This window comes from Hipposideros armiger, unplaced genomic scaffold (assembly GCF_001890085.2).
Source record: "Hipposideros armiger isolate ML-2016 unplaced genomic scaffold, ASM189008v1 scaffold_104, whole genome shotgun sequence".
Taxonomy (NCBI): Eukaryota; Metazoa; Chordata; class Mammalia; order Chiroptera; family Hipposideridae; genus Hipposideros; species Hipposideros armiger.
Window position 1 is genome coordinate 1150574 of NW_017731454.1, and position 61788 is coordinate 1212361.

General features: G+C 37.2%; 1 protein-coding gene and 1 pseudogene across 2 annotated transcripts; both read right to left on the minus strand.

The window, feature by feature from the left end:
• Positions 1-24642: 24642 nt before the first annotated feature.
• LOC109384862 (dynein light chain 1, axonemal pseudogene) lies at positions 24643-26130 on the minus strand (annotated as a pseudogene).
• Positions 26131-30965: 4835 nt separating this feature from the next.
• Positions 30966-48375, minus strand: MMADHC (metabolism of cobalamin associated D). Of its 2 annotated transcripts, none has more exons than XM_019646558.1 (8): positions 48292-48375; positions 47719-47778; positions 42851-42995; positions 39861-40078; positions 37285-37390; positions 36581-36711; positions 32864-32950; positions 30966-31983 (listed from the first exon to the last, which is right to left on the minus strand). In XM_019646558.1, exons 2-8 carry the CDS (start codon positions 47725-47727, stop codon positions 31789-31791), a joined length of 891 nt encoding a protein of 296 aa, XP_019502103.1. In that variant the 5' UTR covers positions 47728-47778; positions 48292-48375; the 3' UTR covers positions 30966-31788. The 2 variants fall into 2 exon arrangements, with proteins under 2 accessions (XP_019502103.1, XP_019502102.1); XM_019646557.1 differs by having other exon boundaries at positions 48228-48345.
• Positions 48376-61788: the final 13413 nt, after the last annotated feature.

A 61788-nucleotide genomic window follows, 5' to 3' on the forward strand; every position in this document is an offset into this window, starting at 1 on the left:
CCCCTCTCTCTCCCTCTCCTCTCTCGTCTTAGGTTTCTAACATTGTTGGCCTGTGATAACTGTGATTTTGTTACAAGATGCAAATCCAGTCCTGGTTGAGTGCAGGGCTAAAAAGGCATCTGTATAAATATGTTTGGATTTGTAATCTCCTCCCAGCCTACAACCTTTGATAGGATTAGCTGAAAGACTAGTGCCCAGGTAAATTTGCACTGACTAAAACCCATGGGAACCCCTAGTGGGTTAACCAGACCATTATAATCAGGTCCCAAGCATGAGAGGTGTGTCTTTGGAGAGCACTGTGGGGTGAGTGCTCTCTTTGTATAGGGGGATAGCCATAACCATAGGCGAAGTTCATGTCTTTCATCACTGGATCATTTTCTGAAATGAACCATGTGCAAAGTGATCCCGAAAAGCTGGGAAACAAGCTGAGCCGTGGGTTGGACCAGGGCCAGGGCTGGGGAAGTGTTTAGCATTCTGGTGAGTGCCGGAAGCCCCTAGCTGAGACAAAGCTGTGGACCAGCCTTCTCCACCCAGAGGTGGTGGGACAGGCTTGCCAGCACAGGTAGGCATTTCACACAAACCGCTATACCTTGTTTAGTGCATCTTCCACTGCCATGGACAAATGAAAAGACAATGGATGTCCTGGCAATTGAGAGAACTTGGGGCATAAATAATACCTTAAGGATTTATTGGGCCTTTGCCAACATCCCTTAAGTAGGAACACCAATGTCATGATCCAGATATTTCAAAGCCCCAAAGATCCTATTAATTGCAATATCCTATTAAGTGAGAGTTAGCCAAGAGGGGTCAAGGTCCTGAGTTACCTGGGCAACTGCCCCTTCTCTCAGATGTGCTGACTGCAGGGCACATGTGCTAAGCTGCCCACCCAACTCTAGTCAGTGCTTATTAGAGAGCTGGCTATAGCTGCCAGCAGGATGCTACCCTCCAGGGAAAACAGCACTGATGACTCGTACAATCACCCTGTGTGTTCTGACTTAAGTCACAGGAAGGGGAGTTGTCTGTGACTTTGGCCCCTTGATTGAAATCTTGTTTGCAGAATAGATTCAGCTTTATTGGACCTGAAACTTATACATTTTCAAGGATTCTCTTTCAGAAACAGGATGCAAAATTGGGTGCAGGAGTTTCTCATAAAGTTAAACATACACCTACTCTGATACCTCTATATACCAATTTCACTCGTAGGTATAATATATACCCAAGAGAAGGTTAGCATGTGCCCATAAAAAGATTAGTATGAGAATGTTCATAGCAGCTTTATTTATCATAGTCCCAAACAAGAAACAACCCTAATGTCCATCAACAGGCCAATGCATAAACAAAAGAAGTATATCATACAATGGACTACTACTCATCAGTAAAAAAAAGAGTAAACTGCTGGTATATGTAATAACATGGAGTTTTGTATAGATTATGCTATGCAAAATAAGCCACATAAATGATTCCATTTATATGTTGTTCTGGAACTGGAAGAATGAATCTATGGCACCAACTATTAGAATGGTTAAATTTTTAAAAATCTATTGCTAGAATGCTGGTGGGGATGCAAAATTGAAAAATCCCTTTGAAAAACAGGTCAACAGTTCCTAGTTTCCTATAGAGTTAAACACACACGTCCCACACAACCCGGTATCCCCTCCTTGGCATTTCTCCAAGTTCCATGGAGCCTCCATGCAAAATTCTGTAGGTGAACGTTTGGAGTGTTTTTATTCATAATAGCCCCCAGCTGAAAACAACCAAATATCCCTCAACTGGGGAATGGATAAAGAAACTGTGGTACACCGGTATAATGGAATACCATTCAGCAGTAAAAAAAAAAACAACAGGTTACCGATACACAACAGCAGGGCTGAAGGTTACATTCTCCATGTTAACAAAAGAAACTGCACTCAAAAGATCACATGCAGACTCTATGATTCCACTTATATGACATTCTATAGAGAAAATAGATCAGTGGCCACAGAGCCTGAGGGTGCAGGGAGGGGCTGGCTACGCAGGCCATGGGGGAAATTTGGGGGCGATGGGAATGGTCTGAGGCTCCATTGTGATGGTGGTCACGTGACTCTGTTCATTTATCAAATCACACAGAATTGTGGCCTTGACTTTCTGGATGTTTCTCCTTCAGCAGAAGCCATAGATGTTATAGGAACCATGAAAGAGACAGCCTGGGGAGAAAAATCACTAAAGTAGGCACATGGAAATATCCACCAAGAGACTTAGCCATGCACATCCATGTAAAACTCCTTTCTGTCTCTTAAAGTCATAGGCTCTTTGGGCTGGCAATAATAATTAGCAGTGTCCTTTTCTCTCCAGGAATTCTACCCCATGACCTGGCAGCCTGGACATCTGCTTATTAAATTATGCAGATCAACCAACCCTCTTGGCTCATAGAGACCTGCCTCTAAGGGAGACAATTCCTCTTATTACTCAGGTTAGACAAAGCTGAGGTAAGCAATAGACCCAAACGTTCAGTGACTTGATACAATAGAAGTTAGCTAAAGCTCAGCCACGTGGCCCCTCTGAACCAGAAGAGAACTGTAGGTGTGTGCCGGGAAAAGGGGGAAAATGGATTTTGGTGGACAGCTGGCAGCCTCTTTCACTGCCTGAAGCCATCCAAATTAGAAAATGATACCTTCAACTGCTTTGCTTATCAAGGATTTGGATTAAATATGGCCAGCGATTCATATCTCTACTATTTTTTTCAGTGCTTTTGATAGAAATATAAAGGCCAGGGACAAAGACGGTGAAAAACTGTACGTAAGAGAAAGTCCAATAGTGAAAGTCTTGTAATTATGGGCTTGAATGAGGCTGATTAATTATTTGTGGGTTTAATGATGACACAATTCTCTTTGTTCTCTATGATTGTAGATAATTGAGAGGCATTGAAAATTATTGGTAAGGCTAAATTTTTGATACAATACATAGGAGGCAAATCAAGAACTATTAGGTGTAGCTGCTTTTGAGTTGACCTGAACTTATGCTAATCAGTGAGCTCTTTCTAGGTTTTGCACTTGGTTTTTTAAAATGTCAAATGCATTTCAGTATGAGCAAGGGAAGGTAATGGCACTGGGAAAAAGTACTCCAAAGGAGTGATACAGACCGAAATACTCAGGCATTATTTGGGGGCAATTCTAGTAACAACTAGTGACAATATATAGTAAACAGGTGTAGTCGCAACAGAAGTCCGACAAAATGTAGGCAATCATTAGCAGGAGAATGGGAACAAACCCTAGAGTATTACCCTATCTTCTCATCAAACTGTGAAAGCCCACAGCTGGGGCCCTGTGGGAGGTGCTGCCTACCAATCATTGAAAAAGACCTAATGCTGCCCTGATGGCACAGCTAAGGACAAGTAGATAAGCAAGGAGAGAAAATATAGCTCCGTGAAGGTCAACTAACAACAAAAGAAAGTAAACCTTTTTAGTTATAAGGAGTAGGTGATCAATACATGTTTGTTAAATCAATGCATAAATAAATCAAATCCTATAGGATAGAACATAGGTTGATTTACCAAATACTGGAAGTAGGGATTAAAGAGATGAAGTTAGGACACTCACAAAAAAAGAAGTACTTTACAGAATAGTAAACCTAAAAAACTTGATTCTTTAAGAAGTAGAACATGAAAAAAAGTAGTAGGACTAAGAGCGTATAAATAAATTCATGGACAATATATCACTAATGGGTTATTAAGGGAAGCAAGTGTTGTTTGAGGGTTGTCTTTTGAGACTGCTGCTAAAATATAGTGTAACCTGGGGAAAGTTCTCCAAACTATACCTTTCTTTGGATTGTCCCTGGATGTCACCTTCAGAAAGAGGATAATAAAATCAGCAGTCCATGTGCCCAGGATATTAGTTCCTTTTTAAAAACAGGCATTTAAAGTAAAGCCAGACACGAAAACAGGCTTTGTTTCCTCTTCAGCATTCCTAAGTCGAACCTTCCTGCTCCGAGATGCCGAGGGGTGTTCTATGATTGATGGCCACTGATCTTAAAAGACATCTATGATACTGGAGGCCTGGGGCCACTCAAGAATTGTCTATGTGCCCATCTCTGTCACAAGGCAGTCCCAGGAATAATTGAGGTGGAGTTTCGCTAGCCTGAGGCAGTGGGGTGCCGATTAATTAATGTTCAGAAAGATTGAGAGTAAGCATCAGCTGTTTTTGGTTGCTATATCTCTTTGAAGTAAAGAGGCATAGCATAAAGAGACATGGAGTACAGTAAATAAAAATTTAGCTGAGTAGGGAAAGAAACGGGAGATGGAGAGAGAAGGGGACCGAAGGGCACCTGGGGTACTCTGCCCCCTAGTAAACCAAGTTTTTGTGCCAGAGAACTAGCCCCTTAGGACCAAGGGCAGCCATTTCCTACAGCCAGAAAAATGTATGTGAGTCCCTGGACACACACACCCCCGATGCTGGAGGACCATGACCAGGGAAGATCTGTCTGTGTGGCATCCTGGAAGGGTGGGACAGTGAGAGTATGGGAATCAAACCAGCCTGTCTTCACAGCTCTGGTGACATCCTTTGAATCTGGTTTCGGTTCTGAACTTTCCTCTTTTACCTCTCAATTGAAAAGTCTGGCCCCCATAATGCACACATCCCCTGTGCTGGGATACTGTGCCATCTATCCAGTTCTTCTCCTGGGCACCTTGTCTCAGGACAAAGGTGTCGGCAATGACAACCAGCAGGCTGAGCCCTGGGCCTTCCCGTCACGAGTGATGCTGTATCGCTTGGACATAAGCATCATTTGAATGCTGTATCATGTGGACAAATGTGCTTTTCCTCTCCCTGCTCTGGGGCTTATTTCTGTTTGTTCTCTGACTTTCGTCTGTGTACCTGTGTCTCCTCTCCCCTCCCTGCCCTGTCTCTATTGCAGGATGTTTTTCAGTCTACAAAATGTAGCAACACAATTATTACTCCTCCATAACTCCCAGACAATCAAGAAAATGCATTTCAGCATGATGAAGTGACATGAACAACGAATGTATAGCAAAATAAATTACTCTATAAATGAAAAAGAAATTCACTAATACAAGAGTCCAGGAATATCTGAAGGCAACAATTTACTTCAATTAACAATTTGAAAAAAACAACAACCCAAGATATTTCCCCCTGATATTTATAAAGGGTTTCAGACTTGCAGAGAGCAATTATTCAGCCAGAAAGTTTGTTAGGAGGGAGGTGGGCAGCCATCACTGAAGGTCTGCTCATTCTTTATGCCAGCTAACGTTCTGTGACCCCAGGCCTGGGTTAAGACCCTCTGAATTCTCATTACCAGGATGCATGACTTTATCTTGCACTTGGCACATTGTTTTGAGAGTGCCATGTCATGCACATGCACCTTTGGCTAGATTGCAAGCATGCTCAGGAGTAGGTAGGACCCCAGCAGATTGAGCTCTGCATCCTGGATACCTGGCGCATGGTCCACAGCATGGTGGACAATTAGTACATGAATGAATGAATAATTGATACCTACTCTAAAATCTTGATTAATCTCTGCAAAAAAGCAGGGTACCAAACACAGTGGGTGGCCTCATGCCTCCCTATGATCTGAGATGTAGACTAAGCCAAGTGGACTGCGGGATCCACTACACATCATGCCTTCAGACAGCCTCTCGGCCAGCGACACATGGGGTGGGTCTACAGCAACCTTTTACCATGAGGAGCTCATGCACCATCATTATAGCATTGGGTTACCTTCAAGTCTTTGCTTGAATATCACCTTCTCCATTAGGCCCCTTCTGATCACCCTGTTTACTGTTGCACCTGCCCCACCCTCAGCGGGAATCCTGTTTTCTCTCACCATGCTCTCCATTTTCTTCTGTAGCTCTTATCTCCTAACATATAACTTATTTATTCATTCTGTTTATTGTTTACTGTTGTTCTTTCCCACGGGAATGTAAGCCCCAGTATGTGCCTGGCACATGGTAGGCACTCAGTAAGATGTGTGCTGAGTGAATGAATCCTACCTTGTGGCACTGGCCAGGAGAGGGAAACTGCAGTGTAAAGCAGTGAGTTTTTTGTCCATGTCCTTTGGAAAATAGAGTTGCTCTGAGATATTTCTGGCTGAGTGAAGCTGAAAGGGAGACTAACTGGGTAGGGTTTAGGGGATCCTCCCTTCATACAACACTTTTTTATTGTTTGATGTACTAACGTTTTATAAAATATTTCTTTTGAGAAAGGACTTTTGCTGCTTTTAAGAAAACATGTTTGACTCAACTCTTCCCTCCCAAGGAGGAAGCTGAGAGCTACTATGTATGTATCTATGGAGTTGACCAGCCCAAGCTGTCTTCTGCATTTTCCCTCAGGCAGATAAGACTAAGTTGGACCCGTCAGAGCTCCAATACTGGCAAGACAGAAGCCAGTCCTTTGGGGAGCCCCTCAGAAAATCTGGGGTGCTGGATGCATGAACAAACACCTTCTCTTCCCTATGTGAAGCCAGGGGTGATATAAACATACAATGAAATTCTATTTGGCCTTTAAAAAGAAGGAAGTTCTTTAATATGCAGCAACTGGGGTGAACCTTGAGGACATTATGCTAAGTGAAATAAGCAGACCGCATGATTCCACTTATATGAGGTATCTAAAATAGTCAAATTCCTAGAATCAGAGTGGAATGGTTGTTGCCAGGGGCTGGAGGGAGGGGGAAAGGGAAATGTTGCTTAATGGGTACAGGCTTTCAGGTTTGCAAGATGAAAAATCCAAGAGATCGGCTGTACAACATTGTACTTATACTCAACAATAATGTACACTTAAAATTTTATTAAGGAGGTAGATCTCATACTCAGTGTTCCTATCACAATCAAGTAAAAAAATTAAAAAAGGAAACATATCTGAAACCCAGAGATTTATAGTAAAATATAGATTTTCCTGTGTTTAAATAAAAATGCACGGTGGAGGATCTTTATTACTTATATCCCAAATCTTGTGTAAAAGTAAATTCTTATTTATTGCTTATCAAGGTCTACTACAGTTTTTCTAAGCTTTCTCTACTCAAAATGTGTGTGTCCATGGACCAGCAACAACAGTTATCGCAGGAGAGCCTGTTAGAAATGCAGAATCCCAGGCCCCACCTCAAACCTAGTGAGTCAAAATCTGCTTTTTAAAGAGATCCCCAGGTGATTTTTAGCCACCTCTAAGGACTGTGTCTTTGACGTTGTAATTTCTTACTCTTTGTAGAGTCCTGTGAACCAAGTGGGCAGCCAGATTTGTTTGTCCTGTCTTTCTTCAGGTAGAGTCAGTAACGTATAGGCCTGCGACAAAGTTGGGTAGGGAAAGAAGGGGGAAAACAGAGGGAACCAGGGCAGGTGCACACCCCACACTTGAGGTAATTAGACTTGAACAGCTGACTGCACACCCAGGCTGAATTATTTGGCTGAAGAGCAGAGCGAGAGCACAAGTAATTGAAATACACCGTATTTCCTGAACTTCATTTCAGCCAGTACTCTTTCAACCTCTTCTTGTAATAAATCTTCTACCTTTGTTGCTAGCAAGAGGTTAAATGAATGGAATTAAGTTTTGGCTCCTTTCTCTGCTTCCCTGCCAAGTGAAATTACTAACAAAGGAATGACATATCTAGAAAATAGACAACAGAAAAAAAGATGAGAAAAAGGCAAAGAGAAGCGAAGGTAAAATCCAAAAATACAATAACCAAACTATGGCCTCCAAGAACGGAAGAACTGACTGCACATTAACTTGAAAGCAGACACATCCTTAAAAATCAAACTTCGTAGTTAATTATACTTGGAAAAAAAATTTAGTAAGGCAGCCTAGTTTTTACCCACAGTATATTTTTAAGCTGTATGCAGTCAAACAGAAAGATACTTTAATATTTCTTGAGCAATTGCAAGAGAGCCTATAAATATCTTTCAGCTCCATTTTATCTTCCCTGTAACTTAGAGTTATGGTTCTTGATGAATGATTTGTTATCTTCCTATGTGGTTCTGATCATATCATTTAGTAGCACTGTAGGAGGGCACTTATGTGGTTTAACTCTGAAACTACCCATTAAGAGATGAATAAAAAGTCAACAACATTATCCACATCATTAGCTTATGTAATAAAAAGTGATTAAATACAGCTAGCTTTCAAATGCATGTAAAATAGATCTAGCTGAAAGTATAAATTTTTATAATGTTTATGTTCTGCTTGGATTGAATTACCTTAAATAACAGAAAATCACCATCCTACCTCACTGATTACCATCAACACTGAACTCATTATTAAACTGTGAAAACTTTGCAAAAATGGTTGGACAAACCTGTAATTACATTGCTATAATAGTATTGTTGCACATCTCATTGGATAACCCCTCCCCTCTCAATTGACCATTCTGTCTTGAGCAAACAGGAATTAAAGTATGAGCTATTGGGCTGCTGGAGGTGGGAGTGGGTGTATGAGAGAGGGAAAGAAACTTATTTAAGAAAGATTACGTTTTTGTATTACCAAAAGATTTGGTAAATTAGATGTGGGTGTTTTGCCTCTCTGATTTAAGGGACTACCAGAAATTATGGGGAATTTCCAACTTGTTTCTACAAACCTGGTCTTCTCTGGGTGGAGGCTGTGGAAAGAGGGGACCCAGGGATGATGGGTCTGGAAGCTACACGTCGAGGTCGTTGAGTCATGCCTTATTACTGAAGCTACTTGGAAGGCCACCAAGTCTCAGATCCCTAATTATAGTCAGGAACTTCTTTTAACATCCACAAGCCATGTTCAACAACAATCAACACTGGTCACACCTCTTCATTCAAAGATTGCATCCAGGTTTGGGCTTTGCAATTTAATCTATTTATGGTATATTTTCACCATAGAATTATATAAATTTTTCAGTCTCTATCCTCACTGATCTCTTAGCAGCATCCAAAGCATTTGTCCCTACCAATCACCTCTTTCTCTTTGAAGCAATCGCTTTCCTTGGTTTTCATGACACAGGATTATCCTGGTGTTCCTTCTGTTTCTCTGACCAAACCTTCTCTCTCTCTTTCTCTTTTAGCATCTCTTTCTCCTCAAGCTGACTGTTAAACATTGGTGTTTTATAAGTTCATTGTGGTCATCAGTCTCATAGTCCTAGACTAGTTCTATTGGCTCCTTACTCTGTTCCCTAATTAATCTCATTCACTCCATGACTTCAGTGACTGTCTATATTATAATGACTCCTAAGTCATTATCTTCAGCTCAGAGCTATTTACTGGGCAGCAGTCTTGTACACACAACTTTCTTCTCAGTAGCCCTGCTTGAATTTTGACAAACACCACCATTTACTCCTCCCACAATGGATTTCTTTTATATCACATTCAAAGATACCATAGTCCAATAAAAGTAAGCCAGAAAATAAGAAATATTCCTTGACACCTGCCTCTACCTCACCATCCATAGTCAGTCATCACCAAGTTATCATTTTATCTTTGAAATCTCTTTCACTCCTGGGGTTCCAGTAATCATTTTTGTGCAGACAATACCTAAATATGCCTCTTTCCAAGCTGCAAATGAGCATTTACAATAGTGGATAAAACAAAATGTTTTATAAATGTCTTGACTTCAGTATGTCCCAAACTGATCTTACTCCCCAATCTGCTCTCCTCATGTCTTTATTCCTGGTCATGGCATCACCTGTCTTAAAGTCACTCACTTTCATCACCCTCCCCCACAAAATCCCAAACCCTAACCTATTGTTAGTCATCCCCATTTCACCCCTACCACCAGACCCTGGAAATCATTAACCTACTTTCTGTCTCTATGGATTTGCCTATTCTAGACACTTCAAATAAATAAAATCATACAATATGTAGCCTTTTGTGTCTGGCTTCTTTCATTTAGCATAATGTTTTCAAGGTTTATTCATGTTGTAGCATTAATTAGTATTTCATTTCTTTTTACATCTGATATTTCATTATTTGGATATACCACATTTCTTTCTCCATTCATCACATGGTGAATCCCTCCCTTTTTCTTTATCATCTTGGTTACCACTCTCCAAGCTGCTGTCATCTCTTAACTATTTCAACAACCTTGTAACTGGTTTCTTTACTTTCGCTCTTGTATCTCTACAAGACTATATTTGCATATTCATATTATTAAATTAGTGTTAAATTTGCACATCTAAAAATATATATCAGATGTATGGCTTCCTATTGTGCTTAGATTGAATAAAAAACTCTTATGCGTGGCTAGATCCTGTCATCTCAAGGTCCCATTGTCTGCACCCCCACCCACCTCCCCAACTCCCCATCTGTCAGTGACACTGGCTTAAAGTACCAGGTAGGAGTTATAGTTTACTTCCCATTCTGTTAAAAACTGGGTAACATTGGATGAGTTTCTTTATCTTTGGGACTCAATTGCTTGCCTTTAAAATGAAGGGAGTAGATTAAATGATTGTAAATGGTCCCTTTCATTTAATTATTTTCAAAGTTCCTAAGTCACTTGTCTTTACAGCCAGGATGGGTTATTAGTAGGAATCATTTTACAAACTGCTAGACAACAGTAACAGAATACACGTTGGTAATGATATGCTGTAGCAATTTATTTTGCTCAAACAAATATATCTTCTGAGAATAGGAAGATGAGAGTGAGTGCTTCATAAAGTATATAAGTGGCTGAATTATTTTGCTTTCTTTTTAATAGATGAGGATTTTAGACAGTCCCTAAAGTGACTACTGCTAGTACATAAATGCCATGTTGATTTATTTTGTTGACATATTACTTTTTCAGAAAAAGTTTATAGTTTTTTCTTTTATTAAACTTCCTTTTTGTTAGGAGGAAAGTATGTTTGTTTCCTATTGCGGTTGTGACAAATGACCACAAACCTGGGGGCTTAAAACAATACTTATTATTATCTTATAGTTCTGGAGGTCAGAAGTCCAAAATGGGTCTGACTTGGCTAAATGCAAGGCATTGGCAGGGCTGGTTCCTTCTTGAGGCTCTGGGGAGCAATCTGATTCCTTGCCGTTTCCAGTTTCTGGAGGATGCCTGCATCCCTTGGCCCATGGACTTCTTTCATTTTCAAAGCCATCAATGAAGGGTTAAGTCTGACTCTGCATCATCTGACACCCACTCTTCCACCTCCCTCTTCCACGCTTAAAGGTCCCTTAAGATTACATTGGCCTCAACTGGATAAACTTAAAATAAAGATAAACTCCCTTCATTAAGTCAGCTGGTTAGAAATCTTAATTTCATCTGCAACCGTAATTCTCCCTAGCCACATAACATATTCACAGGTGCTGGGGATTAGAAAGGCAGGACCATTATTGGGGTGGGGAGGGTTTCATCAATGTCTCTTGTAGTTCTTCTGCATATTTTCTTATTCCCATCTCCTCACCCCAAAGACAACTGACATGAATTCTTTTTGGTTGGAATGGTAAACAATAATCAACTTCAACACTGTACATTTTTCAGAAATGTACAAAATGAAGCCCAGAGAGGCTACACAATTTCCCCAAAGACACCTATGAGGTATCCAGGACCGAAACCTATATTTTCTTTCAAGTCAGTGTTCTTGCCAACACAGTAGCTGTCCCGGCTACTGCCATTCAGTTTGGTATCACTGCAATTCTCTTTTTATATTTGACATGCAAATCCTGGTTCCATGTATGTTGTAGCCCATTATTTAAAGTAATATTTACTTATTCATGCACATAGATTAAAATTTTTTGTTGTGGTTGAATAAATAACTGAATCAACCAATGAAAACAAAATTGCGTTATTCCCTGGTCCTTGGGCATGATCTGAAATGTACTGCCTTTCAATAAGTATTTGTAGAGCAACTATTATGTATGTAACAGCAAGCTAGTTAAGGAAGAAGTTGTAAATAAATATAAAATGCTATACCTTTGATAATTCACAACATGACTTTTTGTGGGGGCGACAAGACAATACTTTAAAGAGTTACATCATGGTGCAAGGCAATGTGGGATTCATGCTAAGTGAAATGATTGAGTCGAATGTCGGTACTGAAGTTCAGCAGATGAGAACAGTATGGACTATGTAAAGGAGGTGGTTTGTGAGGTGGATCTTCCTTGTTGGAAAGGATGCAGATAGGAGATGCAGAGGGGGAGGAGGACAGGATGCTCTCAGAGAGGAAACAGTATGAGCCGAGGCTTGGAAGTTAAAACTAATATGTTTGGAGATACAGTAAGAAGACTGTCCAGCTCGGAGGTAGAGGTTAATATAGGAAATGGTGGGTGAGAAAGTTGGATAGAGAGTATAGAACAGTTAGTGAATTCTGAATGCTGTAGTCTGAATTTATGAATAGTAGAGTCAAGGAATGCTTGTTTTTGTCAATTTTTGTAATGATTTTCAATGTTCCTCCACCAAAGTAAAATATCTTACTTTCATTGAGAAATTTCAGAAAGGCTCTTGGTTTTAACAAAATCTCTCTCTCTCTCTCTCTCTCTCTCTCTCTCTCTCTCACACACACACACACACACACACCCCTAAACTATTAAAAGAACACCAAAAATAAAACTGTATATCATATGTTTTTCTGTGTGCCTACAGAACTGAGAAATGAGGAGTGGGGATAATGAATACTCATATTGTATATTTTAGGGAAGTTCTTCTGAGAGAGCTCAGTCCATGCCTCCTCAATTCATGAAATCAGCAACTTGGGAGCCCTCCTTTGCAGTGAGTGTTGTGTTCACAGAAAGGGCATTATTAGAGTCAGGAAAAAATTACCTGGAGGTAGTGATGATTTGTGAATGCAAACATACCTGATGGGCAAGGTAGGAGAAGCATTCTAAGTAAAGGGGAGCGGATATGCCAAGGAAAAGCTTTGAAGTATAAATAATTATATTGGGGATGCCGGCATGGTGGCCTGAAGACTATTAGCAGATTAAACTGAAAAGGTGTGCAGAGGCAGATGATAGAGGTCCTTACACACCGTGCTGATTACTTTGAATGTCACCATAGGGGATTGCTTTCTAAACAGGCTCTATGGAGCTCTGAACTTCCCTGACTAAGGGGGCTCTGTGGAGGGTTCTGAAGGAGCAAAGAAGGCTTCCATCACTCTCACACTGTCCAACCAAGGTTTAATATAAGACTTATATTTTATTTGTTTATATCCTATGTAAGTATGTGAACAAAAGTTTTCAAGGCTCAAATGATTAAAAACTACTTAAAGCAAAGGGAGCTATAGAAGTCTACAGCCATACCACTGAACATGCCCGATCTCTCTGATCTTGGAAGAAAGCTATAGAAGAATTTTAAGTAACACAAAATCAAGTGCGTTTTAGAAACATCACTGTGAATCCAGAATAGCGTATTAGTCTCCAACCGGAAGTGTCTGTGTTCCAACTATGTTGGGTTGGATTGGTTGTTGTCAACTGGTGCCACCATGCCTAGTCTCTTCTAAGACCGGAATATAGGTTTTTCCTTTAATTGCCTTCCCAATAAGTTACGTTATGTGTTCGTGTTCTGATAAGACAAACTTGTGGAGATTTAGCAGGCAGAGGTGATGAAAAGCCCATTTTACTCAGAAGGTGGTGGGGGTCATGGGGATGGTCTGTGACCATCAGTTTCCCAGGAAACCCAGCAGTTTCCTGAGACCTCTGCAGGAGACCCCATTTCACAGTTCTCTCTAGTGGTCAGGCCTGCTGCTTTTCAGACTTCTGTAAACCCTGGCTTTTCCACTTCAACTTGAAGCCGTGACTATTCCTCCAATCTTCTGATTACCCCCTTGCAGACAGACTTGTACTTCCTAACTTCTCCCTCATTCAGTAAGTTCTAATTCTTATATTAAACCCCTTAGTCCTATAGCATTTGTAGTGACCCTTATCCTCACAGAACCCACACTGAAACGTGTGTATTAAATAATGCATTGGGTGGGGAAGATCATTTTAAAACTTCTATTTATATTTATGTTTTCATCTCTGTCTCGTAACATTTTATGATGTACATAATGGTGAAAGAGAAAGTATACATAACTTATAAATAAATCAGTATGCATCTATTGAGGTGTGTGCTCAAGTTTTTCACTCATAGGGGGTGTGAAGTTTGAAAAGTTTGAGAATACTGGTGGAGAAAATGGCTTCGGGAGGGGGACGAAAGTTGAGGCAGACTGTTCAGTCAGGAGGTGATTATGGAAGTGGTCCAGGAGAGAACTGATGAAGATCTGAAGTGAGGGAGTGGCAGGAACTGGCCTGGGTTAAGTGGTATTTATGCTGTATGTATAAGAAATCAAACGCAGTAACTGATAGATCACCTTTGAGGAAGAAAGAGGACACTTCAAAGATGATTCCTAGGTTTGCAGCTTAGGTGCTCCCATTCACTGAGCAAGAGCTGCTGGGTTGTTTGTTTTTTCCTCTCACCTGGCTCAACAACTTAGAAAAACAAGCACACACCAAAACCAAGTAGGCGCGATCTCAGGAATGTGAAGGATGTTACAGTATTAGGAAAACTGTTTCCCGAATCTGTTGTATGAAAGCTCTAAGAGAAAGCATGATTGTGGTAGATACAGCTAACCATCCACCCAAAGTTTTTCTTTCCCTTTCCACGTAATAGAGTTGTTCGTAGGAAGTGGTGTCCAGATTCGGGCCATGTGACTAGTTCTTGTCAAAGGAATATATGGGTGGTGGGGAAGTGTGTCAGCTCTGAGCGAAAGCTTTTTAAGAAGCTGGCATGCTTCCCTCACACACTCTGCCCTTTCCATCAGTGGAATTTAGACAACAACAAGGCCCTAGGATCTCATGCAGCCACAAGATGGAAGGAGTCTGGGTCCCTGAATTACCTTTTCAAGAGGAGCCAACTGCCTTAGTGTTATATGGCTGAGAAATAAGAATTCCATTGTGTTAGATACCAAAATGTATAGCAGCTCAAATTGTTATAGCAGTTTAGTCTACGTTAAATATTAGAAGGATTATTATAGTAGCAGTCCCAAAGCAGGCAATAACAGTAAATAATCATTGCCGATATAAACTTTTAGTAAACAGATTAGTTACAGACTTTTTTAACTTGGGGTTCATGGACCCCAAGGGGGTCCCATGCTTAGAATAAATTTGGTTGGGAAAAAATTACTTTTTTATTTTCACTAACATAACTGAAATTTGGCATTTCTTTCTATTATGAATATAGATAACAAGTCAAATGTTATTAGCAGTTCCTGTGACTTGTCACCAATAGAAAAACATAGATCTTTTCCTATCACATTATAGTTGTTGTAGGTATCTCATAATACCATTTATAGTTACCACTAATTCAAAATTATAGTAGCTATTAGACCTGCTGCTACATCTTGTAATTTAAAGCATTAATAAAAACCACAAATATCCTAACAAAATTAAAAAAAATTTTGATAAATGTATTTCAAAATAATCAATTTTCAATAATACATGTAATTTATGCATTTAAAAACATTATTCTGAAAAGGGGATCATGGCATGAAAAAAAGGTTAAGTACCCCTGAAATATAGCAATGAATATCTAATTAAAAACAACAGGACTGCTGCTTCCAAACTTTGTTTCTAGTTTGAATACTAGTTAAGATATGATAAAAAAACATAAAATTATAACAGTTAAAAACATCTCATAGTAATCTTAAGCATCACAATATTATTAAATAAAAGTAATAAAATAATATCAGGAATAAAACCAACCTGTGCTTATTTGCGTATATTTGGACACATGCATATAAATGTCTATAATCTTTTTTATTGTGGGCAACCACAGCCATTTAGACCTATTAAAACTGCTTTTAGGATGTTTCTTTCTAGTTCATTCATATAATCATTTTATAAATACAGATGTTCTTTGACTTACAATGGAGTTGTGTTCTGATAAATCCATCGTTTAAGTTGAAAGCAGTGTAAGTCGAAAATGCTTAGAATACACCTAACCTGCCCAACCCCATAGCTTAGCCTAGCCTATCCTAAACATGCGCAGAACACAATATCTAAAAAATGCTGGCAACACAGTACCCTGCAGTGTTTTGGTTGTTTACCATTGCGATCGCATGGCTGACTGGGAGCTGCAGCTCCCTGTTGCTGCCCAGCATCATGAGAAAGTACCGTACTGCATATCATTAGCCTGGGAAAGATCACAATTCAAAATTTGAAGTATTTTTTCTACTAAATGCCTATTGTTTTCGCACCATCATTTAAAGTCTAAACATCGTAAGTCAAACTATCATTAGGGGACTGTCTGTAGTAAAATTCTGGTTAAGGTATTTACAATATTCTTGATCTTCACTAAGCCAGATAACCAGGTGCTTATGTTCAATAGTATATGAATTACACATGAATAAAGATACTTCACTATATTAACTTATGCTGAGGATTTCCATATTAAGAATTTTAATTTCATCTAAATGTTATTAGTCAGTGTAAAAATAGTGCTCTTTTTCTAAAACCAGACTGAAAGGCTTGTTAAACGTTTAGTTTCCAAAGGCAGTGGAACATACTCTGAACCCCTGCCATATACTCTACCATCAAGTCTTTCTATATTTATGACTTCTGGGTACCCAAAAATAATAATTTCTCAAAATCACTTTAAATCACATTTAAATAACTTTCCCATAATCAACAGATCTTCCTTCAGTAAAATATCCAAAAACTATTTCTAAAAGTGAGGAGCTTGACCAATGATTTTGACAAGACAATGTGGTATGAAAGATGGGCACTTTCACAAAAAAAGACCTAGGTTTGGGTTCCTAGTCCATTACTTCAAAGCTTTGTGACCCAAAATAATTAACTTTTTCTGAGTTACAATTTCCTCATCATGAGTTGGAGATAACATCACTTTTCCCATTCTGTTTTAGTGAATATTAAATGAGATATGTATGTAAATTTCAACAGATAATGTCTGTGCAAAAAGATGTTAATTTTAATCTCTTACTGACACAAGCAGAGTCATCATAATAGATATGAACAAAGAGTTTGACCTTTACAATGGCTTAGCAAAATCTCCACATAGGGAACTATTTTGCACCAGGGGAGGACTTGTTAAGTGATGGCTCCACAAACACACAGCATCTGTCACTTTTGACTTTTAAATATTGACTTTTAAAAATCTCTATTTTTCTCACAGGTTATGTATGTATATATGTATCTTTCTAAATTTTTGAGGTGAAATTCTGTTGGATTCAGTGTTGACATGTTGGGTTTTGAGCTACTGCCTACCTAACTAAAGAATAACTATTTAAAACACTAATAAAAACTACTGACAAATATCTCTGGCATGTAATGGCTGATTACATCTAAACCAGTGAATCCCATGATTACCTAAGTTAATACATTATCTACTATGTATTAACAGCTAGCGAGAGTATCCATTTGTTTGTTTTGGATATTATGAATTGTTTGTGATGGCATTATTATTTTTTTTAACTCCAAAGTTGTGGTTAGATTAAGTACTAAAGTGTTTGCCAAACACCTCTCTTCTTGAAGTGGTTTGTACTGTATTTTTAGGGAAATACACTTTAGGGGGAATTTTTACTGTTTAGATATCCACAGAATTTGTGCAGAGAGATCAAATAATAACAGCAGCTAAAATGTACTGGCTTTTTCCACAGGAAATGATAACATATGACTTGCATATGTCATTTCCCCTAAACCTTACAACCTTCCTAGTAGATGGGTGTTATCAGAGACAGAGAGTAACTTTCTCAGGGTTGGAAAACTTGTAAGTGGCAAAACAAAGTTCTAAACCCAGGTGTTTTCCAAAACCCTCCTCTTTTTTGTGTGTGTGTGTGTGTGTGTGTGTGTGTGTGTGATAATACAATATAGCCATTTGATTTCCTAATGAGTGTCTGGATATCTGAACACAATGATATTTCATTGCATGTTGTAATGTTGAGAATCTCGGAAGCCTAAAACAAGTTAGAACTTTTCAAATAAACATGAAAATATTCTAAGCTACATGATTTCCTGGAACCCAGTGGAAATTAAAATAGTACAAGATCAAATAGCAAATTATTAGAATATATGAGAGAACAAAAGATAAGCAGAACATTATTCCTGAGAGCTCTGGTGAGGAACTATGTCAGCACTATTTTCAATGAGCTTGAAAATCTTTATTGTCTTAATCCTACCCCCTCCACATTCCTGCCCTGGAACTGTGGAAAATCAATGAGTCAAATTCTAATAAAAAGTCAGTACTGAAGTGTTTCAAATATTTGAGTTGGTTGAGTGAGGTACACGTAACATTCAATTCTATCGCTTCAATACTGACTGTCCTCTGACTTCTAGGTTCCCATCTCTGAGTACCTGCTAGATAGATATTCCCAATTGGATATTCACCACCATTTCAGCTTCAATGCATCTAGATTTAAGAGGGCTATAACCCACAAACTAGTGCTTGTTAACGAGACCATCAGGAGAGGCATTAGACCCTGGGGCCCGATTGCTTGTGTTCCTCTGTGGCTGTCACTCATTATCTGTGTGGCTGAACACATCATCTGACCTCTCTTTGCTTCAGGATTCCCATGTGTGCAGTGGAAACAATAATACTTATTTCATGAGGTAGTTATGAAGATTAAACTAATAATTACATGTAAAGCACTTAGACAAGTGCTGGGCACATAGTAAGGGCCATGGAAATGTTGGCTGTTATTATTTCATTATTATTATTATTCTCAACCATCCAGCCTGAAAACTGTGGTCTTTTGTTTGGGTTATTAGATGTGGAAAGGATGTTGGGAGCAGGCAAAGGATGCAGTCAGCCACCCATTCCTTTGAATTCTTTTGGAATATTTATCTCATTTTCAACAGCTGCCACCCTGTTTTAGGCCTCTGTGACCTCTGATCTTCTCCATGACAATACAGTCTTGTTGCCAGTATCTTCTCTCTTGCAGTTGATGCCCTATTGCACCAGAAGAGATATCTTTTTAAATGTTGTTGTAATAGGAACTTTCAATGTGTAATGCCACGGCAAATAGCGCAGATTCCTTATTCTGGGCAAGAAAAGCCCTTCCATCCAGCCCCATCCTATTTTTTGAGCCTCATCTCCCTCCCTTGCATACTACGGAAGCTCTAGGTAAACCAGTCCTCTCACTGCTGTGTGTTCTGTTTCATACAACCTTCCTGGGGCCTGGGATCCTCTCATTATTCAAATAGTAACTGCCCCTCACAGGCCAGCTCAAATTTTGTCTCCTCCAAAGACTAGATGTGCCATAAACTCTACGACTTGGAGCAGACATAAAAGGGCATCAGAACAGAGCCGGCCAAGTAGCGCATTGGTTAAGTAGCGCTTGGGATGCCAGAGGGCCATAGTTCAGATCCCACATGTGAGGGCCAGTGACACTGCCCTCCACAAAAAAAAAAAAAAAAGGGCATCAGAATAAAAAGTCAAAGTACTAATTCAGTCAGAGTGTATGTACACAAGGGACGATTAAGTAAAATGCAAAGGAAAGGTATAAAGTTTGAGAAATACTCAATGAATTATAAAATTTTAAAACTATTCAAATATCTTCAGATTTATATAGTGATAGCAAGCAATGATTGAAGTAACTAGCAATGGGTTACATGTAACCTATTTTAATAAATAGATTTCACTGTTATTATAGAATGCTTGAAATAACTGTTCAAAATGAATTAATAGCCCTCATTTTCTCACTTGTCCATTTGTCCATTTTGTTGTAATGTGATAGTTGCATTCCTAAGAAATCTTACTTGCTCAAAAAAGAAAGTCAATGGAAAAAATAGGAGTTTCAGATTCCTAACATTATTGCCAAGTAAGGAATTTCAACAATAAAGGTGCTTTCTTATTGCCGTAGAAGTATAATTATAAAACCTACACATTACTGAACAAATCCAGTATTTTATTATACAAAGGGACTGAACTTTCTTTCTCCATTACTGCTAGTGCCATCATTAAACAGCTTACCATTTCTGTCATCACTGACGCGACACAGGAAGCAGCTCTGCTCAAACAAAGCATGAGTATTGTGAGCAACTTAGTTTCCTCTGTGAGAATGGGGAAGACTCCTAATTAAGACTGCATTACAAATAGATGATCATGTAATGCAAATTGATATTGCAAAAGCCCATACTGTACTTTAATTCTTTTTTCTTCTAGAAAACATTAATTTCAAAACCACCTGGCTGAATTATCAGAAATTACCAATAAAGGAGAAGTTGTTCAACAGACTAAGACCCAGGAAATCTAGATTCTCATGCGACCTTGGCCAAATCAGTAAAGATTGTAAAGTCTTGAGGTTTCTCATCTAACAAATAAAGCATAGGACTAGATGATTTCAAATGCCCAAAACATCAGTATTTCTATGCCTTTTTTCTTTTACCTACACGGCTATGGATTATTTGTAAGGTTCTGTTACTCACTGACTATGACCGTAAAGATCAACGAATGTGTCTATTCTCACATACCTTACATTTCAAAGAATCAGAATAAAAATTCTTAATATTAAGCTAATTATGAACTTCAAATTTTCTTTTATAATTCAAAAGACTCTTAGGATTTTGAATGCCCTGTTCCATATACTGCATAGTAACATGAAAAAAATTAAAAATTTTTTCCATATTGTTTTATATTTCACGTAGTATTGCATATTTTTAATAATTCTAAAACCATAATACATTATTACACTTCTAAAGCCCAATAGTTGACCCTTATTCACTTTTTGCTTTCATAATATTTTAGAGACACAGTCCCTTTTATTGGGGACAGGAGGAAACAAATAATTGCTTAACAACTGGAAATTAATTTGAAATCTGAGGCCATATCAGATCTTTTGGCTAAACTAGCAGTCCATGACTACTTCAGGATCTCTTGGTTGTCTTGCTGGTGAGGTTAAATATGACCACCTCACTGGACTGGGTCTCACTGACCAGGTCTCACTGCTGCCCCTTTGTTTAAGTATTAGTAGCTAGCAGTCCTTCTCCCCATCTTTGTTTTGTGATTCAAGCCACTATACTGCACCGTGACAAACTGATACCTTTATAGGAACTCACAATTTTAAAAAAAAATGATGTATATAACTCTTGACTGCATCAGAGACTCATTTTCTAGTTTAAAGGTAATACAATTATAGTTTCATAGACTAAATAATGGCATCTGGGTACATGGCATTGGGGAAAAGAGGAAGAAACAAAGTGATTAACAATGTATAGGAACCTCTCTTTCTAAACAGAATAGTTTAAATTTCAAACTGATGTAATTGGTAAGGTAGGATATTCTTTACAAAATCAGGAGCCCCAGATTCTTGGCAAAATTAGAAGTCCCAAATTTGAGGTATTTCTAGGTAATTAGATGGTGACACCTATTGTCCAAATGTATCACTGCAGCCTAGTATCTTTTTAAACATCTATGAGCAGAGAGGGTTGAATAAAATTGGAAAGTCCCAAGTGCAAAATTAGGGGTTCTTATCCATTTGAGATATTCACATCGTGGACAAATTTTAAATTTGATAAACATACCTCACTATATATATAGCTATTCTTGCTCTTAGAAGTTGTTTTGTTCACAGGGAGTGTGTGTGTGTGTGTGTGTGTGTGTGTGTGTGTGTGTGTGTGTGTGAGAGAGAGAGAGAGAGAGAGAGAGAGAGAGAGAGAGAGAGAGAGGGAGAGAGAGAGAATAACCTATTAAAATTAGGTTATTCTTCCCTTTGAAAACAAGGGGCAACACCACGAAGTGGAAAGGCCAATAGCTATCAGCAGTCCTGGACTTCCAACAGCTCCTGCTGTTTGGGACCAAACTGTCCAGTACCAACAGTAGAGATCTACTATTGGAAATGATTGTAGACTAATGAGATTTTACACTTAATTTATGGAATTCATTTCAGTGCCTTTCAGTTATCTTTCATAATAATCACAATGTCAGAAAAGTGGTTACATTAAGCTTCTATTGTCTTTAACTCGCCAGTGAAAATAAACTTAATTTTAAGACAGAAAACAAGGATTAACTTGAGAAGCAGGCCAGAGTTCCAACAGCCCTAAGTAGTACTCGTATATTACATCTTTTTCACTTGATTGCTACACTTAATTTGCTTGGAAAAACTTGTATTAACTGTTATATACAAAAGTCCCATGACAAAATCCATAAAGCTTTCAATAGTCTCAATTTAACATCAGTTGTATCTCTCTTGAAAACTTTCTTGACCAACTTTCAGCTTTTTTCCAATTTGCTGAAGTGGTTTTGGCCCCCTGGAGACATTAGCGTCTTGAATCCATGTGGACCTTCGGGCTTACCTGCATATAGCTACCCTGTGTGCTCATCTGCATTTGATTCTAAGGGAACTATAAATAGGCAGCAATCTAAAAGCCAAGTGCTCGCTCAGCTATTTGAGATTAATTGCCTCTTTCAGGTCACTAATTCATACCCCAGTGTCCCAGGCAGGTTTATTTCCCATGAGCGACCACTTGACTCTGCAAACTCACCCAGGCTTAATACAGGACAAATCTTATTACCATAACTTAGTCACACTGCAGTAAACATAGTGCTCCTTTCTCTTGCCCAGCCTGTTTACTCAGTGCCAGAACTAAGTTTCCTTTGACCCTACTAGTGATTTAACTCAGTTTAAGCAGCTCCAAATCTGGTAATTTACAATTAAGATTGTGTGACATTGAAGATGGAATTTGTATTTTATATTATTTATTTATTTAATTTAAAATTTTTTTAGCTGAGCCATCCTACCACCTGTTGGCAGCTCAGCGGCAACTCAGCTCGGGCCAGGAATAGAACCACTGTTGCTCAGAGCTCGCACTCTTAAGCGAGCTCTTAATTAACTGAGCCACTCCGCAGGCCCTGGAATTTGTATTTTAAAATAACTTTTTATATATGGACATATAAGGAAGTGACAATGGATCTCAGGTTCCTCTGTAATCAAATAGGAATGTTGAAAAAAAAATCTAAAAAATATTGTTGATGCCAATGTTAAGAATCTAGATTAGTTTTAAAATGAACAAAGAAATAATAAAAAAAAAGCAATCAATGAACAGTGATCACAAACAATCAAAAGCAAAAACCTGAAAAAAAAGTTATAATGAGTCACTGAGGCATTCGTTTAACTCTGAAAATGCTGTTTTTCAGAGTGCTCATAACTTGTACCTTTTTCAACCTTAAGTAGGTATTTGTGTGTTTTACAAAATTTAGTTTGGTATCTACTAAAGTCCCTCTACAATCTCACCATTAAAAATAACTATTTCTTGATAACAATGTTGTCATTTATGAAGGGTCACCAGATTTAGAAAATAAAAATAGAGGACACTCAGATAAATTTGAATTTCAGGTAAAAATCAGGTAACTTTTTAGTAGAAGTATGTACCATGCGATATTTGGGAGATAGGCAGTATATTTCACTAAATATACTGTTCCAATTGTGCCTCGATTGGACACAAAGATGAAGTTCTAGTTTGACCCCACCAAATCTAGGTTACTGATCTGAACCATCATTGAATAGTCAGCATCTGTTTCACAACGTCTGTTACTGAACAGCTATGTGACAGGCCCGGTGCTGAAGCATTCCGGTAACAAAACTAGACCTTTGACAGGTACTTCTTCATGAAGCTTGTGACGAGGATGGCTTGTTACTATTGAAAAACCACAAAAAACTCAATATACAGCAAAATGACTTAGTCTGTAAGTACAAGCTAGTTAAAAAGTTTAAGGCCTATTTTTTTTTTAAATATTTAGGAGCTTATTTGAACCAAACTGATGACATATGCTTGGGATAAAGATTTCAAATACTCTTAATGCCATTTTTTTAATCTTTAAATTGCCACTCATTTTAAATGCAGGAATATTGCTCTTTATATTAGAATATGTAAGAGGCCTTAAGTTAAATATAATCTTACACAAAACAAAATTAAAGCAATTAGAGCCTCTATTTTTATATAGGACAGTAAGATCAAAGAAGGCTATAGCATTACAACTCTGTTTAGCCTGTTTTCATTTTAAGTAAGCATATTTAATGACTGTGGCATTTCATGTAAATATGCTAAAGTAAAATTGCAAAATGACAAAAATGAAACATTTCATGAAATAAATATGTAAAGCAACTGTTAGATCGATTAATAATTAAAGAGAGAAAAAAACTACAAGAATGACTCAATGTTAGGAACTCTAAGAGAATGAATTAACTACCCAAGGATTAAGAAGTTCTTGGAAAACTCTTTAAGGCCTTAGCAAAATTGATGTTATAAAAATGTAAAATATGTCTAATAAAACATTATATGAAAAATGAAATGCTCTGCAAACTTGATGCTTTGTTTAGTCTAAGAATTAATGGATAGTTGAAATTATACCTAAATATTTTAAAAGAAAAATCATAATTTTGTTTTAACATTTTCTGATATAACTATTAATTTTAATTTCTTTTTTAAAAGTAGATTCAGTTTAAGGCTCTTTTTATGTACGTTACCGGTATCTATGACTAGGTCAACTATGGTTTTAAGGGTGGATTTGGTTATATATATATTTTTCAAGCATTAAGTATATACAGAGGGTGCCAAAAAATGTATACACATTTTAAGAAAGGAAAAAAAACTGTATTAAAATTGTAATACTCAATATATACCGATAACAAAAGATGAATACAAGTCATGTGTACACAGTTTTTGGCATCCCCAGTATATTTAAATGCCTGGCCTGAAAAAAATTGAATAAAGAACCACATTTGTTCCTTTGTTGTTAAAAATGATTGGTCTATAAAGGTTTCTGTAGATGAGGTCACACAGTACATAACTAGGACTGAAGACAAAAATTGAAAATTTATAGTTTTTAAAAAGAGGACTATAATACATAAAGTTGTTGTTACCATTTTGGGAGGGAAACATTGATAGGTTAAGAAAAAAATAGAAATCAAACAGATTTGTTTTATATTAAGAACCATTTGCCCCACACAGAATCTTTGAAATAGACAATTATAACAAAACTTATCTATTGTTCTTATGACATTTAAATAAGTTAACACAAAGCAGAAAACATGATGCTAGTTTTCTTTTTCGTCATCCTCTTTAATTACTGGGGTACCATTCAGCTTCGGCACTCTCTCAGTTGCCTCTTCAAATCCAATTCCCTTCCGCAAAATGTTTCTCTTCCAAGGGATTGCCTACAAATACCAGCTCTTCCAGGCAATGCAGTTCTGCCAGCTTCACAAACTCAGCCCAGTTTTTCACCAGGTTATTAGACACGTAGAGAATCTTCAAGTTTTTCATTACATGGACCCCTTTCAACTTCTCAATAAAATTGTAGGAGGTCCACAGTTCTCCTAACATTGTCTTCTATTGCCTCAAGTCCGTTTAAGTTCTTTACGTTGTTTCTTCCTAAGGACAATATCCTCAAGTTTTTTAAGTCATTCAGGTTGGCATTTTTTTCAATGCAGTTTGTAGACAGTGAAAGCTTCTCGCAATTAGCAAGCATGGACAAGATGCATGCATCTTCTCTAGCGGGGGAATCTGGGCATTAAGCTCTATCTCTTTGGCTTCAGATGGCTTCTGACTGGTTTTCTCCTCCCATCTGGTAGGACTTCTTTGATTGTTGTTGCTTTTGCCATTCCAGCGGTTGCTACTGTCACTGCTCTGGTTGCTAAGGCCACTGGTGGCTTTAAAAAACAATTTATTGAAGTATAAGTGTACAATTTGAGTTTGGGCAACTAAATTACCCATGTAGTCAACACCCAAATTCAGAAAAAATAACGTTAGCAAACACCCCAGGGCCCCCTTGTCCTCCTAAGGGTAAGCACCATCCTGATGTCTAGCTGCATAGGCTTGTTTTATACTTCACATTAATGGAATAAATCTCTTGTATCTGGCTTTTTTCCCATATGTTTATTAGTGTCATCATTTTGTTGCAAGTAGTCATAAAGCATTCATTTGTATTGTATAGCATATCCCACTATGTGAATATGCCACAAATGACATATCTATTCTACTGTTGATGAGCAGCCCCCTACTTTTTGGTATTATATATAGTTAGTAAACACTTTTATATGAGTATATGAGTATGTCTTTTGATGAACAGATGTGCACATTTCCAGTCTGTACCTCATAGTGAAATTGCTAGGACCTAGGCTATGTGAAGCTTTAGAACTGCCTGCTTTAGTGTTTATACCATTAATTTTTCCATCAACAACAGCTGTAGTTGCTCTACTTCCCTGCTAACACTTATTGGGTTGTCGGAAAAGTCATGACGTGTTTGCACAGATGGCACTAGTTCATTTTTGGAAGCACTAGAGTCATTCGCATCTATGTGATTGCTATGTCATTTGACAGCTGACAGTTCTAGCTTCATTCTAAAAAAAAACAAAACACAGTGATTTGGTTGCGTTTTGGAGATTTTACAACAAGTTGAAGATGGAAGACCAAAGTGTGCGTTTTTGCCATATTTTACTATTTTACTTCCATAAAGGGAAAAACGCGTGTCAAGTTTGTGAAAAGTTGCACCAAGTTTACAATGACAATGCTCTACAAAAATGTCATGCCAATGATAGTTCACGAATTCTGTGCTGGTGAGTTTGACCTCAACGATGCTCCTCGGTCAGGGAGTCCTACTGAGGTTGATGATGGCAAAATAAAGGCACTGATCGAGTCAAACTCACGTTACACGAGAGATTGCAGAAACATTGAACATCCATCATTCAAGCGTTCACGACCACCTGAAGAAGCTGGGATACATAAGCAAGGTCGATATTTGGGTTTCGCATGAACTCAAAGAAGTTCATTTATCGGCGCATATAAACATCTGCAATATGCTCATTAAACGTGAGGAAAACAATCCTTTTTTGAAGCGACTGATAACTGGTGATGAGAAGTGGATTGTTTACAACAATGTGGTGCGCCAATGGTCTTGGTCCCAACATGATGATTCGCCTCAAATGAGATTGAAAGCAGACATTCATCAGAGGAAGGTTATGCTCTCAGTATGGTGGGACTTTGAAGGTGTCGTGTTTTTCGAGCTCCTACCAGGAAACCAATCAATTTGGATGTGTACTGTCGGCAATTGGACAGTTTGAACAAATCCATCATCCAGAAATGTCATTTGTTAATTGTAAAGGAGTTGTGTTCCATCGCAACAATGTGAGACCACACACGTTTGATCACCTGTCAAAAATTATTGGAGCTTGGATGGGATGTGTTGCCACACCCACCATACTCGCCTGACCTTGTGCAGTCAGACTTCCATTTGTTTCACTCCCTTCAAAATTCCTTGTGTGGCATAACATTCAATTCAGATGAGGCTGTAAATCAGCATCTTGTTCAGTTTTTCGCAAATAAAGACAGGTCCTTCTATGAACGAGCAATTATGAAGCTCACTGCAAGATGGCAAAAGGTTATCGAACAAAACGGGCAATATATCATTGATTGATCTTTGTTCTTTATATAAATAAATGACCTTTGAAAAACATAGTCAAAATATGTCATGACTTTTCCAACAACCCAATAGTATCTTTCCATTTTAGCCATCCTGGGGATATGTAGTGGTGTGGTATTGTGGGTTCAGTTTGCATTTCAGATGATTAACAAAAGTAGAGCACTTTTTCATTTTTATTGGCCATTTGGAGATCTTTCTTTGTAAAATTTATTTTTATTTGCTTACTGGTTTCAGTTCTTTATGTATTTTGTACACGAGTCCTTTGTTGAATATATATTGGGGGTGCCAAAAAAATGTATATACATAACTTGAGTTCATCTTTTTTTTCCTTTCTTAAAATGTGTATACATTTTTAGCCATATATATTCGTGTGTGTGTGTGTGTGTGTATGTGTGTATATGGGTTGTTGGACATGTCTATTATCTTCAACTCTGCTGGTTGCCTTCTTCATGTCTTTTGATGAATTAGAAGTTCTTAATTTTAATACAATTAATCAATTTTTGCCCCTTGTATGGTTAGTGTTGTGTTCTGATTTTTTTTTTTTTAAACCTTGCCTTTTTTTTTTTCTGGTAAAAGCTTTATTTAATCTTTCACATTTGAATACACAATTTGGAAGTGATTTTTATGTATTTTATTGTGTAAGGTAAAAGCAAAAATATATTATTTTCCTATATGAATATCCAGTTGTCTTGGAAATATACTATATTGAAAAGATCATCCTTTTATCACTGTACTGAAGTGTCGCTTTCGATATAAATTGAGTGACTACTTATGTGCAGGTTTTTCTTGGACTTGCTTTTTCTGTTAATTGGTCAGCTTGTCTATCTGTTTGCTATCACTCTATGTTAATTACTATAGCTTTATAGTAGCAATATGGTTTTAAGTGGTTATAATTTCCAATAATATGATTGGAAGTCAAATGCTCAAAGTCTGAACTTAATCTTCTGCATAAATTATAGCTTACACATATTCTACTGACATAAAATGGGGAGGGCAGACAAGGTAAAACTTATGAACAAGTTTTAAATATCCTGGCTAGTAATGGGAAGAGGAGAATGTAGATTATTAGATATTTAGTGCTGTGTTTAAGTTTAGTAGGGAACTGGGGCCCTACTTGCCATGTACGGGAAGAACGATTTAAGACAACAAAAATTCAGGAGTTCTATACAAAGTATATGAGTATAATCAAGTACAAAAGGGTATGTTGTAAACCAAAGACTACAAATGAGTAAGATTATCAGATAAAATACAGGACACAACTTGGTTAAATTTTTTTCAGATAAACATTTTGCTCCCCAGGGAAATCTGGCAATGTCTGAAGACATTTTTGTCACTATACGGGTTGCTACTGGTATTTAGAATTAGAGGCCAAGGATGCTGCTAAACCTCCTACAATGCACAGGCCAGCTCGCAGAACAAAGAACTATCTGGTTCAAAATGTCAATAGTGCCAAGGTGGATAAATCCTGCACCGAAGCAACAAGAGAGCGTCATAAGAGGAAATAGTTCAAACTAAAAGCAACATTTTGTTCAAATGTAAGGATTATGTTGATGTGACAAATGACAGAAGTCTAAGATAGACATGAAAGTTTTTAACTTGAAGCGAGAGAACTACTGTTTGAAGTGTAGCATCTATAATTGAATTTTTAGACGTTTCAGTGAGTTTTCAAAGAAATTCAGAGCATGGAGAGTTCAATGGAATGAATTCTGAAGTTTCTTCATCTATGAAATGTGTTATTAGCTAACCCGAAAGTTTTCAGCTTAAATTCTGCCACTCTTTGATATGTTTAATCACTTAAACTTCTTGACAATGACCATGAAGAGCATACATATATATATGAATCACAGCCATATTCCAGCGCTAGATCTCAACACTAGCTGTGGCCTGATACATGTGCCTGCTTCCCATTTTGTCTATTGTAAAATGCGGGATATGGGTCAGATGATCTGAAGGATCCCTTCTAGAATTTAACTTCTATATAATTTCTTAGTTCTTGTCAAAATACAAATTTCAGAACAAAAACATATTTTTCAGTGACAGGTCTGATACCAATGTCAATGGCTCAGCCTTATTTAAAGGTAGCAAGTTTATGTTTAAGATGGGTAATTTACAAATTCCTAAGCAAGTGAATATGATGAAACTGATACTTGTGGTTTTCTTACTGCAGTACAAAATAATCAACTATTTTCTCCTATTATCAGCGAGAGACCATGGGGATGTATTTCCCAAACCTGAATCTTGTCTTAACATTTCAGGACACAAATTTTAATTGGCAGTTACTGCTTCTCATGCTCTTTTGTTTCGGGAAATCCTGTTAGAAAGCAAGATGATAAAATGACTCCCCCACCCCATGTATAATATAATACAGCACATAGCCATGGTCACTTATAGGGAGGGAGTATCCTTTTCAACCAGTAGATGAAACTGCAGAATTGTTAAAGCAAATGTAGAAATTTCAAAGGAACGTTTCAAAGAATGTTGCGAGGTAGGAAATGCCTGAATAAGCAATAAGCACATTAGAAACAAAGCAATGGACCAAATAGCTCTTTGTCGTGGGAGCTGGCTTTTGCATTGTAGGATGTTTACCAGCATCTCTGGCCTCTACCTACTAGATGCCTAAAGCACTCCCCACTCCCACAGCTACGATAATCAAAAATGTCTCCAGATATTGCCAAACTTCCCAAAGGACAAAAGCACCCCAATTCAGAACCACCGAGAAGGCAAAAGTTATGCAAACAGGTGATCTATAATTATGCACAATAAAGGTTAATCTCACTAGTGAAAGAAGCCAGACACAAAAGTGAACATGTGGTTTCATATACATAAAGTATCAAAATAGACAAAACCAATTTATGCTGTATGTAGTAAATTAGGATAATGGTTGCCCTTGGGGGGCGGGGCGGACAATGGGGAGGGGTGCCTGGAAGGCAGGAGGATGAAACTCAGAAGTGTCAGTAATGTTCTGTCTTGATCTGGGTGGTGGTTACATAGATGAAAATTTATCAAGCATTTACGATGTGTACTTTTCTATACATGTACACCCACAGTCGGCCTTCCATATCCTTGGGTTTCACATCCATAGATTCAACCAACTGTGGAATAAAAACAGTATTTTTGATACACGGTTGGGAATTTGTGGATTCAGAGGGCCAACTGTGTGCATTGTTCTATTCCACTTTATAAAGGGACATGAAGGGACTTGAGCATCAGTGGGTTTTGGTATCTGCAGGGGGTCCTGGAACCAATTCCCCTGTGAATACCAAGGATAACTGTATTTCCATAAATTTAAAAAAAAATGCTATAGGAAATCACTACCCTTCGCCTTTTTCATAATGAATGAAAACTTTGTAGCTCTTACTCTTTGAATCATAAACAACACTTATTATCCAGCTACATGTTAACAAAGAGTTTTAAATCAAGTTATAAATTAAATTTAAAAGTTGGTCATCTCCATGTATTTCTTTTAAAAACAGGCATTTAACTGAAAAAATCCACTTCAATTAATTCATTTGGTAGAAGTTACTTGTTCTCCTGGGATTTGTCTTTATTCCTATTGGCAAAAGCCTCAAAAACAAGTCTTTTTTTTTTTTTTATAGCTGAGCCATCCTGCCACCTGTTGGCAGCTCAGCGGCAGCTCAGCTCGGGCCGGGAATTCAACCGGCGACCCTGTAGCTCAGAGCTCGTACTCTTGAGCGAGCTCTTAACCAACTGAGCCACTTAGCCGGCCCGAAAAGAGATTTTTTACAAGTTCAAAATTCTATATAAACAAACTGTCACAAATGAGGCATTTCTGTGATGTACTGCAGTTTCCATCTATTGCTTAAACTGGAGAGATATGATTTAGCAACTGAGGCAGTTTTGTCTGAAAATAATCTACATTTATTACAACCCAGGAGTTAAGAATTATTTTACTATGTATAAGGATGAGATTCAAATGCTTTTATACATAAAGATGTAGTAGTGTCTGTATTCTGCTTTTCCTGCACATACATTATTTCAAAATAATACTCGGACTGGTACAAGAACACTTAATAGGTAATAAAGAAAAAAAGAAAATTAAAAAAAGTTAAATCTACACTAAATCTCAATTGCATTTACTTAAAAAAGACACTTTAAAAAGATTAATATTGTAGTTTCTCACGAGTCTTAAAGAACCACATTTTAAAAATACTGCAATGAAAAAACACGTATCATCATAACCAAATGTGTGATTTATTTTTGGAGAAAAATAATTAAAACTGAGGCTTTTCCAATAAAAGGGAGAAATAACAATAAAAGATCATACCCTGGTTACACGTTAATTACCATATTCTGTACAATGTGGATGTGCTCAACATGTATTCAATGACAATATGAATGAACATTGAGATTTAAAATAATCACAAACCACTTGCTAATGTTGTAAATAAATGTTGAAATAAATACCTAAAAATAATTAAATTTTATAAACTGAAGCCTTTGACAGTGTCATAAATCCACCCAAATGTTAAGTACAAACAGTACAGTAAGTAAATTGACATTACTGCTAGTTTCCACTTAATTTCTTCATAATTTGGCTGTCTGGTGTTGCATTTGTAAAGATACTTCCTACAAACACATGGGTTCCCCAGAGACTATGGCGAATCACTTTACAGCAGCCAAGGTCATCGACAGAGAATCCTAAATGTCGATAACGTTCGTCTGTTTCGAAAAGAGTGTTGTTTGTATATGGTCCAAAAAACTACAAGAAATAAAAAATGAAGTCATACTTTCATTAGCAAGAAAGACAATGGAATAATAATTTTATGCAAACATAAACACATATTTTAATACTCCAAATATTTAAAAAATCAAATAAGAACTAAAAAGGTCACATGCAACACCTAACTGCCCTAATTTCTCCTCACTCCCATCCCTGTGCATTCTGCAAATGTAAAAAGAGTGGTCTAACAAATCTCACCTTATCTAGAACCAAATGCAGAACAGTACATTACCTTGAAAGATGGAATAAACTTTAGACAATCATCTATGGTTCACCTATATCATTCTCAAGATAAAGAAACTAAAACCCAGAGTAAGTTTTTCATTTCTAGTCTATACTCTATCTTACTTAACTTTGAGAAGAAATAGTATATATGCCTATCTTAAGGTTCAAAACAATTTATTACTATTTTTAATGGAAAGATATACCCAGAATTTAAAATGTGACAACAGTGGTTCAGTTATTTTCTTCAAAATATATATAGTTTTGTAAGTGTTAATTTTCAAAAAGTTACTTTTCTAAATAGTTCTTTTACCATCCATATTTCCTAAATTCTAAAAATAAGTTTTTCGTCCTTAGAGAAACTAATGATTGCTTATTTTCAACTCAGAAAAAGTAAACACAGAATTCAATGTACACTAAATAATGAAGAAGCTTAAATGTGAGTGATAAGAGGTCCCTCCAAGTTGTTAATGCAACTGACTCACTGTGGTACTTCTTTGGGTAAAATTGTGAGGTTTTAAAAAAGTCTTAAACAGTCTATTTTTATCAAGGCTATAGTTATAAACAATTTTATAATAAAAACCATTCCTACTTCAAATTATGTAATCTGGCTTTCAAACTGTATTTAATTACTCACTGCCAAACCAGATGATGGGTCAATAAAGTCAGCCCAATAGCCTTCAGCTCGAAGAGCGTAGCATATTTCCTTAGCACCACTGATGAACTACATGGAAAAAGACACAAATTATATGCTCAAGATAGCATCATTGCTACAGATTTTTATTTTTAATAAAAATTTAAATATCTTTTGCTTCAGATAGATAACTCAATAAGATTAATGAAAATTAAAAGTGATAAATTAGGCTGTACAGTCTTAAGATTATTTTCACCAGTCCAAAGTTTAATGGTTCATATAACACTTTCATTTCTTTCAAAAAGTCTAAATTGTATATTTTTTCTTCTAAATTATTTCTTATTTTAGGAACTATTTCTAATCAGTTCTGTGCTATTAACACCCAAATTTGTCATGAATTATAAGTTATAGTTACTATGAAAATGTTAGAAATAAGGTAAGAAAGGAAAAACAAAATATTCATAATGAAAAGGTCTCAACCATTCATTAATAAGAATGTTTAAAAACATATACCATATTTTGCTGTGTATAATGTACACATTTTTGCCCAAATTTGTAAGGGAAAAATAAGGATGCATGCATTATACATGGGTAGTACTAATTCCGTATCTATATAAGTTTTTAAAATTCTTTTATTTATGCTTATAAGTTAAAAGTGTAACTCTAGAAATCAATAACCATATCCGTATGCAAAAATAGTACCCTGGAATATGAAAATTGGTTTTGTTGAACTTATAAGGAACTTGCAACGACAGAGAGTTCTTGGCCTTCTATGAGGAGTAAATATTGTAAATTTGTTACCAGTACATAAAATTTCTTGTACCTTGTATCTGTTCTTATGTTTTATAATTATTTGTTACTAAAATTTCTTGTACCGTAACAAAAGCTTTTTGTCCCTGAAAGTTTGGGCCAAAAATGTGGGTGCACATTATACATGGCAAAATACGGTACTTGTTTGTGTGTCCTTCAAAAACACATCTATCCACTCACATAGTCATGACATATTTCTGAAAAGGCACATAGAAATAATAGGATAAATGGATAGATGGGGTACAGGGCTGGATAGGATGCTCACTTTTCGTTATATACTTCTCTATTATCTTTTGCATAGTATATAATTGCTACATATCATGTGCATGTATCACCTATTCAAAACCTTGGTCTTAGCATTCTAATTCCTATGATGTCTTTATTCATTTTATCAGAAGTCTAACCAGTGAAAAACACAGTAACAAATATTAGGACCAAGTTAGAATGTTTAAAAAGAGGACCCGATCAGAAATGTTTAAAAACAAGGGCACACAGTTCCACTTACAGCCGTAACACAGTGACAGGGACCAAACCTGCCACCTGCTGAAAACTGTAAAACTGACAAAAATATATAAGGCAACTGTTTTTAGACACCAGTCAGACAAAGCTGTCATCTTTGAGAGGGGGGGAAACAGATGAGGTGATCCCCATACTTGCTCAAGTTTTGTCAGGGGACACCTGCTTGTTGTAGGGCAAAGAAGTGGATTACAAGCAAAGTGATGGTGTCACCGAGCTGAGGAGGTAGAAAGTAAGAATTTTGGACTGCTGAAGCATCTGGAATTTGTAGGGTAGAGTACTGAAGAAGAGGGAGATGAGCAAACAGGGCTCCACAGTAGTCTGCAGAGCAACTGGCCCTGGTTCCATAGCCAAGCGCTGAGCCGTACAGGCACAAGGTGAGATCCTGTGAGGCCTAGCAGAGTGCCGGCTGTGGGGCTGAGCGCTTAATGGCGATATCATGGACTGCAGGGATAAGTCACATGGATTTTTGTCCCACTCAAAATAGAGACCTCACTGGGCACCTCTGGCATTCTGCTGAGATCCTTAAAAGTCAAAGACTTAGGAATATGGGCCATATCCTAAATGAGGAGTTAGCAAGCTACAACCTAAGGGCCAATCCAGCTGGCTTCCTGTTTGTATAAATGCAATTTATTGGAACACAGCCATGCCTGTTCATTTACATACTGTCTATAGTTGCTTTAACAATACAAGGGTAAAGTTGAGTAGTTGAGTCCCTCTAGCTTACCAAGCCTAACATATTTACTATCTGCCTTTACAGAAAAAGTTTGCCAACCCCTGCTACAGAGGTATATACGAGTACAACTTAAGCTAACCTATTTTCTCCCAATACTCTCTTGAAAACTACTGAAAACGATATGATAATATTGTATTCTTTAGATTATGTTCATATTTAATAGTTACACTTATTGCTGTATTTAATTAATCCTCATAATTCATAAAAAAAAGAATAACTACTGAATATGGTCTAGAAAAGTCATTAGAGTATGTATCAATTTCATGAAGAGATGTGCCATACACAAAAACTAGAAGAGCAAAACAACATAATCAAACGTTTGTAAAGGTTAACTAAAAGAATCCCAAATTATCACAAAAAGAACCAGTTTAAATATTTCTCTTAAGGATTCTGTTCATCATTAGCTAACACTGACATCTGCTGGAAAAAAAATAGAATTGATTTAAACCATAAAACATAAGCTATATGTGGTTCTAAAATAATCACTAACATTTAAAATAGAAAAATGTTTTTTTCCATAGGAAAAAAAATAGCTTCATAATAAAACTAAAAATTCACAAGATATAAGCATGTGGCCATTTCAAAGCCTGTAATTTCCTTGCTAACTACTAGCATATGACTTGCTCATGATTGTTAACTACTGCATAAACTTTAGCAAAGCTATATGTGTGATTTTTAAGTATTATGACGTCATACCATGGAATACTTTATTGAGTATATAAATTATAATACATTTTTACAAATGAAGAGAACCATACATCTAACCCTAGAGAAAAAAAAAATTCCTAACATTATCCTGCATGGAAATTAGTAATTTTTTCAACTATAGTTAGCTAAGATTCCCCAAGTGAGTTATTCCTAACCTGTACACAGGCACGGAATATTCCTTTCTATCTTGTAGACAAATTGATATAACCCAACAACAAACTCTTAAGAGAAATAATTAATATAATTTTTAAATCTAATACTTTAAGTTACCTCTCATCATTTCTCAGGTTGGTAAAAATGAAAAGAAATGCTATTATAATATCCAGGGTAACCTAGGATGACAGCATATACACTAAGACAATTCTTTTGGTGGGCAAACTGGCAGCATCTGTCAAAATTTCAAATGAATATATACTTAATTCAGCAATTATCTATTTAGGAATCTATAGATATGTGTGTGTGCATAAAAAATACTTAAAATATATTCACTGCTTGTAATAGCAAAAGTCTGATTTTCAACTTATAAATTACTAAGAAAAATTTTAAGTAACTAAAAAAATTTACGGTTTGCCCATGCAATGTAATACAAAGCAGATTTTACAAAGAATGAAATATATGTATGTGTAATGTTATGGATTACAGAGAGGAAGAGGGGGCGATAGCTATGAAGAGGTTATCTTACTTTTTTGTTTTTATTCTGTTTTCCAAATTCCTAAAACAGACCTAAATTCAAAAAAAAAATTGAGGAAAGTACTGGACAGAAGCTAAGTTGTGCAGATATGAAAAAAATCATGGCACCGTCATTCTCACAAAAGATGTAAGTTTGTTAGTATTGAAATCAGTCAGAGAATTAATAAAGGATAGAAAAGACACCCTACATTTTAAAACACTGGCTCATTCCTATTTAAATGCGATCATAGAATTAAATTGTCAGCAACTGAAAGAATTACCTTTTCTAAAAGCATTTCTCTTTCATTTTCTACTTCCTCGCTCCAAACAGTCATATCATTCTTAGTTTTCTGTGTTACAGTCAGAATCATTAGTTTGTTGGTGGACACTTCTGGAAACAGTGACTGAAAATCTACAAATGAAATACAAATAAAAATTCCAGGGAGAAAATAATTTTTTTTTAAATAGAAGGAACAGTGCATAAAAATACTTCTTTAGAAAAGTGATGATTAAGTTAAATCACTGTGGTACCAAGTTAGGTTTATAAATTTATATTATTTTTGAAAAGGAAGAAATAAACTTAGTTTTGGTTTGCTGCTTTTGTTGAAAGAACTGTAATATTACTGCCAACAATTCTGAAAAGTAAGTAGGGTTACATATTATCGGTCTTGTAATCTTCAATAAAAGTTTATTATTGAGATTTTCCTCAATATCAGAGATCATGAAATTAGAGCTGTAAAAATCACACAGAAGTGGAATGACTTTAGGGAAAAAGTCCTACTTAATGAAAGCATGAAGTTAGAAGTCAGGGGACATTTGAAAGCCTTTCTCTGGGACATGCAATCACTTCCCACCAGACATGTTAAAATATTAAGTAAAATATAAAGCATTACAATTCCTATGGCGTACACTATTCAACACGTTAAAAAACTAGTGCCATTATCTAATACACATCAGTGTAAAAGTGTAGGGAAGCACAACATACCTCTTCGCAACAATTCTGGACATGTTTGGATTGCACACTCTACTCTGGCACTTTCAAAGTAAGTTTCTGCACTGTTAATTTCTTGTTCGACAGGTGCATCATTACCCTAAGGGAAAAATACATATAAGTAAACAAAATCTGAAGTTCAAATGAAATATCTTGCCTGTTATGAACTTGTCTTCCCTAAAAATTTTTTTTTTCATAATCCTAATCTGTCAGTGTTTTCTTACATACCTAAACTTTTCTCTATGATGAATATAAGACCTGAAAATTCTAAACACAAACAAAAAATGTTGAATAAAAAAACCATGAATGTATAAATATATTGATATTCTAAGACTTGACATGAATAGAAGATGGCTAAGAAATTAAGTAAAACACCATAATTATGTCTTACAACGTCACCTTTTTGTGGTATCTAATTATCCTTTCTTTTTGTTCATTCTGTAATCTGTAAAAAGGGGATAATAACACTAACTTACAAAATAACTTGACTAAATATACAGCTCTCCTACAGGAAGAGCTTAGAGGCTTTTATTCAACCGAGAGTTACTGGGAACCTACTGTATATCAGCACTATGAACAAATATATGCAATCCAATGTGAAAAGTGCTACAGAGTTACGAAGAAAGTCTCCAAGCAGTATAGATGGGGAAGAAACTTTCTTTGCTGGGAGAAATCAGAAAAAGGTTGAAATCATATTTGACTTACATGTTAATTAATGTCTAGGTTGCACAGGTAGAGAATAGGTAGAATATAGGCTGGGAATTCAAGAGGAAAAATAGTCCAGCAAGAGATAATAACAGTGCCAACATATGCAATGGCCAAAGAGAATAATGTATTTAAAGAAAATGAAAAGTATTCTGTGATTGGGGTGCAGAGAGAGTAGGAAGTAGTGGGAGGTAAGGTGGGAAGGGTCAAAACTGTAGAAAGCCATTTATGCCACATTAAGAAATTATGACTTTATAAGCAATGAGGAATAGCAAGATAAGATACAAAAAGTTAATGCTAGTATTGCTGTGGAGGATGTATGGTAATGAGGACGAGCAGGTGATAAGACTAGTAATAGTCCACCTATTCATCACTTACTGCTTTACATACACATACTTTCGTATTTAATCCTCATAACAACTTTGGGCCAGGGATTATTATTATTCCCATTTGATATATAAAGAAACAGAGGATCAGAAAGGTAATTTTCTCAAGATCACAAAATTAAGTAAATGGCAGAGTTAACCTTTGGACCCAGGTTTATCCTATCTCCATAACCTATTATACTATAAAGTCTCTAAGAATCTGGGTAAGGTAAGGTAGCCTGGAACTCTGGTAATATTAGTGAGAATTGAAAGGACACAAATAATTTAAGAGCTACTTTAAGGCATACAACCAAGAGATTTTATTACTATTTACAGCAGTATGATGGAGAGAGGAGTCAAGGTTGGTGCTATAATTTTTATCTTGGGATAATAAGAGGATAGCTAAGTCATTCATACTAATAATATGGGAACAAGGCCAGGTTTTGAGAGAAAAAAGGACTACTTCAGTATTAGATATGCAAAATCTGGGAATTGTGAAACATCAGATAAAGATGTTTGGCAGGCAGATAAAAACATAGAACGAGAAATGTCAGAAACAGAAATATGTACTAAGTTAGAAACACAGCCTGTGAAGAAAGCCAAGGGGATAAGGGACCAGGGAGTAATTGAAATGAGAGGATGAAGACCAGAAATGTAAGGGAAATATCACAGTAGACAAAGGAGAAGCCAGAAAAGACTGAGAAGGAATTATCTGAGATAAAAAAGTCAGGAGAGGTCAACTGTGTCCCAATATTAGGTTACCCTATATAACCTACAATAATTTTATGGGGTTATTGCTTTTAATAATATGGTTTTGATAAAAAAGAAAAGGAAAAAGCAGCTTGAAACTGTAAAAATGTGAAAAATGGTAAGCATCAGGGGTTTGACAGAAACTCTGAATTGCATGTAGAGTCCTACCTGATTGCACAATAAAGTAATATTCGTTTAAAAACTCATTTAAGAAAACTAATTATGTAATACCAGTTTTAAAAAAAATCATTAAAAAACCCCTCATAAATTGTATATAAAAAAAAACCCTATTTATAAGCCTTCTTTTTTGGGTTACTGCATCTGAAGAATTTCAGAGATCTTGAAATTTTCTTGTCTTTAAATGGCTAGAGGAATATAAAACTAGTGGGAATTTGGTCCATATACAAATTATAATTACCATTTATAAAAGTGAAAAACAGGCAATCTAAATTTCTAGTAATATAAAAATAATTAAATTATCTATATTTGATAAAATAAGCAGTTATTTAAAAAGAAATTTTTGAAGAATTATTTAACTACCTAAAAAAGACTATAATCTAAAGCAAAAAAAATTATAGCATACACTATGTACAGGACAATGCCAAATTTTTAAACTCTATATATGTTGTTTCTGTATGTATTGGAATTAAATACTTTTCTACCTTTCCAATGAAAATAATGTTCATGTAATCAGAAATTAATATAGCATTAATAATTAGAAAAACAGAATAAATGATATTAACAATTTACCTGAAATTCATTCACATATTGTGCCATCACAAACTCATGTCTTTCACTTGATAAAGGTTCTGCTAGAATATCAGGTACAGTTTTATGAGCCTGGCTTTTCTTCTGTGATATGGTCCCATGGAGGTGACAATCAAAACCTATGTTCCCAGGAAGCTGGAATCTCTGGTCCTGAGGTCCAAATGGTCCCATAGTTTCATCAGGCCATACTGTTCGAGAGCCTGAAGAGAAACAACAAAATTAATCATTTTCTCCTTAATAGTCAAGTGCATTGGTAGACTGAATGAATACAGTAAGTCCCCGACTTACGAACGAGTTCCGTTCCAGGAGAACATTCGTGAGTCGGATTCGTTCGTAAGTCCGACAAAGTGAGTCTTATATACCTTTGACACAAATATACAATGTAAAGCATAAAAAAACTAAACACACACACAAAAATACTGTAAATAAACTATTTTTACTTTTACAGTTACCTTAAAATGGTGGTACGGTACGGTACAACAACTGGCATATAGGGGATTGCATGGAGTGGACTGACAAGAAGAGAGCTACTAACTGGAGGAGGGAGGGCAGGGGGGAGATGGTGGAGCTGCTTTTCCTCTTGCTTCCGGACACGCTGGGCTCTGACTGAGCACTGTACTACTGTGCACTACCGCTCTGTACAGTAAGCACACAGCAGCACAACTGGGACAATGTCCGGCAGACACGTGAGCTACTTCCACAATTTGTTCGCATCTACGAATGTTCGTAATGTGAGGTCAGTTCGTATCTGTGAAAGTTTGCAACTTGAATGTTCGTAAGTCTGGGACTTACTATACTCTTCTTATAACTGGGCATTTTTTACCTAAATGATGGAGTTTTGAAATTTACTTTCTTGTATGAATATAAATTAGTTTCAAGTCATTTTCAAAACACTACTCAAAGCAACCAGTTGTCAACTACAGGCAAGTCCGTAATAGGAAAAGATTCAATACAGTGCTGTAATCCATATTATGTAATACTTGATAGTCATTAAAAAGAATGTAGAAATCTTTAGTGATAGTGAATGAAGTCCAAGACATACTACATTATAAGGAAAAGCTAAGTCAAAGAATATCATATATGACATTTATTTTACAACCTTATATTTATGATTTTCAATTCAGGAAAAAAAAAAAGATCTAAAAGGAAACATATTGAACTTAACAGGGGTTACCCTTGGGGAAGGGAGTGACGTTGCTGCTAACTGGTGGCACAAAACATTAATTGGCTGGGAAAAATCCTGTATGAATCAAAGTGACAAAATGCCGTTTACCAGCCACATGAGTTAATATAGACTAAATACTTACAGAAGAATAGACTACCCTTTAATAATATGCTAACTTGTGAAAAAGGTAGTATATTTCTGGACTTTCAAAAAGACCTAGAAAGGAATAAAGTAGAAAACTAAACAAAGGAATACTCAAGAGTAGGAGTTTTGTTTACAGAAATGCTGAAGACATTATTTGCCAATAAAAATATTTTTCAACTCTGCCCAAACTGAGTGACTAAAAATGGCCATTTCAATCTGGCTGCTCCATCACTAGAGTATAAGTGCCTCCATATCCCTCCTCTTCCACACCTGTGACAGACATCATCCATTAATCATGAAACGCTTTCTTGCTGAACCCAGACATTATCTCATACTTCTCAATCTGAACACTAGCCCAATATTTCTCAAACTTTAAAATATTTAAGAATCATCTGAGAGCTTGTGAAAATGCAGATTCTTATTTAGTAGGTCTGGAGTGGGGCTCAAGCTTCTTCATTTCTAACAAGTTTTCAGATGATGCTGAGGCTACTAGCCTGAAGACCATTTTGACAAATAAGGCTCTGGACAGGCCCTAATGATCAACTGGAGTCAGTTCGTGAGCTCAACCATAGCAGCTATTTTTGAAAAAGGTGGGTTTTAAAGGCTATTCAGATCTAATAGTCTCCTGAAAGAAAATAAATATCCCATATTAATAGATTTGAGCATATTTTCATATCTTTATTGGAAATTTAGGTTTTCTCTTCCAGGAATAGTCTGTTCATATCCACTTGTAAATTTTTTATGTGGTTTTCTACTGTTTTTTTTTCCTATTGGTCTAAAAAATTCTTTATATATTTAGGAAACGAACACTTTATATATTCTGAATGACAAATCTTTCATTTATGATACATATATGTTTAGCCTCCAGATGATATAAATTGGAGTAATAAGAGACGGAGTTATAAAAATGGGGCAAGAAAACCAGGGAAGGCTTAGCATGCCCAAGTGAGCTGATATTACATTGTAAGTAATGTGTTGTATGAGAAAAGGATTCCATGCCCAACCCCTTGAGGATGCATGATGTTAGGTTTCTAAGAGCCCTCCCTTAGTACTTTAATGTGCATTATAAACCTCCAAAAGAGGACTATGGCATATATATAGCATTTCTAAAATTTACCTAATCGCAGAACTTAAAAAATGTTTTTAGACCTTGAAAAATTTTCATAGCCTGAGGACAGTTTGGGAACTGCTACTGAAAGCAGTGACAGATAACCAAGGTTTATCAAGGAAGTGACACAACTAAAATGTTTTAGGATTAATACGATAGTGGTGTGCAAAATGGATTAGACGAAGCTGACTTTGTAGATAGAAGGTTCAATACACACATATATAAAAAGTGCCAGCTGTATTAAAAAAATTCAGCAAAGAATGGCTAAAAGTAGTAACATAGTTCAATAGGATTAAAAGATTTGTTTCAGGGAGGATTGCAGGTTTGAAGAGAGAGAAACTAAAGTTTAAGAAAGTAAGTTTTAGAAACCAATATTCTTTCCTTTTAATATTGTAACTTTCTGACACAAATATTTAGGCAGAGCTCTGATTTTATTTTCAATGGGATCAACTCAACTTTAGAAAATCTGTAAAACCTTAAGAAGAAATATTACAGGAACACAACTTAAAATGTTTTGAAACAATTACAAATAAAGCAATAATAATGTTTACTTACATATATCGGGAGGTGCAGTGGCCACATGAGGCTCATCAGAACCTGAAGATCCTGCAGTTGAAAAGGCTTTGGGATTGACAACTCTTCTAACTAAAGAGTAAAATCCTGGGAGATAGGAAACCAGTCTGGATCTGTTACAGAGCACCTAAGAACAATACACATATTTAAATTATTTGTTCTGGGTATACATGCTATACTTAGAGACAATCTCTTGCAAATCCTCACACTGCAATGTGTCTTTAAAACCAACACATATTCTACTACTGATAACCTACCATATGACAAGCATTATGTATAGTTATAATTTAAAAAATAAACATGAACATTCAAAGAAAAAAATAATGAGTTACTTTGGGTAAGAGGATGTGGCTTTTCCAATAAAGGCCAGAATCAAGAGTGCCACACTAAAGAGAAGGGGAACATCTAAAAGTTGCCCTATTTAGCAATACTTTTTAAAAAGGAAGCAAAATAAGATTCTTCTACTTTCGAAATACAGAACTTTCAAAACCTTTTGTTAGGACCAAAATTTGTTTACTTTTTAACGCTTCTTTTACTGCTATAAATTGTGCTCTTTGAACTCCCATGTCATCCTTCCTCTTGGTTTTATGGCAATGTCTGCTTTCTTCCATTTTAGCACATATCTATGTGGTACATTTTCTGCCCCTACGCTCATTTCCTAGGTCAGTTATGATGGATGAATGTATAAACATCTTTCACGAGTAAACTTTTAGCAAAATACTCGAGTCAGAATAATTTATTGCAGGGGTTGGCAAACTATAGTAAAACACAGCCTATTTGTTTTGGTAATAAAGTTTTATTGTATTTAACACAACCACACCCATTTTTTTATGTATTGTCTATGGCTGTCTTCATGCCTTAATGGCAAAGTTAAGTAGGTACACAGACAACTTATGGCACACAAGGCCTAAAATATTTACTACCTGGCATTTTACATTAAAGAAAAAAATTGCTAGCTCTTAGCTTAGTGAAAAAAAAAACATATGAATATCATCCCTGTAAAATGCTATTAAAAGATCTGAATAATTAAGAGATCTTTGAAGGAGCAAAAAGGAAGTTTCATGGAGGTTTTGAAGAAAAAGTAGAAATTTGTGGGGGACTTTCAGGAACCCAAGTATGGAGCCGCAAAAGGTATATTCAAAAGTGACGAGTTCAGTGAGGGAGAGTATAAGGAATGCAGTAAAAAACAGGCTTGAAATTTTACTTGTGGGCAACGACAAAAGGCTTTATACTAGACACAGACAGTATGGCCTATTACATCAAGATACCAAATCAGAAATTCTATTCTATAGGCAAGGAATAAAGTAAACTGATAAAAATAAGAAATGTTTTAAGGAATATACCATTAAGGGCAATGTAGAGAATGGACTGGAGTGCGGTTAGAGAGGTGGTATGAAAACTAGTTACCAGGATGTTGAAATAGTCTAGACATTTGATACTTTAGAATCATTCTTTTTCCCTTTCTCATAGCATTCTGAATTCCAACCCATGTGTTGTTTCTATTTCTTACCATAAGTGCAAGAGAACAGCCTAACTGGTCTTTCTGCCTCTCTGACATAATTTCTCACTAATTTGACCCTCCCTACCCTTACTCCACCCTTTAGTCACATAAAAATATCACCTGGCATTTCCTGTATTTCTCTGTCTTCTTTTATACTGTCAGAAGATTTCTTCAGCTCACATGCCTTTTTCCCTCTCCTTCTAAGCTTTACAAAGTCCAACTCTTTCTTCAAGATCTGGATAAATGAAATCTCCTTTATGTGTCTTCAAAGTGCAAGGCATGTGTCTAGGGCATTCTACCCACCTGAAAATTTAAGCATCCTCCCTTGGGTCTGTACCCAATCTGCTCAAAGAGACAAAATGGTAATTATTAGGCCTTTTACCTACTAGACCAGGGGTCGGCAAGCTGCGGCTTGCGAGCCACATGCAGCTCTTTGGGTACATTCCGTCTCAAAAGTTTGCCGACCCCTGGAAGAGCCAATCCTGTCCCTCACGACAATTTAAAAATTATTCTAGAGCCATAAATTATTTTTACATAATCACCATTATGTGAATAATATCCTTTAAAAATTTTATAAATGAAACAATGATAGTTTAATTTTCATTTCAACTTTACTTCAGAGCCTGCAGCTTGTGAGCCGCAGTTTGCTGACCCTTCGTGGCTCTTCCAGCTCAAAAATTTGCCAACCCCTGTACTAGACAAACTCATCGTTTTGAGTATTTCTATAATACTGTAAATTTACCTTTACAATTGAGGACATTTAACAGACTGAATATGCCTCAGTATCTAAAGGCAATTTAAAATTTTAAATTTCAACAATATTTGAGCAAAGCCTCAAAACAGTATGAGGCTCAATGAAGGGGGCAATAGGAAATAGTAAAAAAAATGGATGTTAGTTACTATGGGCCAGGTCCTGTGTTAAGTGCTTCACATGCAATGTCTTACTTAACTTGCACAATACTTCTATATACTATTATTAACATTAATTTAAGTATGAGTATTGAAATATTATTTGTGATCCTTCACATTGCTTCACAAGCAGAAACAAATTATTTTAGAAATTGCCTAATATTAACAATTATGTTAGCCTGAGTACCAAGGTCACTCAATTCTATTTTATTTTTTCTTGATGGTAAAACTTTTAACAAAAGTTATATAATAAAATGTGAGTTTGGTTCCAAGTTTAAGAAAACCTAATCATCAAGTTTCATTTTAGCGGCAAAATAAACCAGTATTTAATTTGTCCACTGAAAGAGATAGCTGATGACAGTACAGTTTGTTTCAACCTTTACCCTTTAACCCATATGATTCTCAAATCCTTTACTGTGGATGTGAAATATTTTGTGCAAACCTGATAGATTTTATGACATTGAGTCAGCTGGTAAATATAAGTTACAACCAATAAAACAGCTCAAAAATTAGAAGAGCCAGTTTATTTTCGTTTGAGAATGTGTTTTTTATATGACTAACTTCAAACAAACCTAGGATTCTAGACTTGAGAAGATGATAAACTATTAAGAGTTAATTTTAAAATCCTTATTAATATATAAAGAAAAATAGTCTTTTAGGTACTGTCTTAGGATTAAGTTATGCTTTTGGTCATGTGAGGAGAAAATATGGTCTATACCAAAGATTGAAAACTGGTCATCAATGAAATGCATCCACATCCATTCACAGGCCTTTTTGTGAGGGCCACAGTGTAACAAGGAACTTGAACTGGATAGCAACATTGAGATATTGTGAGATTTCATACAAAAGGTCCCGATTTCTGGCTGTTCTTGAAAACTCAGAAGATCTGGCAGTATTGGGTTCACATTCCCAAATAGCATTGGTTAGCAACAAATCACTGAGCTAAGGAAAGGCTGCTGCTCCCTTTATATCAGAAATGAACACTTCAGTTTGTCAAAATCCCACCGAGGCCCTTAATTTACCTATCTAGCCTCTGAAGCATGAACTTTTACGACTCATGCTCTGTATGGCTAACTAAATCGCTGAAGACAGACATAACTGCATATTCCATTACTAACATCCATTCAGCATCTACAAGGCATATAAATTAACACTAATTTTTAAAAGTATATTTGATTATAAAATTTATTTTTTATGAAGTCCTTTCTAACAATAAAAGGGATTTATAAAAGTATCTTTCAAAATATTCACCCTACTAACAAATTTATTCATTTAAGTCAAAATAAAGCCAGGTCAAATATGAGCATTCTATCTAATTAATGTCTCTTCTTTGAGAATACCATATGCTTCTTTTACAATATTCCCTTTCTGTGGTTACAGGTAGGTAAAAATTCACCTTAAAACGTGCCCAACACTAGGAGCCTACTTTTATAATTTGTTCCTATAGTCACATCATTAGACTCTTATTTAATATATCATGTTCAATTTCAGGAATACTATCCTGGGTAATTGTTGCTGTATCAATCTACCTAACACACAACTCTGATTAAATCACCACAATGTAAAGAATAAAGTCTATATTACTGAGTTTGGCATTCAAGGCTCTCTTACTTCATTCGAACTCCACAATCCAAACTTGTTTCCCACTAATCTCACTCACATATTTTATACTCAGGAAGGCAGAGCCGACTTCTTGATTTTCGAAAGTGGGGTGTCTTTGACTATACCTCTGGTTCTTCCCACCTAAACTTTAAATTATTAAATTACCTAAATCCCTCCCAGCTTTCAAAACTCAAATTATATGCTTCTCAGATTAAATGATCCCAAGCCCCTACTTTCTTCTCTCCACAAAGCTCTGAATCTCCACTGTACCTCTCTTAGCTTTTAAAAAATCCTTACTTTCTACTTTTATTGTAGCTGTCTCATATATGTCTCACATCCCCTACTACAAGAACACCTTATGGTAGGATGTCTGATTAATCACTAGACAGTTAGTTAATAAGTATCTCTGGTCTACGTGAATAATACCTGTTGCTCTCATTTTGTAGGGTTTGGAAGGTCACTTGCTCTACTGAAACTGCTACAAAACCTTCAGTTTGGCTAACCAAAGAAATAAAAAGTGGCTTCCAAACAGATTCTAAATATTCCTTTGTCCTTTAAAAATATCGAAGGGATGCTGACACGAAATTTCTAAAACTGAATTTGTAGAAATAAGGACACGTGTACTGAAAAGAATGTTTGTGTTCAAACTATTTTCAAAGCATACCAGCATGATTCCACACCGCCTGCTTCCCTTGGCATTTTCGATACCCTAAGCGTAAGCACGAAAAACATTCTTTCACCAATACCATCAGGATTAAACCCGTCCCTCCAATATTCCCTAACAAGGTCCCAAACTGGTATTTTACAGTACGGCTTCTTAAGAGACTAATTTACTCACATTGGCCATTTCTAGCGGAGCGGGCAGACGCAAAGTATCTTTCCTTTTGTAGCGTTATTCCTGGGAAAGGACAAAACAGGCTGCTGACGGATTAAACTCTAACAACAGGCCGCTCGGGTAACGTCCACTGTCTCCCACTGTGTGTCCCTCCATCACCCCAGGCCCCAAACCCACGCTCCCCCGTAACCCTTGGAGGCCGGCGCTCGCCCCGGGCTTCCGCAGGGACAGCCCTCCGCCCGGTGCGGCGGGGCTCGCAGCTCCAAGCCTCCCCGGCTTGCGCCCGCCGAAAACAATGCGAACTAGATGCGAGCGGGGAATGGGCAGCCGGCGGCCAGGACACAGTCCTGAGGGTCGAAGCAGGTATTTTTAACACAGGTCAGGGCTGCCAGACAACAGCTCCAAGCAAAGGTTCGAGTTGAGCTGAAAGGTGAGGAAGCGAAAAGAGCCTAAAGACAGTGACAGGACAACTGGGGCCAGCGACATGGACACTGTGGGAATAGAGGCAATACCGAGAGTTGCGGCCCGAAGACGGGCGAATTTGGAGGGGCTACCGCGGGCGGATACCATCCATACCAGTCACCACCACCACCTCCAGCTGTTCCAGACCCTGACTCTTCCCGCCGTCAAAATGGCGGCGGCCCCAGCACTGGGGGTAGCGCCTACGCTGGCAGCGGCCAGGCTGAAGAAGTTGCTTTCGAGAGCATCGATGCGAAGGATCGTCGAATCGATGATGCGCACGCGTATAGTAGGCCTACTCAGAGCTGACCTTTCATTGGATAGCCCCGGGCCAAAGATGGGGGAGGAGAAAAGGTGAGGAGCGTATGATTTGGAAGAATGACGGCAAGGGCTCCTGATCTGGCTTAGGCGGTCATTTCATTTCTTCATTATAACTCATTGATAAATTCTCCACACCCCATGACTTTCTTACTGCCCCCCCCCAGGCGATGCAGTCTTCTGATCTTTGTATTTTAGTTGTTTATTTTTCATGAAGCATTGTTTTTGAGCAAAGGGCACGTATGTTTTTTTCCTTTGTGTGCCAGACCCTTAATAGGCTCAAAATATATAAACGACTTGTTTATAAATAGTATGTAATTTTCATTTATCAACTGTATTTTTCTTTAAAGATTTTTATTGGGGAATTGGGGGTATGGGAACAGCGCTGGGGAATTGGGGGAAGGGGAACAGACAATTGCTGTCGTTTTTGTTCTTCAGTCTAGTTGTGGAGGACGTTGCTTCACTGGCCCAAGTTGGCACCACCATTACACTCTTCCCAGGCGAGACAGATCGGTCGCCAGCTTCTGGATGGTCGCTCACTGCGGCTGCTGGCTACACACGGTAGCCCATGGCAACCCACTGCCACAGGGGCTGCAGCCTACGCCGTTGCCAGCGACTCATGGCAGCCCAGCTCCAGGTTGAGCTGTTGTTCAGTATCTTAGCTGTGGAGGGCAGTGTCACTGGCCCTCATATGTGGGATCCGAACAAGGGCCCTCTGGCGTCCCAAGCCAGTTCTTAACCATCGCGCCACTCGGCCGGCCCTCAATTGTGTTTTTTTTAATTAACTGAAGTCCATACTTTGTTCATACCGATATCTCTAGTTGGGTCATATAGGGCAAGTTACTTAGACTCTTTCGGCTTTTAGTTTCATCACTTCTAAAACGGGAATAATAATAGTGCGTACCTCATAGACTGTGAACATTAAATCAGTTAATATATAGATAACACTTATATAGCGATATGTGTGCATGTGTGCACGCATATGCATACACACACACACACACACACACACACACACACACACACACACACCCCTCAGAGCTTGGGAGTCACTGAGGCTTCTCAGAAGGATCACTGAGCTGAGTGTTGAATTTACTTAAAACTCATTATTTTTTCATGCCTCTTGATTTCTCTTTCAACTTGGTTTATCTATCCAGGTTATATAACAAGATTTCTGATTGTATGATGATTTGTAAACCTTTTGAGACTGGGAACCCTGGGTATCCATATTTGCCATGATAGCAAATGACCTATCAGGTACAGGTGGGAGATAATTGGAGTCAGTGATCAATGATATGGCAGGAGGCTGTCACGAATAACTTCATAACAGAGGTGATGCTTAAACTGTGTTTTGAAAGATGAGTAGGTGTTTGCCTGAATGCCAAGAGAAAGTAAGGGCTGAGGACAGTAAGGGCTGAAGCAGTGTGAACAGGGATATGAAACCCAAAACACTGTAGGCAGCTGGGGAGACCCACAAGTAATCAAGGGATTGAGTTGGAGGTTTACAGGGGCCAGATCATAGTCTTCAGTGCAACATTACGGTAGATGTAATCTCAGAAGCAATGAGAAGCAACTGGCCAGATTTATGCAGAGTCATGGCATTATCAGATTTGTGTCTTGGGAAGATTCTCTGGCTTCAATGTAGAGGATTGGTTGGAAGGATGTGGGATTGGAATTGGATCAACTGGATAGGAGACTATCGCTGTGTCCATGAGAAAAAACATGAGAGCCTGAACTCAGGGCAGGGGGATGTTGAGCATCAACATGGCACAGCTATCCATTGGTTGTAGATGAGGAAAAGGGGACAAGTCCTAAATTTTTAACTTAGGATAATTGATGAATGGAGTTGCTTTTGCTGAGGTAGGGAATCCAATAATATTAATGTTTGTGGAATGTATGCTGTGTGGTGGCACTTGGATAGGAATTTTGACATCATCTATTTTAATTCTCATAATAATCCAGAAAATGGAGGTATTGTTATCCTCATGTTAAATATGAACTATTAAAGCACAAATAGGTTAAGTGTATTACTGATGCATCCAGGACTGTATTTAAATCTAGGCCTGTTAGGTTAAAAAATAGTGTTCTCTTTTTTATAGATATTCTCTCCCAGAAGGAGAACAGGTTTGAGGAGAAAGATAATGAGTTTGATTTGGGGCATCTTGAGTTTTAAGATGGCTGAAGGACATTCATGTGGCGTTGTCAATAAGTCACTTGATAGTAGTCCTATTGCTCAGGAAAGTGCTATATTTGAAGACAGAGATTTGAGGGTCATTGACATATGGGTAATAGTTAAAGCCAAGGAACCCCTTAACCTGGAGTTCAACAATGGTCTTTATGGGAAGGGAGGAAGATCTGTGAAACTTCTTGAAATATACACAAATGTTTGTAAGTAGATACATTTTTTTTTCCTCCAGGGTTAGGGTACAGAGCTTTTTCAGATTCTTAAAGGGGTTCATGACTCTGAAAAGATCAGGAACCACTAGTGTAGAATATAAAAGAAAAAGGACAAAAGCCAGAACACCAGGAAATATTGATTAAAGGGGTAACAGCAGAAGAAAAAGTAGCAACAGAGCCTGAGAAGTTGCAGTCTGAGGATGGTAGATCAGGTAAGAGAGAGGAGTATTCTAGACATTAAGATGGTAATTGCTCAGTATTATTAGATGCTACAAAAAGGTCTTATTGAGAACCAAAAAACAGTCCATTGTATTTGATAAATAGGGTGACAGTGTCTTTGCCAGAGGAGTTTCCATGGAATGGGGTGAGGTGGGGTGGAATTTTGATTACTGTGAGGATTCAAAGTCTGAAACAGACATCATGAGGACAGACTTAATCTGTTCACTGTATCCCTGGGACTTCACTGTATTCCTGCCACTAAGAGGTGATCAATAAGTAGCTGTTGAAAGTTGAACAGATGAGGAAATGGTGACCAGTACTAACAGGCTACCATTAATAAGCTGTCATTAATTTTTGTTGTTTTTGTTGTTCTATTTTGACTCCGTATACATACCCTTCTTAACATCCGTCAACCAAAAATTTGGATGGGGAAGTAGTAGTAGCTACATTGCATAAATGAAGAAGCTGAGACTCAGCGACGCTATGTAAACTGCCTGATGCCATACAACTACAGGTAGTGAGGACTGTGAAATTCAAACTTGGATCTGTCTGGCTCCAAAATCTTTATTTCTTCCACAACAATGAAACTACGGAGAAGAGAGAGAGATAAGTAGCTGTATCTCAACTGTTATTCCACTTTTCCCTTATCTATTTGCGTTCTTCCTTTTACTCTCTCTCCGAGTGTTCTTATTCTTCAGAGACAAAGCAAGGCCTTTATAGAACTATAAAGATTGATCAAAGTAGCAGATTATGTGATTATTCAGAGGCCAATATGTAATCCTTGGGGTTTTCTGTCTCATATCACTCTCACAGCTGCCTGCATTAATGCTTTTTGATAAACATATGGCTTCCTTTTTATTCTAGAAAACACTAATTCTCCATAACAAAGGATGCATACTTAAGCTAACTAAGGAATACATAGTTATCACTAACTGCTGACAAAGACTATTGTTTTGCAGCTAGCTCTTTATGTTAAGACAATAGGATTATAAAACTAAAAGAGACAAGAGGGAATATTTTCTGCTCAACCAAGCATATCTAAAGCACATTAGAAGTTTAGAGACAATATTCTGTGTTATTATAAGAAAGGCTGCATGGAACTATTACATGGTTGAAAGAAATGACATGTAAAAGAAGGATAATAATAGAAATTACTGAAGGGCATGGATAAAAGAAAAAGCATGTGAACACTTTGGTTTTTATTCTTGGATTTGGTCATAGAACTCAACTGTTCAGAACACATCATTTTGAGTTGCCTGTATCAGTGCTGCAATAGCTCTTTAGTATTTGATACATTAAGATAGGCATATGTTTTGGCCATTTCTAGAAAGCTCAAGGTTTTTCCAGCCATTCATTGTTAGATGGCAATACATGAAATTTATAGAGAAATGTTATGGAGTGTGAATGTTACATGTCTCTAACCTCTCTCTGGAGCACTGACTGTGTGGTTTTGGGACTAGAGAGAGGGAAAGGTTGAATCTCCAAAATGAAACAATTCTAAAGCCACTCAAGTGTTGGTGTTATGAACAATTCTGATGTATTTTTGATGTAGTCCTCTCTTCCTGATTATATTTCAGCAAATAATGCTATTAAAATGTATAGACTATATAGAGGACATAATGGAAGAGGAATCGTTGATTTACTATTTTGGTTTTTAGCTTGCATGTGTTTTATCCAGCCTATCTCCTGGCCTTTAATTGTGATATTAGCTGTAACAACGATCTGTCTGCTCTTCTCTTTGTCTCTCATCATTACAGTGAAGACAATGATATTATCTACTTCATAGACATTTAAAGGATTATATGACACAGTGTATGAAAATAATTTAGCACTGTGCAGGGCACTTAGCAAGTGTACAGTATATGTTAGCTATTGTCTCCATCGCTATCATGAATATTATCATCATCATTACTGAACTCCTCTGAACTCTATTCTTGTAGGGAGGGGATGACGCTTGTAAGGAGCTTTGGTTCCCATATACATGCACAGTGTTTATGGGGGTGATGCTGCCCTGGGCCTTCCTGTCTCTTTGGTACCAGGAAATGGTTTGGTCTTGAAAGGAACAGGCCATGGGTTGAGGTGTGAATTTCATCAGGATGTTGGCCTGCTTTATTCCGAGCTACTTCTTTTTGAGGTGACTGTGGCTCTTTTAGGACTGAGAACTGTAAATAGAGCAGAGAACGGGTGAGGAGAAGATTTGAACAAAATCAGTTTGACCCCTGAGTGAGAAGCATCTGTAAGTCACATCTTGTAAACTCAGGATTAAGCTGTGGTGGCCTGGCTATATAAAGAAGTGGAAATGCTTAGGTTTTAAATGAGGGTAAAAAGCTACCAGCGAGCTTGGTAGAAATGCGGAATCTCTGACTCCATCCCCAAACAACTGCCCCCAGAATCTGTATTTTCAAAAGATCTGTAGTGATTCATTGGCACAATCAAGTTCTCTCGAATGAATCTGACCAGGAGGTGGAAAGGGATGGTAGCTTTGGGGCTTGCATAATATAATCACCCAGATGTATAGAATCAGAATCTATGAAGGGCTTAGGAAGCTGCATTTTAAGAAACTCTTCAGGGAATTTTTATGAGCACTAGAATTTGTGGACTATTTACTGGTAAACTGTGAAAACTGCGCTGAGGAGAAGTGCAATACACACTGTGAACACCAGCTGTCACTACTCTACAATTTAACAGGACCCTGGTAGTTAACAGCCAAATGAATTATTACAAGAATATTTTCTGAATTTGAAATGTAAAGATCTAGGGAAAATGAACTCTAAGTTAAACAGATGTGGATTATCCTGTGATTTTCTTAAAGATCTCTAGGATGTATAAATGGCTTACAAAGAGTAGTGGCTGGAGATTTAGGAACTCTGGGTACATGTGAATAAACCTACATCGTAAGAATAATGTCTCACTGTGCTTGGAGAAATAAAATGAATGTCTTGTGGTTAAAAAAAAACCAAACTGGTCTCTGCACTCTGAAAGTGTGCGAGGCATTTCAGCGACTCTTTCTGAGAATATCTTTTCATTTTCCTGGCTTTATGTCACAATATTAGTTTTATATTGGGCTTGTCGGATATTTAATTTTCATCTGCAGCTCAGGAACTGAAAGTCTTATGTACTGTCCACATGAACATTTTCTTTATTTGTAAACACTGCACCATACTGAGACATGGATTGAAGTTCTGGCTTTTCCATACAGCTCCGTGTGGATCACCATGACAATTTCCTAACATCTGTGAGCCTTGAAATGGGCATAAAAATGCCCACATAAGGATTGTCATGAGGAGGATCCACACAATATAACATGTGTGAATTGCTTTATAAATTTTAAAGTGTTAGAAAAATGCAAAGTGTTATTTGAATGCTTACAGTGTTGGGCTTTGCTTTTGTATTCGTCTTGGAACCCCAAAGGACCGTTTCCATAAAAATGACTCCTGTTCTGCTAGGAGCCTATTTATTTTCCCAACTAGGTCTTTTTTTTCTACCCTAAGTAGGGTTGCTTTGTAAAATAAAGTACACTCAATTAAATTTGAGTTTCATATAAACAATGAGTAACTCTTGTGTGTGTCCTAAATATTGTATGACCATCTGGCAAATCTACTCTAAGGCAAACTGAGAAAACCATCCTATGTTCATGTTTGTAAACCCTAACCTCATCTAATTGCTCAAATCAATTTTGCCTATGGAAAAAGCCTGACTCAAAGACAGTTATGTAGGTCTAAAAATGTTTGGAGACAATTATTCATATCTGAAAGCTCAGGTCTTCAGAAATTTCACATTTCCTGTCTTGAAATGGCTTGCATGGGCTTATACTTTAAAGATTGCTTGGAAGAAAATAAGGCCTCTTAAGCAATTACTACTGGGAATTATTTTTTATTTCTGTTATATTCTGTTGATTTTTAATTATTTGTTAACATCTGTTTCCCCCACTATGTGGCTGTAGGACTAGAAGGAGTGAAAAGGTGAATCTCCAAATTTTAAAGTCCCTGAAATATTAGTGTTATGAACAATTCTGATGCATTTCTTCTGTAAAGCCCTCTCTTCCCAATTATATTTCAATGCAGCAAACAATGGTATTAAAATATATATGGGGAGTCCACACCCCAATAACGGACGAGAGAAGGGAGAAGGAAAGGTGGCAGTCAGATGTGTGCTAAATGTTGGGAAAGAGTTATCCTGGTGAATAGTTTGCAGTTTCAAAGTACCTGAGGATAATCCACAGAATGGGAGTTTAACTACAATAAACTAAATCCAGAATTACATTTTCATGGGTATGCTCTGAAATAGAATGAGGACTCACACTAGGAGTTCTAATGGAGTGAACAGCCAAACCTAACAGGAAACCCTTGGAGGGTGACTGCCGAAAAATGTCACCATTGGGCTCAGCTAACATTAATATACACCTTCCTCTGGACACTAGGTGGCGACATACGTATATGTGTCTATTCCAGAATTTGTGGTGGGTGTGCTGAATTAGAGGGGAAAGAGATGTGAAATGAGTTTTTGTTTCCTGCTGTTAACACAGAGCTCTTCAATTTATGGTAGAATGTTCTTTCAGCTCTGATCTTATGAAACTTCAATAGGGCAGGAACCGTGTCAGCTCTACCTCTGGGGATTACCTTTGTTTTTTTCTTGCATTCTAGGACCGATTACTTCACACTTCTGCAAAGTACTTAAGTAGCCTCATCAGGCATCCAAAGTTGATACCTACACATATATCCAAATTTAGATACAGAGATGGTGAAGCTGTTTAATTGGTGTTTGAGGACATTAGAGGGAGCCAGGAGAGGAGAGTGACACTGCACTAAGGTGATTTGAGCCCTGAATGAGGGTAAGGCTGTAATCCTGGGCTGTGTGTTCCTGTGACTACGAGCATTTGCTAATCTGCTGACAGAATGCAGTAAGAATATCCCCTGGACACACTGAAGGCCCAGTGCCCTGTCATCTGAGCAGGGCAGACACTTCACCAGCCCACGGGAGTATCGATGATTATACTACTCTTTGGTATAAGGTGCCTATTTTCTATATGGTTTGATGATGTTTGGTGGCATCAGTGATGCATGTTTATTAATTACTTAAAGAAACTTTTGTTGGGCCGGCCCAGTGGCTCAGCTGGTTAAGAGCTCCCTTGGGAGTGCCAGCTCTGAGCAGCAGGGCTGTGGTTCGGATCCCACATTGAGGGCCAGTGATGCTTACCCTCTACAGCTAAGATGCTGAACAACAGCTCAACCTGGAGCTGGGTTTCTGTGAGTCGCGGGCGACGGGGTAGGCAGTGGGCTGCCGTGAGCTACGTGAGCGGCTGGCAGCGGGTGTGAGCTGCTGGGAACCGCTGGGAGCGGCCGACCAATGACCGGTGACCGATGGCCTCACCCGGGAAGAGCACAATGATCATACCAACATGGGCCAGTGAAGCGACGTCCTCCACAACTAGACTGAAGAACAAAAGCAGCAGTTTGTCTACGTGTCTGTTCCCTTTCCCCAATTCCCCAATGCTGTTACCCTCCCCCCAATTCCCCAATAAAATCTTAAAAAAAAAAAGCTTTTGTCTTTAGAAAAATCAATAAAATCTGGAATCAGGTACATTTTTTCTCTTTTAATTTTTGGTATTTCTGAGTTCTAAGGAAATCACATGCAGAGTAAATGATCATTGAAACCTTTTCTCTATTGTTGTGGGAATTCTCTGCACTCCTTAAATTTATATCCTTTCTCCTGCCTAAGTAAAGCAGAATGATTTAGTTAGAATTTGTGGATGGAATTTATCAGGCCTATATTCTCAACAAAAGTCTAGGATTCGAGTTAATGTCCATGCCTCAGTTTGTGTCCCTCTTGTGCCCTTGACATGCTCAGCTTTATCTTCAGCTCTCTTCTAACATCACCTGCCTTTAGCTAAGCAGACCATGTTTAGTTTCACCGGAGTCTTTCTCATTCTGTTCTCACCATCTGGTATGAACATCTCTCTCCTTTACTTATATATATATGTGACTTACGTACATATTTTTCCATTTTCAGCTCCAAGGCATCTCCTTCATGAAGGTACCTCTGGGTATTTCACACTAATCACCTGCTTTCCTGAAATCATCATATATTATGTGGTTTAGCTCATGATTATAACCTAGTCGCGGTTGCTTTCTAATTGGTTTACACACATGCCCATGTACACACACACACACACATATACAAATATGCACAAACAACTGACTAGATAATGAGCTTTTTTGAGGGTAAGGACTGCACCTCAATGACATCTAACAGTGTGGAGCATATTGGATATATTTGTATTCAATAGACATCCATTCTTTTGTCCATCTCTGTGATCCCAGAGCCTAAATTGTAGTAGGTGTTTAATAAATATTTGTTGAAACAGCTGCAGAATTGATTTAAACTGCTCTGCTGAAGTACTAGGTCTCTAATAATATTAGACTGTGACATCTAGTGTGAGAAACTTGGTAGTCCTCAAACATAGACCTTGTAAAAGCTAGCTCAAGCCTTACATCTTCCATGACAAATTCCCAAGGCCAGTACAACACTGATTTCTCCTCCTGATTCTGAATTACTAAATTATCTCATCATATCTGACCTTACCATTATCTACACTGCACATGCACCTAAGGTTCATATCTGTAGAATGGGGTTAATAATGGTGTCCACCTATTAGTGTTGTGATGATTCAATGACTTTATATATATTCATAAAGTACTTAGAACTTTTCCTGGCATATAATAAGTGAATGTTTGGTGTTATTTATCATTATTATTGATATAAGTATAAGATTATTCAGTGTTTCCTGTGCATGGAGCCTGTCCTACCAACTGTTTTTTGTTCCTTTTTCCTGTTCCCCTTCCTTTTATTAAGATTGATTACTTTTTATAACTCCATATTATTTACCTTGTTTTGTTTTTTTGTTAATCTCTCTTGGGTTGACAGTATGTACTATTAACTTATCACAGTCTGCCTTCAAATATTATTGTACCTTTTCATGTGTAGCATAAAAACCTTGTAACAGTATACTTACATCTCTAATAAAGAGATAATAATTTTCATATATTTTAATTCCACATAGGCTGGTTATCCCGAACTACATTGTTATCATTTTTGCTTTAAACGGTCAGTTATATTTTGATGATAGTTTAAAAAAATGAGAATTTGTCTTTTACATTTCCCCACATATTTATCAATTCTGGCTTTCTTTCATCCTCTGTGAACAGTTAATTTTCTACCTGGTGTTACTTTAGCTCTCTCTAAGAAACTTCCTTTAACATTTTTTAGTGTAGTTTTCTGTTTGTTCATTTGAAAATGCATATTTGTTCATCATTTTTGAAGGATATTTTCCCTTGGTGAAGAGCTGTAGTTATACAGTTTTGTTTGTTTATATTTCAGTGTATTTGGTTTGCATAGTTTCTGTTGAAGAGTTGGCTGTCACTCTTCTCTCTGTTGCTTTGTTTATAATGTGTCACACTGTACCTTATTTTCCTGGATGATTTTAAGATTTTCTTTTTAACATTAGTTTTCAGTAATTTGATTATGTTGTGCCTTGACATACAATACCCTTCTGAGGATTCTACTTGAATGCTCTCTGTGTTTTTTCCCCATTTTGGCTGTGGAAAGACAAACTATTCCTAGCCTTCTGTGAGCCACAGGGGTTTTCTGACTAGTTCTTTCTTGTGGTTCTTTGCCAGCCTTGGGTCATTTCCTCTTATGCATGAGCAGATGAGTAGCTAGCCAAAATCTCAAGCAGACCCCAATGCAGATCTCAGAAGTTCTTTCTTTGTGTAGCTCTTACCTTGGTGGTACTATTTGTGAGACTAAGCTCCACAAATTCTATCTTTTTTGGTTTACCTCAATTATGATCCCTGTTTCTTTAACTTAGGGAGACTGCTTGACTCTGTGTTGTTGCTTCAAAACTGCATCCCCGAAATAAGTTGGTGAATGTTGAGGTACCATTGTCTGTTTCCCTTCTCTCTGAGGTCACAATCTTATAATGCCTCTTTTCTAATGTCTGTAAGCCATGTTTTCTATAGTTTGTCTGATTTTCTAGTTGTTTGTAACATGAGTGGTGGTGGTGCTAAAGCCATCCCTTTTTACTCCTTTTCAGCTTGAAGCAAAAGTGTCTGTGGATGTACTGATGGAGTTTGAAGGTAATTCTTACTTCCTGACATATTGCTATTAAAGACCAAATAAATACCTCAGAGTTTATCGTAGAAGTGAATAGCCATTAAGTTAATAATAAGACCAGAGTATATATGAGTAGTCCATTAATTCCCAAGCAATGGTAAATAAAAGGATCATAAATATCCTCCAAATTAGAATGTTTTTTATGCTGTGCATCAACTATATACTGAATTAGAAAGTACTTTACACTATAGAAAAATATGAAATGTAGAGTTCTTTTTTTCCTACAATCTCTGTAAAGTCTTAGAATTTTTTTAGATGGAGTAACTCAAGTCCAAAGAGGTCATTACCTTTCTCTGTAGCAGACAACTGGCAGGAAGCCCCAAAGTACAACTAATATGCCAGCTGCCCTAACAGTGTGTGTATGGGTATAGGTAAATGAATAGCAACTTTAGTCTTCTGACTTCAAATTAGATTATATGTTTAACTTCCTAGTGGGTGAATACTTTAGTGCCTTTCAATTCATTTTGTTTAAAAAGAATTCCTCTTAAAGTTTTGCTCTGGTATATTGCTTTAGCTTTGGTATAAATCCCCAAAGATTCACTGCAAAATTTAGTATTGAAATCTCCATTAAATAGAGTACAGCATTTTCATGGGCATAGTTTACACTTTCAGAAATGATATAAATATATAGGCATGAATATATGTATATAGCTTCAAACTGTATAAAGGGTTATATAGTGTTTTTTTTTGTTTTTTTTTAGATTTTTTTTTTATTGGGGAATTGCGGGGGGGGGAACAGCGCTAGGGAATTGGGGGAAGGGGAACAGACAAGTTGCTGTCATTTTGTTCTTCAGTCTAGTTGTGGAGGACGTTGCTTCACTGGCCCAAGTTGGCACCATCATTGTGCTCTTCTCTGGCGAGGCAGATCAGTCTCCGGCTTCTGGACGGCCGCTCACTGCGGCTGCTGGCCGCTCACGCTGGCTGCTGGCTACACATGGTAGCCCATGGCAACCCACTGCCACAGGGACTGCAGCCTACGCCGCCACCGGCGACTCATGGCAGCCCAGCTCCAGGTTGAGCTGTTGTTCAGCATCTTAGCTTAGAGGGCAGTGTCACTGGCCCTCATATGTGGGATCCGAACCGGGGCCCTCTGGAGCCCCAAGCCAGTTCTTAACCATCGCGCCACTCGGCCGGCCCGGGTTATATAGTTTTAACATTTTCTTTTATTAGTCTTTTAAAGTGTCTTGGATTTTCAAATAAAATTACTCTTATTATTGTATACTTAGAGATATTTTTCCAGGCAATAATATGTAAATTATTTGCTGCTTCAGAGTTTGCTATGGTTTTCCAGTGTTACGTGGAATAATATATTGGGAGAATTTTTCTGTTTTGTGGCAGCTTTAAACTATCTTTAAAAAATGGTTCAAATCCCTAGTTACAATATCTTAGTGTTCAATAATTTAAAAAAATATTCTGCAAGAAAATCTCAGGATTAATAGAAAATTTTTCCTATATTGGCCAATTGCAAATTTTAAGCATGGATCTTAATAAATTTCTCTTTGACATGAATTCATAAATACCAATTATAATGAATCTGCCTCTCTAAATCAAAAGAGCTATTAAAACCAAATGATCCAATTACAGGTTTGTTTTAAAAATGAATGAATAAGAAAAGCTTTTTAGCTGCTTAAGATGCTATTCCTCCTTTTATAGAATGTCAAGAAAGTAATCAGTCTTCCTTTGATTAGGCTTTTACCTTTTCTTTCTCTCAAATTTATGAAGAGTTTTCATTTCCTAGGGAAAAAATTAGAAAGCTATGGGGACAGTGAGAGAAAACAGCTAATGATTTCCAAAGGATTTGATGGTAGAGAAACAGGAATGACTCAGATAGCTATTGCTCTCAGAATTCCAGTGGGTGGGCTGTGCTCTACAGTTTTATCACAAGCTGGTCCTGATGATTAAGTTTTGGATTCTAGGCTTGCACATCAGTAAAGGTGAAGATGTTAGTGTGTTTTAATCAAAACAAATGCTCATAAAAACAAACAAGTGAGATTTTCAATAGCTTTTAACTGACTTATTTCCCTTTATTTTACTTGCACACCCACCAGAAAACATGGTCAGATAATATAATATTTTACTTTAAAGCTTATGTTTTCTTATATAGTTTATTATAATTCTTCTGTGAACAGGATGCCACAAGCTGAATTGCAAAAGGTAGTTCAAAATGTTAACATATACTTTCAAAATATTTTCTTCACTCCAGAACTTCTGCTGAGGAAACTTTTACATAGAATCGTGGTCACATTTTCATATTGTCAGGGCTGGCCAAGTGGCTCAGTTTGTTAAGAGCTCACTCAAGAGTGCAAGCTCTGAGCAACAGCGGTTCAAATCCCGGCTCGAGCTGAGCTGCAGCTGAGCTGCTAACAGGTGGCAGGATGGCTCAGCTAAAAAAAAAAAAAAAAAAATAATGTTCGTCTGTCAATATATAATCCCTCTTCAATTAAACAATTAGCTAGTGATTTACCATAAAATGTTTTCTTTAAGATGTATTATATGCTCAACGTTGTG

Bases quoted from the DNA above. Each gene is read 5' to 3' on its own strand.
- MMADHC (XM_019646558.1), bottom strand. The intron at 40,079-42,850 runs GTAAGTAAACAT...GTTTCTCTTCAG, and splicing joins CACTGCACCTCCCGATATAT to GCTCTCGAACAGTATGGCCT. The intron at 31,984-32,863 runs GTGAGTAATTAA...TATTTCTTGTAG, and splicing joins ACCCATCATCTGGTTTGGCA to TTTTTTGGACCATATACAAA.